The sequence below is a fragment of the Vigna umbellata genome, chromosome 2, assembly GCF_029865625.1.
Source record: "Vigna umbellata cultivar VRB3 chromosome 2, Vumbellata_1.0, whole genome shotgun sequence".
Classification (NCBI taxonomy): Eukaryota; Viridiplantae; Streptophyta; class Magnoliopsida; order Fabales; family Fabaceae; genus Vigna; species Vigna umbellata.
Window position 1 is genome coordinate 19157222 of NC_142166.1, and position 72089 is coordinate 19229310.

At 33.5% G+C, this 72089-nt stretch overlaps 1 protein-coding gene across 1 annotated transcript; it reads right to left on the minus strand.

Moving 5' to 3' along the window:
• Positions 1 to 8083: 8083 nt before the first annotated feature.
• Positions 8084 to 10487, minus strand: LOC124822215 (protein NRT1/ PTR FAMILY 5.1-like). Its single transcript, XM_047294199.2, has 4 exons — positions 10385 to 10487; positions 9912 to 10129; positions 9100 to 9653; positions 8084 to 8947 (listed from the first exon to the last, which is right to left on the minus strand). The coding sequence occupies exons 1-4, from the start codon at positions 10485 to 10487 to the stop codon at positions 8098 to 8100; spliced, it is 1725 nt and encodes a 574-aa protein (XP_047150155.1). The 3' UTR covers positions 8084 to 8097.
• Positions 10488 to 72089: the final 61602 nt, after the last annotated feature.

Genomic DNA, 72089 nt, shown 5'->3' on the forward strand with positions numbered 1-72089 from the left:
AAACCAGGATCTGGAGAATTTCTCCCAAGAGTAATATTGCCCAGGGATGGGGATAAGAGGTTTGATTGTCTTAAGCATCTATTTGTAATGCATAATTAATTATTAGGGATGCAAGGGATTGTGGTCTAATAATTAAGGATAGACTTTCTTCGCTGAGTTTTAAGTAATTTAGAGAGTGACTTTTGTTAACAATTGAATGAAGATAATGAATTCTTATGTGCATGAGAGTGAGGATGGTGAAATCTAAACCACAACAACATAATCATCGCATATTATCAATATAATCCATTTCATTCACTTTTGTGTTTTAGCCCCAATTGATGAATTTGCATTCATATTAACTTTTGTTGCATTTGCATTTAAAAACAACCAAAATATCTTTTTAATCTTAATTAGTTAAGTAATTACACAATTGGCTAGTGTCGTTAGTCTTCTAAGATACGATACTTGGTCTTACCATTTTATATTACTTGATACGATTCGGTACACTTGCCGAGGTCTTAACAAGTTTTTGGCGTCGTTTCTGGGGACTCGTCGTTTAAACTATACTTTTGTCTGATTCTTAACTAGTTAGACTTTATCTTTAATTTTTCTGTTTTTAATTTTTGTTTTTGATTTAATTTTTTTTGGGCTAATTGGTGTTCTAGTGCAGTGTTCTTTAGTGTCTGTAGGATTAAATCCAAAAATCTGTACTAGGAGCAAGAGATCATCAGAAAAAGAAGAAGGCTGAAGAAGGTTGCAGGGCGCCTGACTGCCCCTTTAAGGGCCCTCAGCGCAGGATGTCACGTATCACTGCTTGGGCGCCCCATTGAGTAGTTAAACCACTCGAGTGCCTCCCCCTCCAATGATAATGAGAACGCTCGGCACCAAATGGCGTCGTTGCCGGTCCAGAACGCCATTGTGTTTGAAAAGGTTTTGATGTGGGCCTCCGTGTCCGTTGTCCCATCATATATTTTAAACTGAGGCGAGACGAAGGGGAGTAATAGTGTTGACGAGGACTCGGTTTTCACTACCAACTTCTTGTCCCCTGCTGCACTTTCCGCATGTACAGATTTAGCTTTGCTTCCCTCGACCTCCAGCTCCGTGGGTTTCCAAGTTTTGTCCGGCCCACTGCTGTGTTCGATTTGATCCTCCATGGTGGCCTTGCCACGCTCCTTGGCCTGCTCTCCTTCCCCCTTTTCTCCTGCACCCTCTAGGGCAATGCGTGTCGAACACTCGGCCCTAACGACTATGAGTTCTGCCTCATGATGCTGTTGCATCTCCTCCATCTTCTGCTATAGCATCCGAATCATCTCCACTAGGTCGTCCATACTCATGTTTCTCGTGGTCACCATTGGGTTTTGCAAGTAACTCGGCCCCACGGTGGGCGCCAAAATATTTCGGTTATTTGGGGCTAAGTCACCAAACTCCTCCACAATTTGTCTTCTAGTCGTCCGGTCTCGCTCCAAGCTCTGTTGTCCACTCTTTCGTCCGGGGGGGAACTTATCAAAGATTCTCCGATGCCAAAGTCAGTACAGGAACCGTTTGGCGATTCAATGAAATAGTAATGAATGTGCAGTAAATGCAACCTATCTACCACTCACCTTATACCTGTATTTATAGTTTTTGCCATGGGTTTGGGATTAGTGAAAAGTTAATCACGGCCCAATTTCAACCCAATGACTCTAATCACCATTTACCTTAATCCTAGTCTTAATGATCCAGGTTACCGACCGGCCGGTCTTACACTGTCGCCCATACGGTGTACCGTCATTACTCATTCGAGCAGGAGGATGAATTGTCGGTCGCACAATGTGTGGTGAGTGCTGATGCTAGCCGTCCGACAATATTATCAGAGGAGTAAAAAGATTGAAGAAACACCGACCGTTATAATACTCTAAGATCACCTATGGATATGGTACACTAATTAATATTCAAATAAACATATAAGACATGGGACAAAATACTATTTGAAAACTCAACGACTTCATCTAAATTTTTTATTAAATGAAACTTTGTTTATATTTAGACAAAAATAATCTAAGCACACTTCTGTGTATTTATTGCTATAAATATTATTTCGTATTGTTTTTCATAATGTCATTTTTTTTCAACAGTTAGGAAAATAAAGTCTCAGCCAAATTTAGAGAGAAAAAAATGCATCAAACAGCATAAAAAGACGTTCCTTTAAGTGTAAAATCAGTATATTACATGTTAATGTGTCTAGCAAAGTTAATGATAAAATAAATATATTATATTATTTTATCAAATATATTAATTGGTAAAATATATTAAATGTCATTGTTTTTCTTTTCTTCATAAAATATCAAATATAATCCTCTAAAAAATATATTCAATGTTTGTCTAACAAAAATATCTTTAGAAAGTTTTATAAACAGTCACAAAGAAGAAGATAACCGTTATTTATGAATCCTTATGTGAAATCAAGTCTTGATTAAAGAAATGTATTATCCATGTATTCGTTAATGTTTTGTTTTATAATACCTTTTAATTTATTTGGAATACTGTAAAAAATAAAGACTTCGATTATAAGGTGGATATGACTATGACGAATACTTGCATTTAAGTTAATATCTTAATAAAATTTGAAATTAAAAAAAAAAACATAGTATATTAATAGTGGTTGAATCGAACTAATAGAAAAAACATATATCTTCTTATTGTTAAATTATTTTCATAATTTAAAATATATTTGAAAGAAATAGAAAAAGTTTATTAGAGCAAAAGGTTTTAAGAAAACAAAGTTTAACCTCCTGTCATATTTTTACGCTAATAAAACGTTTTCTATATAAATTATCTATAAAATCTAGTACTAATTTAAAATTATGTTAATATTTAATTGACATAAATAAAATTATATATTTTTTCTTATTACATATTAAATTCATATATATATATATATATATATATATATATATATATATATATATATACACAGAGACACACACATTAAAAAGTATGTAGGTTCTTTTACATGTTTCATAAATTTAGTATTTTGACCTTATTTATTATTAGTTATTGTAAGTAGTAGCATAATAAGTGGATGATTTTATAATGCATTAATTTCATATTGCAAATATTTGACCGATGGTTTGACTTTAGTCTTTTAATATTTAGTAAGTCTTCCAATCATTAAAAGTCACGAGTAATGTTTTTAATCTGGAAAAGAATTACTTAACAACATAAACTATAAATTTAATTTCAAATAAACATTTAAACGAAAAACTAAATTTTTTATATCTTCTTGTTATATATTAAAATATTTTCTTTTACATATAAAATAACATAAAATACCAACTTATTATAATTAATAATTTCTCAGTTATTAATATTACAAAATTAAAAAATACATACATATTCAACAGTGTTCTGACAGAAATATGATTTATAAATAAAAATTTATCTGTGACAATAACCACGATTAATAAACTAATTGACATTGACTAATGACTAATGAGCTTAATTTATGATAAGTAGTTGTAGAATGCAGTTGCATCTTTCACGCGGAACATGTCAGAAAATTACAAAAGAAGTTTGATAGCATTTGTTGGGAATCTTTTAGGAGTTATTCCCAAAAAATTAATACGTTGAATTAAAATTATATAAGTTTCTCAATTATTATTATTATTATTATTAACAAAAGAGTTTTTAGTTATTTAAATTTCCATAGTATTATTATCTCATTTACTACTTAGTTTCTAAGCAGTAGTTATTATAGACTAAATTTCAAAGAAATATAATTTATTAATGATTTTTTAGGTACTTTTGGCAGGTAAGGACTCAATGAAGAATAAAGTGCAGCATACATTTTTAATTATGTGCGAATACTAGGTCATGCTTTTCTCATGAATAATTTCGTATTGAAAATATATATTCTTTTTGGACATTAGTTCAGGGAGGGGACATAGATTTAAGAGATTGTACATATAAAGAATAAAATTTATATGTATATATGGCTCTAATAATATTAAAGTTAGTTGTTTAAAGAAGATAGCATGTTGGAATTTTATGAATATAGATAATTGTGTACATACTAATCAGTTTTTACCTAATTGGTAGTGATGTTCAAAGTAGCATCTCACCCAATTGATTGGGTTCACATTGGTATGTTGGAACTTAGAAAGTGTCAAAATTCAGAATGATCACGCTGCATCTTAAAGCATAAACTACATTGTTCATCTTATAAAAACCTCTTAAGTCAAAACGAAGTTATTGCCTTTTTCTAGAGCTACTCACTTAAAACTGATTCAATTATTAACTACTTTGTTGTTGCCGTAGCTACTCTTCTTTATTAGAGGGATTAGAATATTAGAATGGACTAAGTAGTATTCAATAGTTTCCCCAACTGTGACCTCCATAAGTTTACGTATCTAAATCAACGCAATAATTGACTAAGTACCACATCCCTATACATTCAAAACCACACTTTAGCAAACTAAAATTTTCACCCAAAGTACATTCCTAGAGCTTTTTACTTTTATACATGTACGTTACTAATGTCAAAATATGTTTTAACTCCTCACTCAATTTAGTTTATCACATGATTGATTGAAAAAAAAATTAAATTTAGATAACTCTTAATACGACAAACTAGTGGTGAAAGGACATTTATCGTTATTGACGTCATTACTAGTGTGGTTACCGACCCAAATGCAAGCGTCTTCAAAAGCTATTTAGGAGTATTGACACGTGGTGTAATATTCATCCTTACTCCATCTTTCGATCATGTGTCTGATGTTAATCAGTACATGATATGACAAAAAGATATTGGTAAGCTAATTACTTTTATTTAATTTATAGTTTGATTATCTTGATAATTTTCTAAATACTATTTACGTGAATTTTCTTTATTGCAATATTTGATATTTCAAATGCGGATATGCTTATCTATTTGAGAAATTTGGTTGTTTTAAGACAAAATTAATATTTAGACATATCACTAGAGCTAAAAGGAATGAAAATACATGTGTTAAATATAAGGAAATTGATAAAGAGACTTGGCGTCAATTTGTTGAGATTCATGCATACGAGGGATGAAAGGTTTGCTTACTTGAAATCATTCATTTCACTATTGATAATTGTGTGCAAGTTGAACTATTTAATAAAATGAATTTTATATGATATGAACTAATCGATTATCACTTATGATTATCAATGATCACTAATCAATTATCACTAATGATAATCGATTATTTAAGTGGGTTTCACATACAAATTTTCCAGAATCACAATGTATCATGCCATAATCGATTGTCATCACAGATAATCGATTATTCCCGAGAATAATCATGTTCCTAGATCGAAACCCAATATCCAAACCCCATGTATCTATCTCAAATTATGTGAAAACATGCTTAACACATTATACATGCAATCAAACATCCCAAACCATTGTAAACACACTCAAACACATACCTTACATCCTTTGATTCATCATCCCTTCATTACACATGTTTGTCATACTATATTTATATCATGTATTTAGATGGTAAAACCCCATTATCATAACTTTGTTCCCCCATAATATTAAACCCCATTATGGGTTAACTCAACACAACCATACATATACATTCATAGGGAAAACCTAACACAATATTACATAAACCATATTCCCCCATAGATACACAAAACCCTTTCTCAACAATAACCACATATAATTATAATCATTAACCTTGCACACATGGATAAAATCTAGAATTTCTAAATCAAGATAATCAAGAATGCTTGACATACAACCCCCCAAAACACTACCAATCTTCCTTTGCACTAAGAGCTTCTATTAATCTCTTTCTCTTCTTCTCCCAAACTGCCACTCTCCTCTCTTTCTTTGTTTCTCTCTCTTTGATTTAAAGTCTCTAGGATTTCTAAAACACAAAATACCACCATCTCTATATATCTTAATATTTACAAATCAACCCAATTCTATACCTAATATTTCCTCATCTATAATAATATATTTTTAAAAACTAAATCTATATATAAATCTCTATCTACCCTCCGATCTCACGTTCACCTTCTATCTTTTATTTTACTTTATTTAATTAACACACCTTTTCTTCCTACACCCCCTTATTTAATTTCTACACCAATTAAATCAAGCTAAAAGAACATTTTTCCCTAAGAAAAATACAAATAACGCAAAAGTTTTCCTTAACTATCTTCCTCCCTAAAATTGAACTCACACCCATTTTATCCTAAATCACCCTTCCATTAATAAGCCAACACATTGATAATATAACACACACACACACACAAATCACTCAATTATCAATATACCAATCATGTGTTGCACTTTATTAATAATAACATGAATTAATTAACATAGCAATTATGATTCTAAGAAAAACCTAACTTCACACCAATTACCAAACAATGACATTCAAAACTCAAACCACTTAATTCCTTATTTATTACATTTTTCTCGAGTCTTACACTTATGGTGGTCGCTATTGTGGAGCTTCAATGTGAGCACGAAAATATGAAATGAATCTATCAAAACACAAAAATAATGACAACCAAGGTAGCAGAATCACATACAGTTATGAAAAATGGCAAAAAACTGACCTTTGTTCTTCCTTCCATTCGTGAACAAAGTAATTCGTTTCTTTGAAAGTGGTGGAGTTTGAACTTGTGTTTAGGATGTTAATACTAAATGAAAAAGTGACATCAATAGAAAAAACTAAAGAAATATATAAACAAAGGCAATGAAATCACTTTCGTTAAGAGAAATTACAAAAAAACTTACTTTTGTTCTTCCTCACACTCATGAACTAAGTCTCTGGTTCAAGCAGAAGAGAAAGCTCGAAGAAATAGTGTGGTGATTCAGCTTTTAGAAAATAATTACAATGTATATGACGTTCAAAAACTATGGACTCTGACGTTTTATACCTCTCTGACATCTGAAACTATGACAATCGACGTAATACGTACATTTTCACCTTCGTGCCAAACATTTTCATGAAATTTACCCAATATGATGTCAAAAATTGAGAACTCTAACGTCTAATGAGCATATGACATCGGAAAAGTATAAATTATGATGTTGAAATTGAACATTTATTTACAAAAATGTCACCTATCAATTTTAAAATTGCTTTTTCTGAAATTTAGCGTTGAAGACTTGTTTCACACTAGTATCCGTGTTTAAGTTTAAAAAGAAATGTGTTTTTCTAAAATGAGTGATCCATAAAGAAAAATCAAATAAGTTCTTATTTTTATAAAACAGTGTTAATATAACATAAACATTTTCGTATATCAAATTTGAATAAAAATGAACACAATTTTATAAAATTAAAAAGAAAAGAAACTAGATGTTAATACATTTGCATAATTTGATTCAAGAATGCTTGATTAGTGGATATGATTATGTTAACTTAATTAAAAAAAATTAAATATTATTAGAAATAAAATAATCAACACATGTTAAAAGAAAGCTCATGGACTCGCTTTAGCCCATACGTGTTTATGAATATTTGATTTTGTGAACTTTTTGCATAAAGGATTTTTGTAGTCTTAGGGAGTTTTTACCCTTAGCCCATGAGGTATTATAATATACAAAAAAAAATTAATACAAAATATTCTTTTATTATTTATATTTTCTTAAGAAAAAAAAAGTCAAATTATATACCTCGACGAGTCAGTGATCAAAACTATTTTATAGTAAAATAAATAAATACAAAGGTTATTTTGAAGATGATTTCCGTAAAAAAGAAAAGAAAAAAAAAGTCATAAATGATTCATTATTTGGTTAAAAAGAATTGAAATTCGTATATTAACTACGATTTTTGAAAGTTGTAAAGAAATATTGGACGATTTTTTTATTTTTAAAGTTGTGCTTTGAATCACTACTCAACAATTGCATCCATTTTCTAAATATGCCAGAAACATCGTCTTATTCCTACCACACAGCTGCTATAGTAGTAACAGCTGTTGTTCATAAATTTCAGTATACTAAGAGCAATATACATTATTACTAAACGGCAAATGAATTATAGTAACAGAATTACGACAATTGGATTTCCATTTTTGTCGCGCCTGCTTTGATACTTGAATGTATGAAGTGGTAATATATAAGGTTAAAGGTTTTGGTAGACGTGATTATGTCTCTTCTTTCAAAATCTGAATGCCATTGACCTCAGTTTCGTTTTCTTTCTTGTAAATGTACCTTCTCTGGACCCAGAGAAAGAGACAAAGATTAAGAGCAGATATCACAAAAAGAAGAGCATAATAGTAATCCATGTGACTATCATTCAAGTTGTTGCCTAGCCAGCTCTTACCACTGATCTTCATTGAGAAGTGATCTATGACTGATACGAGGAGACTGTTGGTGTATTTGCCAGCAGCTACAGTGCTAGTGTAGAAGGCTGTGCCAAGGACTTTCATCTGTTCTGGGGATTGATCATAGAAGAATTCAAGCAATCCACCCATAAGGAAAGTGTTTGCAAGACCAAGTAGAACATGTTGAGGCAAAAGCCAGAATATGGTCATAGGAACTACTTGTGTCCCAGTGGTTATGTGTTCCTTTCTTATAACTTCCATTCTTTCAAGTTCTACAACATACATCACTGCTGCGGCCAAGACTTGGATGGAAAATCCTATGCCAATTCTGTGAAGCATTTTCAGGCCCCTGCGAAGGCCGGTTATTCTGCGCATGAATGGTACAAAGCAACAGTCGTAAATGGGCACACAGATGAGAATGGTGACCACAACAAAACTCCATAAGGATGCTGCTGGTATTTGGAAGTTTGGACCAAGGTTTCTATCCATTGTTGTTCCTTGCTTTACAAACATTGTCACTTCCACTGCCCAGAAGTTGCTTGGAATTATTGTCAGTAGCCAAATCCCAATCATTCCTAATACGGCCTTCATCGTCTCTATTTGAGTCACGGTGCATGGGGGATTTGACCCATCTTTTCTGCTTGCTTTCATTGCAGCCTTGTCTAAGAACCTTAACACAGATTTGCATATACATACATTCACTTTTTTAGTCCATCTGATAAACTTTTGCTAGCAAGACACTTAAAACTGTGACATCTCTGGCTTTTGGAATTTATAAAGCAGAAAAGTAAAAGGAAAAGGTGAGAGTAGTGATTATGGAACCTGAAACGAGGAGTGTGATAAATTTGTCGTCTTCCAGCTGCAATGTAGTGTTCCAAGGCGAACTCATGCAGTTCAGAAGGGTTACTAGGAAGATGCAGCTTTCTGTTTCTGAAAGCAGCCATGGGGACTCTAAAACATTCCTTTGCATGGTTCTTACTCTGTCTTGATTTGTGCCTGTATATTGGGACGCCCATAAAGAAGCTAACAGCACCCAGTAGAAAACCAATTGCCGATACGCCATATCCCAATCCCCATCCAAATCTCTCTTGAATGTACACCACAAACACAGTTGCAGCTAAAGTCCCACATGCAGTGTTAAACGACCACCAGTTGAAGAATGAAACTTTAAGCACTTTTTCGTTTGGTCTGAAGTCATCAAATTGGTCAGCACCAAAAGTTGACAAGTTCGGCTTCAGTATTCCACTGCCTAAGGCTATGGTGTATATTGATATGTAGAACAGTGTTAGTTGTGTGGTGGATGCTTTGCAAATTTCATTTCTACATGTTGGCTTAAAGCACTCCAGTGCTGTTGTCAGAACCAGCAGCCCCATTCCCTGTTTACTTTTCCTTTAATCACTATTGTTTTCTAAATTCAATCATAATTTTTTAATATTACGTCACAAACATAGTGAATGGTATGTCTGATTATCATTTGGTTATATGGCAAAGACATGAACAACTGCAAAATATGAGATGAGAGTGAAACCATGATTTCACAATCTCTTTTAGAGAAGAAAAGTTTAGGTTATTTAAGTCTTAAAATAATTATTAGAAGAGATAATAATGTGGAAATAAAGCATATGAGAACTCACTATGGCATATATGAGTAAGGCAAAAGTGATAGTCCAAAAACGGCCCAAATAAGAATCTGCTATATAAGCACCAAGCACGGGAGTGATCCATGCTGTGCCTGACCAGTTATTCACACTTGTTACTGATGATACCATGTCTTTCTGTAGCTCTGATGTCATATAAATCACCAAATTCGCACTCACCCCAAAGTATGCAAATCTATCAAATAATTGGTTTGCTGAAAATTCAATAAAAAAAAACAAATATTCATTTCATATAAAAAATATCTCTTATAAAAATAACTCATATCTCATTTATGGTAAATTTCATTAATCTATCTTACTAAACAAAACTTCCAGCAATACACATATGTCATTCGTAATAAATTCATGATGTCTTATTTTGTAAGAACCATAATCTGTACACCAGTACAGTGTACTATAGTGTTAGTGTTTGTGTGTGTATTACAACAAAGTCACAAGTAGTAATCTACCAAGAATGAAAATGCAAGCTTTCCATTTCCCAGTTGTAGAAGAAAGCACAGGGCCTCCATTAAGATTCACTGTGCCATCTAAAGTGTAACCTCTCTCTTCCATGCCACAAGATAGAACAATACAGGAAGAAGGAAAACCAAGTTTTGAGTAAATATATACGAATAACAATACTCATACAAAAAATAATATTACAATCAATGTAATTCTATGGAACCAGCTATGGGCACACTATAAAATCTTATTTTATTTTATTTTTTCTGGTAAATATGCGTATATTGTTTTAAAATTTAACTTTTGAAGATTTGGAATTACAAAGGTGGCTGGCTGGCTATCTAGAGGATGGGCCAGCTACAAGCCCAAAATGCTGAAATTCGGTGGCATATGACTTTTCAGGTGCTTCATGGACACCTTCCGCAGCTCTTTTCAATGTATGAAAAGAAGATTGTAACAGATTAATTTATTACTAATATTTCTAGTGGGAAAATATGTAGTAAATTATTACCATTTCGTTACCTCATCTTACTTGTTAATACGATGTAATAAATCCTTCTTTAACTTCTATAGCACAAGAACTTTCAATTAAATAATTTGTTAAAAGTGTAACTTTCAATCAAATAAAGAAAATGACAAGTTCTGTATATATATTATGTAAATGCCAATTCCCATTTCATGTCCTCTGGTCAAAATTTCCATCCATGTACATTCAAGATCCTTTCTAATATGGAAATAGTGAACGCCCGACTTATTATTCTTCCGATAGATAAACTTTGTGGAAGTCATGATGCAATCACTTGAAATGTATGTTGATGACAAATGAACCAAAAATTCTTTGAGCATGACAAAGAATAACCTTTTATTTCATTTCTTAGCCATCCATTGCAAGTTTATAGCAACCTCAACATGATATTGGCTATATTGTCGAACAACGCCCATAGTTTGATACGGTTCTAAATCCTATTAGTCCATACAGTCTAGCTACAGAATTAGTCAATGATATTCTCTCCATTCATTGACAGCTAGCTAATCAATAAAAACAGTGATGGATTCCATACATGAAGAAAATGTAGAATAAATACTTGTCAACAAAACACTTTTTGATGCAATTTATGAATGGGAATTTTTCATTTTTCAAAAAGTTGAAAAGCATACTCTCTAAGTATGATGATGTATTGTCAATATTGAACAAATAGATACTCTAGACTTGTTTAAGGTAGTGTTTGGATTGCGGAGTAGATGTGAGGAAAAGTAAGTGGATGAATTTGAAGGGATAGAAAGAAGATTGTGGTACTGATTAAATTAAGAGATTTGAATGAATCAATTTGAAGGAAAAATTTGTAAAAATTTGTGAATAATGTGATTGGTGTAATAGATTAAAAAATGTTTTAATTAATAAAAATAGTTCATCACAAATTTTCGTTTCTGTAAAAATTTGATATAAATTTAAATTTTAGTTTTGAAAATTGTATTAAAATGAAATCAAAATTGTTCTTTCTAAAAAAAATTAAAATTGAAAAAATAAAATTAAAATTTATAAAAAGGATTTGTACGAATAAATTTCAAATGTATGGATTATAATTAAATTTGACATAAATTAAATCTTCGACACTTTTCACCATATCTCGGTCTACTTTTTCAAGTAAGGAATTGTTATTGTTTACTCCTCGCAGGAAGTTGTGAATAATGGAATATGACAACACTATTTTAGTCATTATATCGAAAGAATAACGAGGTTTTATTCTACTTGTTGTAATATTAAATTGTTTTTTGAGCATACTAAATGCCCTTTCAATAACATTTAGAAGTCATTCATAACAATGATTGAACAACTCTTATGGGTTTTCTAGACCTCTTTGTTGTACTCTTTCATATGATATCTTACACCTTTATATTATGTTTCATTTCAACATAAATAATGCATCTTCAAGTAATACTTTCCTATAATTAATTGCAAAATTTCATTATTATCAATAACCGAAAGTCCATAGACCAACAAGTATATTAACAAGCATAATTCACTAACTTGTAGGTATGATCAATGAATCCTTTGTAATTAGAGCATCTTTTCAAATTTTTGAATCAGAAGTTGTTCCCTCCCATCCAACTAGTACATATGTGAATTTCATGTTAAAATCACATGCTTTGTGAGCCAATCTTTACTCCTTTGGTATCTAGTAATTTGCTCACAAAGCATGTGATTTTAACATGAAATTCACATATGTACTAGCTGGATGAGAGGGAACAACTTTTGATTCAAAAATTTTAAAACATGCTCTAATTACAAAGGATTCATTGATACCGAAGGAGTAAAGGTAAGCATGGAGAAAGGGGCCAAGTTTGGTGAGTCAACCTGCCAGACACGCCAAAAAAGGCAAGCCAGAATAACGTTTTCAACTTGAGAGCCTAAACCAACTCGGCTCGTCGAGTCCAACAGGTCAACTCTACGGGTCAGGCTAGCATGACAACCTGACTTCATTAAAAGAAATTTGAACCCATGTCACAATACTTCATATTAACACAATCTGATAGCCCGGTCAAGGTCTCACATAGTTCGACGATAATCTGAAACAGTCTGGACAATAACCCACTTCAACCCAACATCAGGACGTTTTCATGTAAAAATAAAATATTTCATTTCGTTTCCATGTGATATGAGACTTTCAATGATAAAAAAAGACAGACAAGCCAGCCCGACATCAGGTTAGCCGAGTTGTAAAGTTCAACCCATTTTCAATTGGTAGGCTAGCCCGTTGGACCATTTGCTTTTTGCTAACAACTCACCCTATTCTCCCTTGAACAAAGGAGGGTGGTTTACGACATAATCTTTGTTTTCCATTGTTGACTAGATCTTTGTTGAAGTCTTGTCAAGTTCCATCGCTGACTGGATCTTTTGCTCCAAACTGAGCTACGCCAAGTTCCTCTTTAAGCACTCTTAAGGGGTCCCAGTAATCTTTCAAAATATTACAAACAATTTTGAGCACTCCTAGTTTTTCAAACTAATTCAACTAGTTAGAGGAGTTTCACCACTCTTGGTACCTCACTAGTCCAACTGACTAGACCATTTAACTCCACTAAGTTAAACAACAATGTGTTTTAATTAACTTCTAAATACACAAACACAACAAAGGTATTTTTACAAATCAAATATAGATTATAACTTTAATACAGAGGATAAGTTTTCAATACAAAGAAATTTGAAGATTTGTAATAAACTTTCCTTTTTCAAAGAAAGTATTAGACGATGAAAGCTTTAGAGAAAATGACAGCATAAAATTCGAAGTGTTAAACTTTCCTATCTTCTTTCATGCAATCCTTTTTATATAGTCTTCTTCAAAAAAGAATTGTTACTCAAATGCATTGACTTCTTCGTAGGTAGGTAGCCTTTTGGTATGAAGTCAAATGTTGTGTGCTTATTATATACAAAGATAGTCTGTACAGATGAACAGAGCGTAAACCACTTGAAGAAACATTCCCAGAATGTCTTCTTATCTTTTAACGTTCTTTTGATCCAATATAGAACTTTTGAAAAAAGCTTTGTACTTTTGTGATTTGCACAGATAAATAGAACATAGCATAATAGATAAAAGAGTATTATTCGTAAATGCATTTAATATGTTATTTAGCATTTAGATAAGATATGTCTACTTAATATTTAAACTAGTTTGATTTTTAGAGTAACGTTAAGAGTTTAGGATAATGTTTATACGATTACAACAATTACCATATTTTATCTTAGATGGAAGATTTTTTTAGATGCTATTTCGTTAAACACTATTTGTTAAACTTCGAAACACAAGTTGTTAGACGGTCTTGTCTTATTAGATTTTTTCATACGCTATTTCATTAAACACTATTTGTTAAATTTCAAAAGACTAGTTGCTAAACTTCCGTATTCATTAATCTTCTTCTTCTTTTCATAATATACTTTTATAGTTTTTGTGTTAGTTAATTAATTAATTTAGTTTAAAAGTAATTTTAGTTATAGTGAAATATTTATCCTTAATTTTATTTTTTTAACTATAATTTTTTTTTCATCATTAATTATTGATATTTACTCTTTTATTTTTTTTGTTAATTGATTGATTAATTTATTTAAATTTTATTGATAAAACTAATTTTTACTGTAAGAAAACATTTATCATAAATTATAGTATAAGAATTTTTTGAAAATTAATTATTCATAATTTCTTACTTTTTTAAATTTTGGGATAATTAATTAATTTAAAATTTAATGATAAAATTAATTTTAACGGTAAGAAAAATATACTTTTTCTCACAATTAATTTGTGATATTTTATTACTTTTTTAACTTTTGGATAAATTAATTAAGTAATTCATTTAAATATTATTGGTAAAAATAATTTTTAACATTTATCCCAAATTATAATATAAATTTCTTTTCACCAATTAGTTATTGATATTTTCTTACGCTTTTAATATGAGTTAATTAATTGATTTATTTATTTACATTTAAGGAAACATTTATCCCAAATTTTAGTATAATATTTTTAACAATTAATTATTTAATTATTGATATTTTATTCTTTTTATTTTTAAGTGGATTGATTAATTAATTCATTTAAATTTTATTGATAAAACTAATTTTAACTGTAAGCAAATATTTATCTTAATTATTTTTTACAATTAATTATTAATTTTTTCTTACTCTTATAACTTTTGGGTTAGTTAATTAATTAATGCATTTAAATTTTATTGATCAAACTAATTTTTACTGTAAGGAAACATTTATTCGAAATTATAGTATAACATTTTTTCTTTCACAATTACTTATTGATATTATTTTACTCTTCTAATTTTTAGGTTAAATAATTAATTAATTTATTTAAATTTTATTGTGAAAACCAATTTCAACTATAAGGAAACATATATCTCAAATAATGGTATAATATTTTTTTCACAATTAATTATTGATAGTTTCTTACTCTTTTAAGTTTTATTGACAAATATAGTTTTAATTATAGGAAACCTAATTTAGATGCTGGCTTGATACAAAAAAAATATATGAAACCCTGTATACAAAATCCTAGTTCCTCCTCTTGAGCCAAAAACCCTAACTCAGCTACCTCTTTTCTGGTTTGTGAGGTATCGCAACCACATTCACACAATGGCTCCTTCTCCTTCATGGATTTTGTCTCCTCCACGCAACACCTCACCTCCTCCACTGGTGCCTCCATGATGTGATTGAAAGCACCGTCGGTTGGCCACATCAACGTCATCTTCGTCTTGACCCTTGAGTGAACGTTTGTTTCTCTAGTTGGTTTCTCTCCCCGGTGAACATCCATATGTGTGAGCATTCTCTGTTCAAATCTCACTGACTTCAATCTCCGTAAAGCGAAGATCAGCTAGGGTTTTCAACTAAATGCTACCATTGAGTAGGATTTGCGAAGCTCTAAGAAGCATGACCATGGAGGAGAACACAAACAAGATGATTGAGTTGGTGAACGTGGCAATGAGTATCTCCAATTACATGTCTCTAGTGAAGAAGCCATACTACAACTTGGCGGGAAGGTTGAAGTTTTTGATCTCACTAAGGTGTATTTTGTGGTTGGTTTTTTTTATTGTATAGTAGTGAAGATAAAAAAAATGGAGATGATTGAATATTTGATTTTTGGGTGAAGAGATCACTAGTGCAAAATTGGCCTTTCACGTCACCCAATAGATGTCCGTCCATGAAAACACCAACGTAAATAATTGACCGGTGGCATTGTCATAAATAAGTGGGACTTTAGACGTCCGGTGTCAGGGGTCCCCGACGTGTATAATATTATAGACGTCGGGACCCCTCCAACGGACGTTTCTGTGGCTGAAAAAGTTAACTCTTCAACTACCTTGTCAGCCACTTAAACGTCCATTATAGAGGGGTCCCGACGTGTATAATATTATAGACGTCGGGGCCCCTCCAAAACGGACGTTTAAGTGACTGACAGGGTGGTTGAAGAGTTAACTTTTTCAGCCACTGAAACGTCCGTTGGAGGGGCCCCGACGTGTATAATATTATAGACATCAGGGCCCCTCCACAACGGACGTTTAAGTGGCTGACAGGGTAGTTGAAGAGTTAACTTTTTCAGCCACTGAAACATCTGTTGGAGGGGCCCCGACGTCTATAATATAATAGACGTCGGGGCCCCTCCACAACGGACGTTTAAGTGGCTGATAGGGTGGTTGAAGAGTTAACTTTTTCAGCCACTGAAACGTCCGTTGAAGGGTCCCCGACGTGTATACTATTATAGACGTCGGGGCCCCTCCACAAAGGATGTTTAAGTGGCTGACAGGTAGTTGAAGAGTTAACTTTTTCAGCCACTGAAACGTCTGTTGGATATACATGTCGGGGCCCCTCCAACGGACATCTAAAACCCCCGCGAATATGAATATTTAAATCCAAAAGACGTCATATTAGTTATGGCTCCCGATGTCTATAATATTATAAATGTCGGGGCCCCCTAGTACCCGACGTCTAGTGCCATTTATATTAAAATGGCGAACCCGCGAGGAGTTACGCTCATTGTTCATCGTCTTCCCTGCGATTTCTCTCTGCGGCATTGCATTTCTAGGTGCGTTATCTCTCTTTTGGACCGTTTAAATTTACTTTTAATCCGATTAAATTGCTTTGTGATGAAATATCTTTGATTTGAACCGATTAAAAATCGCTTTTGGTGCGTTTTGGTGCAGTTTCTTGCATGTTCTTGGGCGGCGTTTTTGACTCTTTTTAGCCTACGTTTTAGGTTGTGCACTCCTCGATTTCCCTCCATTTCATTTGGAATCTGCTTTTCAGGTTAGCTTCTTCGTTGATAATTTTTTTTGTGTGCATGTTATTGGGTTTTGTGTATGCATGTTTTCGACTTTAAGGTCTGCATGTGTTATTGGCTTTTGAATATGTACGTATTAGTTGTGTTATTATAATTGACATGTTAGATTATAAGTATCAAATCATTGAGTGAAACTTAGTTCCCGTTTGAAATTTAACACAAACGATTAATCTTTTAATCGTTTGTGTTAAATTTTGAATTGTCCGATTGGACAGTTTGAGAAAATTAATTTTCATAATTTGCAATAACATGTAAGTTGCAGTTTATGGATAAGATTGATAAAATTTCGGTTCAGTATTTGTGTTGTTCTCCGGATGAATATTTGATTGTGGTCATCGTTGACTACTCTCATTTCGTGTATTTCGGAGACCAATGCGAAAGGCTGCCGAAATCTTATAAAATTTATGATGTAGACTTCTTTGCACGTGTCTTAGCAAATTATGAAAAATAATTTTTTTGAATGGGTAGGGCGTAACGTTGTGAGAGTTAAAAACTTAAACTGATGATTTTACGAACATAGTATGGATCGAAGTTGGATGAATGAACGTCGCATCAGTGAGGAATATGATAAGGGTGTTTCAGAGTTCTTGCTATATGTTGAACAAAATGCTAAGTTTGTGAACGGGACATAGTTTTGTCCTTGTGTTCGTTGTCTTAATCAAATACGGCAAGACTTAGGCAATGTGCGTGACCATCTATTCATGTTCGGCATAATGAGGACTTATACCGTTTGGACTTGGCATGGAGAAGTATTGGACAAGCCTACCACGTCACGAGGAACAGATTATGTGGAAGAATGGATGAGTGATCATTTAGAGGACATGATACGTGATGTCGGTGAAGATAATTTTGGAAGAGCTAATTTGTATGATTCTCTTATAAATGATTCAGAGCAACTGTTGTTCCCCGGATGCTCGAACTTTACACGTCTGTCTGCAACTTTAAAGTTGTTTAGTTTAAAAGCAAGGAATGGATGGATCGATAAAAGTTTCACCGAGTTGTTGGAGTTATTGAAGGAGATGCTTCCAGAAAATAATACTCTACTTATTCGTAATTACGAGGCAAAATTTTTTTTATGCCCAATGGGTCTTGAATATCAAAAGATACATACTTGTCCTAATGATTGTGTTTTGTACACAAAGGAGTTTGCTTCGCTAAAGTATTGTCCAACATGTGGTTTATCCCGTTTTAAAAAGAAATCTGACAGAAACACTACTAGTGAAGGTAATGATGGTGCACCTGCTAAGGTGATGTGGTATTTGCCTATAACACATAGGTTCAAACGTATGTTCTTTGTTAAAGAAGATGCAAAGAACCTTAAATGGCACTTTAACAAAAGAAAGTGCGATAATCTTCTTCGACACCGTGCTGATTCACCACAATGGAAAAAGATTGATGAAAAATTTCCAGAATTTGGTGCAGATCCAAGAAACTTAAGACTTGCACTTGCAACTGATGGTATGAATCCTTATGGAAACTTAAGTAGCAAACACAGTTCATGGCCAGTTATGTTGATGATTTACAATCTTTCTCCTTTGTTGTGCATGAAGAGAAAATATGTGATGTTGTCCATGATGATATCGGGTCCTAGACAACCTGGAAATGACATTGATGTTTACTTAAAACCTTTAATTAATGATTTGAAATTGTTGTGGGGAGAAGGGGTCGACATGTTTGATTCACATGTTGAGGAACAGTTCTATTTGCGTGCAATGTTGTTTTGCACTATAAATGATTTCCCAGCGTATGGAAACTTGAGCAGTTATAGTGTTAAAGGTCATTTTGCATGTCCCATATGTGAAGAAAACACTAATTACCTTCAATTGAAGCATGGACAGAAGACGGTATATACAAGACATTGAAAATTTCTTCCTCGTAATCACCCTTATCGTAGATTGAAAAAAGCATTTAATGGAAGTGTTGAGGATGAGGTTGTGTGCAGACCCCGGAATGGTGAAGAGGTGTACAACGAAGTCAAAAACATTGACATTGTGTTTGGAAAACATCATAAAAGTACCTTTACAAAAAATATTTGGAAGAAACGATCAATATTTTTTAAGCTTCCATATTGGTGTCAACTTGATGTTAGACATTGTATTGATGTGATGCACATTGAGAAAAATGTTTGTGATAGTGTCATCGAAACTTTATTAAACGTTAAAGGGAAGAGCAAAGACGGAATAAAAGCACGACAAGATTTGGCTGACATGGGAATCCGATCTGAGTTACATCCACAGATAATAGGAAGACGCACCTATCTGCCCCCAGCTTGTCACACACTTTCTAAAAAAGAAAAACAAATTTTTGTAACTGTTTAAGAAGTGTGAAGGTTCCACAAAGTATTCTTCAAATATTAGTAACATTGTTTCTATGCAAGAGTTAAAGTTAGTTGGTTTAAAGTCTCGCGATTGTCATGTATTGATGCAACAACTGTTACCTGTTGTTATTCGAGGCATATTACCTCCTTCTGTTAGGGGTATTCTGACACGTCTGAGTTTGTTCTTTAATGCCATTTGCAAGAAAGTTGTTGACCCTCGAGGTTTAGATGAATTGGAAAATGAAGGAATAAGACTACTATGTCAATTAGAGATGTATTTTCCACCTTCTTTTTTTGATATCACGGTACATTTGATTGTTCATCTAGTCAAAGAAATTCGAATATGTGGGCCGGTCTTCTTAAGGTGGATGTACCCAGTTGAAAGATACATGAAGATCTTAAAGGGATATGTCAAGAATAAGTATAGACCAGAAGCTTCAATCATAGAGCGATACGTTGCAGAGGAAGCCATTGAATTTTGTTCAAGTTATATGCCATTTCTTGAACCAGTGGGTCTTCCCAAGTGCAGACATGAAGGAAAATGTGAAGGTAAGGGTGTTCGAGGTGTGAGAATTCAAAGTGTTAGCAGAAAAGAAGTTGACCAAGCTCATTTGTACATCTTAAACAACACTATTGATGTGATTCCTTACATTTTTGACCACGTTAATGAAATAAAGGCAGCAAACCCAAGAATAAGTGAAAAATGGAATCTTAATGAATATGTGAAAACCTTCTTACAATGGTTTAAGAAAAAGATTTATGCGACTCCACATGTTTCTGAAAGTTTATTGAGGTTATCTCGTGGGCCGAACACAGATGTCATTACATATGGTGGGTACTATATAAACAATATTTCTTTTCAGACAAAGGTAGAAGATGACAAAAGTAGAGTTTAAAATAGTGGCGTCACACTACAAGTTGAGGCTGTGCACTTTGCTAGTTCTAAAGACAAAAATCCAATCACAACATCCATGAGTTATTTTGGAATAATACAAAAAATATGGGAAGTTGATTATGTCACTTTTAGAGTCCCAGTTTTCAAGTGTAAATGGGTTGATATAAATTCTAGTGTCATGACAGATGACTTTGGTTTCACATTGGTAGACTTGAACAAGATGAATTACACTGATGAACCATTTATCATGGCTAGTCAAGCAAGCCAAATATACTACGTAAATGATCCAGCGAATAAAAAATGGTCAGTGGTTTTAGAAGGAAAAAACATGCATGGACATGATGATGACGATTCTCTTGATATACTTGAGACAACATTTGTTGCATCTAGACCCATTGAAGACCCAGTTGATGATGTTGCCGATGTTATCCAGGCAATTCGTAGTGATCACAATGAAGGGATTTGGGAGAAAACAATATCTTAATAGGTTGTGATATTTTTTGTATTGACTTTATATTTATGTTCATCATAATTGAATTATTACTAACCTTGTATAATTTTTCAGGTATGTCGGCCTCAGACTCAAGATTGGGACAGACCAGACGTGGTCGAGGCGTCATACGATTGGCAGATGTGACATCCAGACGCGTTGATGGGCAGAGGAGACATGTTGACATTGACCCCAGATCAGCTCAGGCATCAAGGCCAAATGTTGATAGGTTTAGGAGTTATCTGGGTAAGTTAGCAAAAAGTCATGTCTCTCAGAGGTCGACAAGAACCTCTTATGGCAAGATATTCAGGTATGTTTACTTAAAAGAATTTTGATATACTTATTTCTTTCATCTTTTCTTATCAATAACATGTTTTTTGTTTTAAACAACAACATTATGATATTCCAAACACAATACAAATTAGAAAGAAAGTGTTATCGCATATAGCGATAAGATGAAGGGATTTCAAGACAAGGCTGACACGATTATATGTCTTTGGAGACAGACAACATGAAAATCCATGTCAGCAGTATACCTTCACAGAGGAGGAGTGGATACAGTTTCGTGCATCTAGAGAGTCTGAGGAATGGAAGGTATGTTTCTTAACATCTGAAAAGTCTTTCATTGAGTTCTTATGATTTTACACTTATTTATATACATGGTTTCACAGGGCAAAAGGTTAGCCGCCCAAGAAAGACAAAGGCTAAACGATGCATCACACTTGTTATCACGAGGTGGTTATGCAAAATTGGAAAAAAAAATTAGGAAGTCTAGAGCGGATGCCTTGGGACTTGCGTCGCCGGACCTAGCACCTGCACTTGTTAGGTACGAGCTGTGGAAGGCTGCTCGGACTAAATCTGATGGGAACATGACATCTTCCTCAGCTGCCTTGATCTCACAAAGAATTGTAAGTTCAAATTCTAAACATTTGCAGGATGATTTGGTTGAGCAGCAGACTCAGGGAACATTTGTTGGCCAAGGTAGGGATGACATTCTAACAACGGCCATTGGAAAGCCCGAGCACCTAGGACGTGTACGTGGAGTTCCTGGGGTGATTGGTCTTCGTGACTACTTTGGCCCTACACAGAAAACCACTCAATCAATGAGTCAGGAGGCACTGAGGCAGATGGATCTTCAGTGGGAGGAAAGACTCAACCAAAGCATGAGATCAATGGAGCAAGGATTCATGGAGTAGCTACAAGAACAAAAAGAAATACAAAAAGCGCTTGAAGAGAAGCTTCATTCCATGACGCAGGGCAACATGGGGCCCGTTGAAACTCCCACACCACCTCGTGTCAGCACTAGAGGATCATGCTCTGTTGTAGAACCTACTCAGTATAGCGGTAAATATGAGTTGTTGGTTGATGGGGATCCCCCACACATTGTGGTTGTCGGATGAGTGCTTGAGGGAGGGCAGACTATTCATGGTGTTCCCATATTACCCCACCACGTGCGTGTGACGATTGACGAGATTCGGGATCCCCAGGCTTAGGTGCCTGTACCCACTCCAGAAATTAATTTTGTGGGGGAGGCCATATGATCATTTATAGCTTGGCCTAGAGCATTGATCATGTCACACATAGCTACTCCACAGGTATAATGTCTTTGTTATTAGTATTTCTATGTTATGTTTAAAAATATTTGTTGATAACTCTTTGATGAAATTCTTATCTTCAGTTCATACGTCCTCAGAAGTAGTTGATTCATGATAAAGTCATACATGAAGATGATGACATGGCTGAAGCGGAGGATGATCCTCTATCAAAGCTAATGACAAGATTACCCAGGTTAAAGAGAACACCATTATAACTATACTGGGATTTGAGAGTATTTGGTCTGCCCCCCATGTGCCAGTATATATCACATTGCCTGATGCATTGGAGGTGATTGGGGGAGACAGGATGTTGAATATTTCCATCATTCAACTATGGTGCATGTAAGATAGTTAATTTTGTCTTCCATATTCCTTTTATTTAGATTCCTATAGTTTCTAACAACTTAACTTTGTTGTTTTAGGTACATGGACACAATCGTTGTAGACCAAGGTCGGTCTTCCATGTACGAATTTGTTGAACCTCAGACCATTCAACCTTCTGGTAACACACTTGAAAACAGACAACATTATTTGCAAACATGGATGGACGAGTCAAAAAGAGACGTATACCTTGTGCCATACATTGATGGGTAGGTGTTGTTATATGTAAAAATTCATTATTAAAGTTTCCTTAATTAGTTAAATAACTATTTGTCCTTCATGATAGGTCGCACTGGCAGCTGATGGTCATCATTCCCAAACAATGTAAAATTATATGGTTTTGTTCGTTGCACAGGAAGATGAAAAATGACTTGAGAACCATGCTTCAAGGGTAAGTGTTTCTCCAAAAATGACTTTGAATTTGATGTTCACCTTAAACTTTTATGATAAATATAGTTATGATAATTTTACTTTGTGTTTTCAATCTGTACAGAGTTATTGGTAAATCTCGAGGTCAACTAGTTCAAATTTTGTATCCAAAGGTTGTAAGTCATTTATAATTCTAATTCATTTTCTATGTTATTGAATGATCTAAATTTTTGACTATTTAGTTTGTCATTTTAGTGTAACCAACAACAAGATTCATGGGAATGTGGCTTCTATTCATGTGTTGGATTAAGACCATCATTCGAGCTATCATTACAGATGACTGGAATGAGGTAATGATACATACCTTGAATACATTACAAATCAAATTCATCTTTAAACATATATGAAACCATAATGAATTTTTCTTCAATTTTACAGCGCTTCAAGAGTACATCTCCTATACCAGAGGACACAATTAGGCAGATAAGGCAAGAGTGGACAACTTATCTTCTGCAAAGATGGAGTTAGGAACAATTTTATTTGTTGTTGAACATTGCTTAGTTTTAGTTTAAGTTTATATCTTTATAGTTTTGGTATTAGATTATTTTGTACATTAAGTAGAATTTTCTTTATATGAAATGCATATATACTATACTATATTGTTTTGGGACAATTTTCTACTTTTCAGGTGTGGTTTTAATGCAAAAATAAATTAATTTTAAAAAAAAAACACCCAGTAGACGTCGGTTAGTGCATTGACGGACGTCTATAGACGTCTGGTAGTGTACAAACCAACGTCCAACCCCCTAATCCCTAAACACCCTGTTTCAGGCATATGGATGTCGGGGTATCTCTCCGATGTCTATATAGACGTCGGGGGGTATGCCTCGAACGTCTATATAGACGTCGGGCCTGACCACAACGGATGTTTATATAGACGTCCGAGTCATACCCCCGACGTCTGACTAACGTCACCCACAAAGACGTCGGGTACAGGTCGGACGTCAAAAAGCCAAAAGAACAAACGTCTAAAGCCCTTTCTGCACTAGTGATGGATCTGTGATGGTTTGTGTAGGCAAATGGTGTTAGAGAGGACTTTTTATATATATTTTTTAAAAATTTTGGATTTACATGTTGCAATCTGGAAATGGTTTATGTGAATGTTTTTTATTTAAAACATGAGGCGAAGATGATGATGAATTTAAAGGACGGTGATGGAAACTTTTTGTTGACATTTGTTTTGTAATTGTGAATGAGTGAATGGATTTTATGTCTATGTGTTTTAATTTTCTTACATGTCTTATTTTGGAATGAAAATATAAATTGATTTAATGAGAAACTATGAAGCACAACAATAAAAATTAATTTATAAATAGACATAAAAAATCTAAAATTAAAATCTAAACAACCAAATAATCAGTACAGAAACAAATAAACAATTTATAATAAATATAACTGTTTATAATTATCGAAGGATATATCGGTAATTACAAACAGATTCATCTATCGATAATTACCCATGGATCTATCGGTAATTATTGAGGAGTGAAACCTATTGAAAATCTTACTAACAACATGTTTATTGACAGATTTTTGTTCGTTGGTAATTTGTTAGATAACAACGATTACCAAAAGACTTTTAGAGCTTTCGACGAATAATGGCTATCAGGAAATTCAATTTTTTTTTGTAGTGTCCTCTTCCTTATCCACCTCCTATTTCTACTTTATCTTCTCACCCATCTTAAGTGAATATATAAAAATTATTATCAAAATGGATGGAAAATTTATTACTCAATTTATTGACGAATTTACCAAAAAAAAAATTCATAGAAAATCAGAGATATACTTTACAAACAATATTCATTGATGGAAGAGACTATTGAATACGTTACCGATTAAATATCCATGGATAATACAAATTATAATAATCGAAGGATCTAATCAACGAAATTATTCACATATTCACTATTGACAAAAAAATTTGTCAATAATTTCAATTTTAAAATCCATCATTAAAAATTGAGTTTACTGATATGTTTATTTTCATAAAAAAGAAATTTGTTGATAATTACCAAAATTTTTATAGTGCATGATAAACGAGGGAATGATATAATCAATCAACAAAACTTGGACTAATAAGAGAGAAGAAAATGAAGTTCTTGGAACAAGGTTCTATATTTGAAGAGTATAATTCAAGAACTTTCTTCCTTCTTCAAGAGATAGTATTTTGCTATATCTTCTTTTTTTCAATGTTGGGTTTTTCTAATGGGATTTTGTAAGATCTAGAAATATATATATATATATATATATATATATATATATATATATATATATATATATATATATATATAAAATATATAATAAAAAAATTTAAAGAATTAGTATTGTGTGGATCAGTAATAAAAAATGGTTGATAGATAAATTTATTTATTGCTTTAATGGGTGTAGGGTGTTTTATATGATTTATATGGTTGTTGTTGTCCATGTTAATAAATGAAATGTGATTGCAGTAATGGTTAAAGGTTGCTTATGTGAAGTCTTGGGCAGTGACTTGATTCCCCGCATGGGTCAAATGTGAATGTTTTATTTTTGGGTTATACATGTGAGGCCCATAGGTAGTTGGACTTTGGTGGGAGATTCGTTCATGCATGGAAGGCAAAGGAGGCAAAGTATGTTTAGGGTTGAAGAAAAAAAAGTGATTATCATGGTTCATTCATGCATTGGTGGGGGTTTAAAAGCCTTAACACATAAAACAAGTCTTCATATGAAGGTCTTCTTGCAAAGTGAACACTTAAGACTTGATTTGGACATCATCAAAATTTCTAACTTCATGATTTTCCTAACAATGCCTTGGGTTTATCTAGACTTAGCAACATCTTCCGGGAGGAATCTGGTGTGTTGTGTCATGTATAGAGCATGCATCAATTACAAATGCATTGGGTTACTTAGCAAAGGTTTGGGTAGTGTCACATTCTTGTAGAGGAATCCGATGCAGGACCAGTTCTACGAAAACGAAGGGAGAGTAGTAGTTGGGATTGTTGGAAATAAACAAAAACAGAAGTTATTCTGTTACTGTGTGTGCAGTTGTGTATAAATAGACGTTGTAACATTCATTTACAGAGTAATAAAATTTTGAGGTATTATTCAGTTACCTGAGACCAGTTGTAAGCTGTTTGACCGTTTATTCTTCTGCATCTTATTGTTGCTCCGTGGTGGTGGTGGTGCTCTGAGGAAGAAGGGTTGGAACCCTAGCGGAGCTTCTAGAGCTCACCTCTCACTCTCTCTGATTCTCGACTTCTCTTTCTACATTTTGCTTTCTCACTATCACGTGCACACCTTACGTTATTAAGGGTAATAATATCTGCGTATGGGTTTTTACTTTTCTGCCCTTTTATTTTAATATGGTATCAAGAGCAAGGTTGCTATCCTGAGGTGTGTGGAAAAGTGAGCATTGTATTCTGGAGGTGTGTGTATCCAGAACTGCAGAAAAGGAGGGTTCTTTGACTGGGTTAAGATCAAAGATTCAGAAAGAGAGTAGCAAGAAAGGATGGCTGGAATTGGAGGACTTCAGGGGCCATTGCCTGTGTTTGATGGCAAGAATTTTGCAGATTTTGGAGGATCAAGATGTGGGCGGTGTTTGGCTTTCAGGATGTGTTAGAAATCATTGAAGATGGAGTGCCTGTGTTGAGTGAAAAGGCAACCCAAGAACAGAAGAAAGAACACAAGATACTGGAGAAACTGGACAGCAAGGCCAGGTTCTTGATGTATCAATGTGTAAGTCAGAAAATTTTCAACAAGATCTCTAATGCAGCCACTACAAAGGAGATTTGGGGAATGCTGATGAAAACCTACGGTGATGGAGATAGAAATGCAAAGGTTAAACTGCAAGCTTTAAGAAGGAAATTTGAAACTCTGATCATGGAGGAAAGTGAAACCGTGGCTGAGTATTTTGATAAAGTCCAGGAGTTGGTGAATAAAATGAGAGCTTGTGGTGAAAAGGTAAATGATGAGTACATAGTAGACAAAGTCTTGAGAACCCTAACTCCCAGATTTGACTATGTGGTGACTGCTATTGAAGAAACCAGGAGAAGAGAGGATATTGACAGTGAGGAGCTACTGCATTCACTAGAGGCTCATGAGTTACGTCTCAATGAACGCAGGCAATGTCAGGAGCAGGCCCTACAGGCCAGATCACAATGGAGAGGTAAAAAGGGGTTCAAGAAAGGTGAAAAAGGAGGAAAGAAAGGAAAAGATTCTCTGGATCAGCAAGGAGAAGAATCCACTGAATCTGGAAAAGAGAAGAAGGCAAAGAATGCTGATGGAGAATGGAAATTTGATAAGAAAAAGGTGAAGTGTTATAACTGCCAGAAGCTGGGTCACTATGCAAAGGAGTGCTGGAAGGGTGAAGGGGCCAAGAATAAACCCAAGAGGGCTAATCTGGTCCAAGAAGAATCAGATTCAGAGGCAGTAATTTTGATGGCCTATGATGATGATAAGCAACCAGAAAGTACTGTATGGTATCTTGACTCAGGCTGCTCAACTCACATGACTGGGAGAAAAGACTGGTTTGTGAGAATGCAGAAAGTGAAAAATAGGAAGATAAAATTTGCTGATAACAGTAGTTTGGAGGCAGAATGCTCTGGCAGAGTAGCTTTGAGGGGTGAAGATGGTAGACAGGTTGTCATTGAAGAGGTACTGTATGTACCTGGGTTAAAGACTAATTTACTTAGTCTTGGACAATTACTTCAAAAGGGCTATGTAATGAAGATGGAAAACAATGGCCTGAGCATTTTCAATCAAGAGGGAAAAGAGGTGATCCAGGCTGAAATTTCCCAAAACAGAACGTTTAAAGTGGTGATGGAGGCAGTAGACCATCACTGTTTTACTGCAGCAGAAGAGGGAAATGAGTGGCTGTGGCATCTCAGATTTGGACATCTGAATTTTAAAGATCTATCAATGCTAAGTCAGAAGAATTTGGTGACTGGCTTATCAAAGGTAGATGTTCCAAGAACTGTTTGCAGGGAATGTGTACAATGCAAACAGACCCGTGGCAGTTTTCAAAGGTTTTTACCCCAGAAATCTGCAGAGAAAATAGGAGTGGTGTACTCGGATGTTTGTGGCCCTATGCAAGTAGAGACACCTGGTGGCAGCAGGTATTTTCTACTATTTTTAGATGACTGGACCAGAAAATGTTGGGTGTATCTCTTAAAGAGAAAAGGGGAAGTACTGCAACATTTTCAGCAGTTCAAAAATATGGTTGAAAGGCAGAGTGGGAACAAACTGAAGACTCTGAGATCAGATGGAGGAGGAGAGTATATTTCCACTGATTTCAGAGACTATTGTGAAAAAGAAGGGATTGTTCATGAGGTTACTCCTCCCTACACGCCTCAACACAATGGGGCAGCAGAGAGGAAAAATAGAACAATTCTAAACATGGTAAGGTGCATGCTGAAAAGCAAGGGGCTACCTAGTTTCTTATGGGGTGAAGCTGTGTTGACAGCCACCTATGTACTAAATCTGTCTCCAACAAAGAGACTCAAAGATGTCACACCAGAGGAAGCTTGGTCAGGAGTGAAGCCAGATGTGAAGCATCTGAAAGTATTTGGGTCCCTATGCTACAAGCATGTTCCAGAACAGCTGAGAAAAAAGCTGGATGATAGAGGAATTCCACTAGTGATGATTGGGTATCATGTTACAGGAGGATACAAGTTGTATGATCCTGTAACAGGTTCTGCCTCAGTTAGCAGGGATGTGAAAATTGATGAAACTGGAGAATGGCAGTGGGAAGATAAAGGAAAAGAGAACCCAACCATTGTGTTGGAGAGTGAACCTGCAGCAGAATTGGAAGCATGCAGGAGGGAGGAGAGTGTTAGGAGGTCTTCTCGGGTTACTCAATTGCCCACCTATTTGAGAGACTATGACCTAGCATATGAGGCAACTATCTCATCAGAAGGTAACTTTGTTCACTTTGCATTAATAGCAGAAGCTGAACCTGTGAATTTTGATGAGGCAGTGAAGGATGAGAGATGGAACAGGGCCATGCAGGAGGAAATTGGGTCAATTGTGAAAAACCAAACCTGGGAGCTGACAGAATTGCCTCCTAACAAGAGACCCATAGCTCTAAAATGGATTTATAAGTCTAAGATAAATCCTCAAGGGGTTGTGACTAGATACAAAGCCAGATTGGTGGCTAAAGGTTTTTTACAGCAAGCTGGAATTGATTATGGAGAGGTATTTGCACCTGTGGCCAGATTGGAGACAGTGAGACTGGTAGTGTCAGTGGCTGTACAAAACAACTGGGCTTTACATCAATTAGATGTAAAGTCTGCCTTCCTAAATGGGGACCTGGAAGAGGAAGTTTATGTGGTTCAACCTCAAGGTTTTGAAGTCAAGAAGCACATGGACAAGGTATACAGGTTAAAAAAAGCCTTATATGGGCTTAAGCAAGCTCCAAGGGCTTGGAATCAGAAGATAGATGGATTCATGGGAAGCATTGGCTTTGAAAAATGTGTGTCTGAACATGGAGTATATGTTCAGTGTTATGAGAAGAAGGACAAGAAGGATATGGTGATTGTGTGCTTGTATGTAGATGATATGTTGGTTACAGGCAGCAGTGATGAGAAAATTAACAAGTTCAAGGCCCAGATGCTACAAGAGTTTGAGATGAGTGACCTGGGTAAACTGAATTACTTTCTTGGGATTGAATTTACTATAACTGATACAGGTATGATGATGCATCAGTCTAGATACATTACAGACATGTTAACTAAGTTTAACATGGATCAATGCAACTCTGCTACTACTGCAGCAGAGGTGGGCATAAAACTGGAGAAAGATCCTGAGGAAGAAGCTGTTGACCCGACTGAGTATAGAAGAATGGTTGGGAGCCTAAGGTACTTGTGCAATACAAGACCTGATATTAGCTACAGTGTAGGCTTGGTCAGCAGATTTATGCAAAACCCCAGAGTGTCTCATCTAAATGCTGTAAAGAGGATTCTAAGGTATCTAAAAGGTACCACTGAGTATGGAATTCTGCTGCCTAAACATGGATCAGGAGGAGAGGTAAGAGTAATTGCTTACTCAGACTCGGATTGGTGTGGTGACAAGGGTGATAGGAAGAGTACAGCAGGCTATGTTTTCTACTTTGATGGGGCACCTATTTCCTGGAGCTCTACAAAGGAACCTGTTGTAGCTCTGTCTTCATGTGAAGCAGAGTACATTGCAGCTTGTGAAGCCACTTGTCAAGCAGCCTGGCTTGACTCACTGATGAAGGAGTTAAAGATTGAAGGGAGAGGGAAGGTCCGACTGCTTGTTGACAACAAATCAGCCATTGACCTGACTAAGCACCCTACCTCACATGGTAGGAGCAAACATATCGAGACACGATTTCATTTCATCAAAGAGCAAGTTAGCAAGAAGAAGCTAGAGGTGGTGTTCTGCAGGTCTGAGGACCAGATCGCAGACATTCTCACCAAAGCACTGAAAGGGGATCGCTTTCTAAAACTTAGAAAGCAGATCGGAGTTGAAAAACTGAAGCTTTCACCGATCAATCGGTGAAATGAGCTGGAAACTTTGGTTTTATTCAGAATCTTGTAATCCTTACTGTTTTGTTTAGGAGGAGTGTTGGAAATAAACAAAAACAGAAGTTATTCTGTTACTGTGTGTGCAGTTGTGTATAAATAGACGTTGTAACATTCATTTACAGAGTAATAAAATTTTGAGGTATTATTCAGTTACCTGAGACCAGTTGTAAGCTGTTTGACCGTTTATTCTTCTGCATCTTATTGTTGCTCCGTGGTGGTAGTGGTGCTCTGAGGAAGAAGGGTTGGAACCCTAGCGGAGCTTCTAGAGCTCACCTCTCACTCTCTCTGATTCTCGACTTCTCTTTCTACATTTTGCTTTCTCACTATCACGTGCACACCTTACGTTATTAAGGGTAATAATATCTGCGTATGGGTTTTTACTTTTCTGCCCTTCTATTTTAATAGGGATAGATTATTGAGATATTAAGTAAAGTTGTGAGTGGGTTACCAAGTTAATTTGGTTAGTGGGTTGTCGAACTTGGAACGCAGTGTGGTAGTGAGGGTAAGCAATGGTTGACGAAGGAGAGATTATCTAGTATATAGGCTCATGTTTGAGTTTCTACTCATTTTTGTGCAGATTTAAATGGACCAGGTTGGATGAGTTGGTGAATAGGGGCACCCATAAAGCACTAGGTTATTTTAGAATGGGTTGGTTTCAAGTTGGAACACTACACCATGGATATTTAGGCTATAGTAACGTGATGTTGTGATGGTTCGCAAGAATGCAAAATTGTATTAAAGGTTAGAAATAACTAGTTTTGAATAAGGCTGCATTTTTCATGGCTACCATGCACTTCTAATAAGCGTTGCGTAAGGTGTGAGGTGTTAATGTTGCAGGTTATTGAGGATGGTGGTCTCACTTCTGCAAGCTCTCCTAAGTAATCAGTTGGGTTAATAATGGTATGAGAGATGGGAGCCTATGGTGGAAGGTGTCTCAACTCTTGGTTATCGTGCAGGAACAAAAGGAGTGCACTAAGCAATTGAGTTTATTGTAAGTCAAGTGTTTTGTTGAATATATTGGCCAATCAACCATTCAGTGATGATTATGAATTAATTAATGAGTTATATTCGTGAGATATAATTATGGTGTGCAATGTTTGAGGTGTTGTAACCATGAAATGGATGAATGCATGGGGTTTGATTTGTTTATTGAAATGTTATTTTGATTATTTATGTGTATTTGGCATTTGGGCTTGTGAGAGAAAAAGGAGGAAAACATGCAATTAATTTGCATGTGGGTGTAGACGTGAAAGGCTCGAAGAAGAGTGAAAAGCTTATGGTGTTAGGTACATTGTGTTCCCACGTGGGCCCACCATAGGGAAGTAAATGAGGTTGTCATCATGAGGTAGGTGTATGTGGAAAAAAAGAGTATGGTTAATGGTTGACCTATTCATATGTTTAGTTGCCTATGAATTTTTATGATATGTCTAGTTTTGTTTTACTTTGGAAGTACCATGAGATGCCATGATGCATACGGTGTGTTGTAAAAGAAGGGGTGTGGAAAACACTAACTTGACTATGTATGTGCATGGTTGAATTTTTATATGCATGGGAGATGATTGTGGTGGTTATTATCATTGAGTATGTCTTTTGTCTATATTTCTTTAATCTAGGTTGTACCTTTCCTCTTGCGAGAGGGTAAAAAGGTGGATTTTTTCGTCTTTAAGAGGCGTGGAAGAGATGAGTCTCTTCGTCCATGAGGGGCAGTGGAAAAAACTAGGATTCGAGTGTTGTCGTTTAAAAAGGGATGGATGTCTCGCCCGTAGTGTTCCAGCTTATGTTGAGTTTAGAATTGATGTGAGCAGTTTAAGGAGCAGGGGAGATAGGTCCGAAGTTGCGGTGACCACTCGAATGACACTATTTTGGTAAAATAGAAATGTGGAGGTGAGGTATGGAAGAATACAAACGTTAATAAAGACGACTGGTATAGGCACAAGTTGCCTTCGCTTGATAGATGGTGTAAAGCTAATGGGTTTTTCTTGATTCTGATTAGAGGAATGTTGGAGGGGTTATTATATTGATTGTTATAGTCTTATTATGCATTGATTTTGTTTGATGTGATGAAATTGCGATAAAGACTTAACAACTATGATCTAAATATTATATCAGTGATTCAATATTTATTGTTAGTTCACCCTTGCATTTTCTTTGTGGTTATACGAATTCGTATGTCTCGTGTTGTTGTACAAGAGCATATGATGTACGCATAATCAAGTGGGTGCTTAAAGTGACGAGGATACTAAGAGATTGAGATTTTATTTCTTTGGGTTATTTAGAACATGGTTGATTTTTATTTAAATGCTGAATGGTCTAATGATTTCTTTCGATTGTAAACGGTTGTTTCGAGTTTTCATTTAAAAGACCCTTAGAGGATTTGAATTTTCATTTACGAATTGTTTAATTGATTTTTATTTTCACGATAAAAATTGTTTGTTTAGAACGTCTTGAATTAGGATGTTACACCTTTCATAGAAGAAGAATCCCCAATTTTGAAAATTCTCTTAAGAGAATTCTAAAACAGTTTAGTTTTATTTGTAATTCTTCTAGTACCTTGAAGATACTACCAAAACCTTGGTTAAGAAGAAGGAAGAAATTGAGAGAAACATTTTCAATACACTGAAAGACTTACAATGAAAACTTAACTTTTCTCTATAAATTAAAACTTTGGGTTTCTTTTCTAAAAAAGATTTTTTTGGAAAGATTACATTAATGTTAAGACTCATTCAAATGATTAATTTAACAAAACAATAGTAAAAAAAAATCATATGTGCCCTTTCTTCAACAACTAAACTATTTCAATTTTTGGTTACTCTAGCATATTGTTCATATTAAAGGTTCCACTATATTAGTAAAAGCTCTTATCTATTGATAACATAATCTATACCAAACAGACTTATATCACCCTCTTGTAAATAATTTGAACAAGGTTTGTCTGGTGGAAACACAACTCCTTTCTAAATTGATGATAGACTAATTTCATTGATATCATTGTAATATTGTTATTAGTTCGACAAGGTTTCACATTGATCTAAAATTATTTGAAAATAGGATTTTCTATTGAATCAATCAATTTTGATCATGTACATATGATTATAAATATAGACAAAAACACAAACAAAAAACCTTTTAAGACATATAAATTTCATATCTTTAAGAACTTATTTACTGTGTTGCGCAAATCTTTCCTGCATATACAACTAGAATTTTCTAAAAATTTCGAAAATATAAGAAACTAGCAAGATAAACACTTAAAAAGATAAATTACTAAATCCGGGATAATATAAAAAAGAAATGAGAAAATAAAGAGATTAAGAGAGTGAAAGTGTTTCGGGAAGAGAGAAAAAGAATATCTATTTATATAGGTATACGAGGCATATAAATAATTGAAAAATATATCTTGACTTGCGGAAGAAGAAAAACACATCATTCACGAAACCACTGCCACGGAACAAAATATACAATGTTAAAAGATCTGAAAATTGATTGTAACATTTCTTGTTACTCAAAAAGGAAAATGCTATATTCTTACGATATATTGATTATCACAACACATATACTATAATAACTACACCAATCCTTTATTTTTTCCTAATAAAAAAGCGCCTAACTTCTCCATTTCCAAAGTAAATGATAAAGAAGACAAGCGCACAATTAAGAAGTGCGTATGGTGAAGTTCAATTGCATGTGGAAAACTTCATCTACAGCCATAATTCTCAGCATTAACAGTTTTTCACAGTAAATTAGTAATGAAAACAAAATTAATGGGCTATTAATGGGCTAATTAGTCAATGTTGGTTACTTCCATTCATCCTTGTAACAAAAAGTGGTTACTAGAAGGAGAAAGTGAGAAGTTGTGAAATATAATGTCAAATGTGTAAAAAGCTTGAGTATTAAAATATTAAGAAAATAAAAACTAGAAATAAAAATCAAAGTTGGTGGTACAAAGCCAAACACATTTTATGGTGATTGTAGATAATCGAGAGATGCTAACAATTGAGTTCCTTATTCAGAAAGTGGTACAAAGCCAAACACATTTTATCATGTTGTCATCAATTGCACTATAAGAATAATTTTCATTACTTGCTTTAATTAGGTGTTTGTCTTCTCTCACATTATAAAAAGAATTATATTTCTATACTAATTTTATATCCATTTAGAATGATTCTAAAAATTAATACTTCTCAATCTTCCATAACCAAAACTTAATTCTCTCGGTGACTTAGTTAGTGCTGTTAAAATGGGTTGTAACCCGTGAGCCAACTCGGCCCACCATTGGTTTGAGCCGGGTTGGGTTAGAAAAGATATAATTTTTTTTATACAGCTCACATAGAATCCGACTCACCCGGATTGAACTCGTGGTGAGCCGGGTTGGCTCACCGACCTACCTAATTTAATTTAATTATTTATTATTTTGTGTTTTAATATTATTAGTTAACATTTTTTTATTATATTGTAGATGGGATAAAAAAAAGATGTTTCAAGAGAATTTTTTTTATAGATTTATCTATTCAAGACTCTAATATTATAGATGGACAAGTGAAATTATCAATATTAAAAACGTATTAGTTCGCCTTTTGTGCTTTTTTGGATTACGCTTAGATTGTATGATATTTTTTTATATTTTGAATTGTCTTTGGAGTTTATCATCATTTTAGATTAAAATTTATTTAGATTTAAATTATAAAAATTATAATTTTTTATTTTAAAAAAAACTTATAATTAAGTGAGTCAGTGAGCCAACTCGTTTAACCCACCAACCCGTGGTGGGTCGGGTCGGGTTCAAATTTTTTCAGCTTACTAATAAATGAACTGAGTTAGGTTGACTCACTAAGTAACCAACATGCGGTAGACTAAGTCGGGTCGAACCGGGTTACACATTTTGACAGTTCTAGACTTAGTGTAGCAATATTGATTATAAAGAAATAATGTGTACAACTAGATATGTTTGTAGAGAACTTTTATTTTTCTAATGTGTCATAAGGGTTGTGATTATCAATACTATAACTTTAGTTGTTGTAAACATATATTTATTAACCTTAAAAAAATATAATTAATAATTTACATTAGTATTATTTTGGTAGGTATTTACATCACTTTTATATTACAATAGTAAAAATACATGTTACATGTACATGTATTTACATTTTTTTTATGATAATAAAAATAATAAAAATATTATTTTTATTTTTATTATAATAATTATAAAATTAAATTTTATTGTAAATTTTATTTATTTATTTTGCAGAAAAATTGTTAAGTTTAAAAAACTGTTAATTAAAAAAACGATTAAATTTTAAAAAATAATTATTTATTATAAATGTGACCATCAAAATAAGAAATGTCGTGTGAATATGTAAATGTTTACATTTACAAATAGTTAATTATTTCACTCTGTTATCATTCAAAACATATAAAATGAAACCAGTTAAACATAAACCTATTTAAAATTATTATTAATATTATTATAATTTATATAGGATCACCCGTAATTGATACTCATTATTTTATTTTATTATTATTCTTCGTTTATTTTATCGTGTATTTCTTGTGTTTATTATTAAAAAAACTAAGCATGAAAGATACTAAGCCCTAAGTTACCGATTCTATTATTCGTTATGTCATATAATTTATTAGAAGAGTCATCAAATGTTAGCATTCCATTGCATAATTGAACATCAGGTTTAATGTCATGATGACATGTTCAAATAGGAACAAAAATATAACATTAATTTATATTAAACATTAAGATTCACCAACAAACTGTTGAAAACGCATTAGATTTTATTTAACTAGAGGATCTATAAACCCGAGTACTAAACTATTTCAATTTTTTTGCCTTGTTCACATCGAAGGTTACACCATGTTGGTAAAAACTCTTATCTGTTGATAACTTCATGAAATGCCAAACACGCACCAATAAATCATTCATTACTTAGCGTTCTTTCTATCTTGATGATAGACTAATTTCATCCATAACATTTGTAATTGTTATTTCTTTTCACAAGTTTTCATACTCATCTAAACTTATTAGAACATAGAAATTTAATTTTTAGCTGGATATTGAGTATGAACCTTTGAAAGACATTCTTGCTTGTTGAGAGGGAAAAAAAATCTATCTATAAAAGACTCTTGCTCAAATCAGTAAAAGAGTTAAGTTAAAATAAATGTTATGAAATGAATATCTCAAAAAATATTTAGTTATATTTATAATATTAACTAAATTTTTTCTTAAAATAATACTTAGGAGAAAACAATAATGATATAATAAATAATAACAAAATAATAAATAATAAAATATTAAATTTCTGATATTTAGTTATAGCAGGTAAATGTTAAAGGTAGATTGGAATATTCTATATAAAAAAGGCTTAAAAGAACTTTATTAAATCTTGTTATTTAATATAAGTTATTAGATCGAATATGAAAACTATTTAATCAATTGTTTTTATTATGTTTACATACTATTTAACCGCTACATCGATAAATAATTTTTTTTTAAGTGTCTAACTCTTCTATTTCCAAAGTATTTGATAAAAATAGGAGCCCACAATTAAGAAGTGCGTGTGGTAAAGTTCAATTGCATGTGGGAAGTTTTATCTACAAAACCATAATTGTCAGCATTAACAGTTTGTGACAGTATATAGTATAGTAATGAAAACAAAATGAATGGGTTAATTAGTGAATGTTGGTTACCTCCATCAATCCTTATAGCCACAAAACATGGATACTAGATGTGACATAGGAGAGATTATTATATTACTACATATACAAACATATCGGAAGGAAACAGAGGAACGGAAAATATTTTGTCTTTTAATGGTTTGCCATATGTATGAAGTATGAAGTTTCAAGTTTGTATTAATTGGAAATTAGAAAACATTGAAAGCAATGATGAGCCCACATGTCTATAAACGAGAAGAAATAGCCGAAGAATAATAAATGAAAAGGAAAAGGATGTTCTCTACTTGTCCCATTGAAGACAAGTATATGAGACACAAAATGAGATATGATCCTGAATTGTGTATCCCACCAAGCAGAGTATTCCCACTATCAACACCATCATCCCCAAACTATGAAATGACAACTCTTCGTTCTTTCTTTTTCCATTACAGATTTATCATTTAAAGCAACAGAAAATTAATAAAGTAAAACAAAAATGTATTCTCTTTACCTAACAAATTCTGGCTACATTATGTGCATTTCGTTATAATTATATTGTTTGAGGATCGTCCCTTTGTGGGCCATTGTGTTTTAATGTGTAGATCTTACTCATTGGTTTTATGTTGTCGAGATACTGGCTTTGAAATCTCAAGCACTCCACAGATTCCATCATTTGTTTGTTTGAAATTGTGTGTTACTTGTATTGATGGTATTCGACATTTACGACTATGAACGGCATAAAGCTAACTTTTTCAAAGAAAAAGAGTTATCTGAGTCACTATGTTTTTTAATGATTTGTGTTCAAAATAAAGTCAAGTTTTGAGTGATCGGAGTAGAGTTAAGGTTCAGCTTTTACTTACCGGATTAATGTTATTTAGGATATATTTTTCTATATACAAGAGTTATCATGATTCAGCAAACTTTCGAGAAAAGGAGTCTAAGATATTTGTAGCAATCACTTCAAGGATTATTAGACTATTAAATATGATTCTTTTGTGTTAAACCTAATGTCTCGTTACGAAAGTTTAGATTATTCACGCTCAGTTTCTTGCTTTGAGTCCCAAATGCATAAACATGCGCAATTTAACGATATGTATTGAATATTATTTAATTATACGTAAAAGCCAAAAATACTCAAGTTGTCCATCTCTTATCTGAAATCCCCTTTTTTTATTTCATTTAGTTTATCATTTGAGTTGAGCTTGATCAAATGACTTAAGTAACTCTGCATGTCACCAAACTCTTTTCCTCTCAAACTCAACACATAAGCCAGTGGGGCTGTTCAAAAAACTTAGTTACAACCCAAAATTCAATATTTATATTTTAATTTACAATATTAGAATGATTATTTAAAATGGTTATTATGTCTATTACATATATATATATATATATATATATATATATATATATATATATATATATATATATATATATATATATATTTTGTACTTGTTAAGTTTAAAGTAGATTTAATTTTTAACTGTTCAAGATTGATTAGTTGTTAGGCTTAATATACCTAATTTAAGTGGAATCATTATGACAAAAATGAGATAGTAAATGAAAATTGTAAAGCTGATAACTCAGGTAACTAATCAAGACATGACAAAAGGACGTGAATTAAATAAAAAAAATTTGATGAGCATTTGTCAAAGTATATTCAAAGTGTTGTCTTTTATTGATGAAAATACGTTAATATATACAAGAGAAAGTAGATGAATTCTACGCTACATATGGTTAGTATCTACCATTTTTCCACACAACTATGAAAATGGATAACTCCGCCCGACTCAACCCGATCTATTACGGGTTGGTCATTTAGTGAGTTAACCTAACCCGGCTCATTTATTAGCAAGCTAAAAAAATTCGAACCTGTCTCGATCCACCACGAATTGGTGGGTTAAACAGGTTGATTCAGTGGTTCACTTAAGTTTTTTTTTAAAATAAAAAAAATTATAATTTTTTTAATTCAAATCTAAATAAATTTTAATCTAAAATGGTGATAAACTCCAAAGACAATTCAAAATAAATATATACATATATATATATATATATATATATATATATATATATATATATATATATATATATATATATATATATATATATATATCATACAATCTAAGCGTAATCCAAAAACAAGTCAAAAAGACGAACAAATAAGTTTTTAAGATTGATAATTTTTGTATCATATGTCTATTTATATTATTAGAGTCTTGAATAAATAAATTTATAATATTTTTCTCTCTTGAAACATCTTCTTTTTTATCCCTATCTACAATATAATAAAAAAATGCTAACTAATAATATTGGAACACAAAATAATAAATAATTAAATTAAATTAGGTGGGTTGGTGAGCAAACCCGGCTCACCACGGGTTCAACCCGGGTGAGACGGGTTCTAAGTGAGCCGGGTTGGAAACTAGCCCACATAAAAAAATTACATTTTTTTCAAACCCAACCCTACTCAAACCCGTGGTGAGTGGGTTGGCTCACGGGTTACAACCCATTTTGACAACACTTTTTTTCTATTGACAAATTGCATTGCTATTATTCTAAAATACACATAGAGACATAATCATGGCATGATAGGGACCTAAAATATTATTCTTATTACCAACCTCCTCCCCCACGACGAATATGGAGCATGGAGGTTATGAATGCCCAATTTATCCAAAAATGAACCAAATTGAGTGGTGCCAAGAAGTTTGGTGAAGAGGTCAACAAGTTGACAGTGAATGTATACATAGGTAGATTGAATACGATTTTATTGTATTTCATCATGAATAAGATGACCGTCCACTTCAATATGCTTCGTCCTTTCATGAAAAACAAGATTCTTGGTGATGTAAAAGGCAACTTAGTTGTCACAATAGAGATTCATGGGCTCGGAGTGGGGAATACCTAGACTCAAAAGAAGACCTTGAAGCCATTTCAACTCACAAGCTGTGTTTGCCATAGATCAATATTCTGCTTTAGTTAAGGATTGAGAAATTGTGTATTGCTTCTTGGTTTTCCATGAGATTGGGAATTGTCCAAGGAAAATAAGCCAACATGTAAGAGAGCAACGCGTGAGAGGACAAGTAGCCCAATCTATGTCAAACCATCCATAAAGATGAAGTTCACTTTCCCTTTTTAAGATCACACCCTAGTCCGATTGACCTTTTAAATAACGCACCACTCGTAGTGCAACACGCTAGTGCTCTTCTTGTGTTTGTTGCATAAACTAAGATAAGGCATGAACATTGTAGGATAATTCAAGTCTTGTAAAACATAAGTAAATAAGGCACCTAACAAGGCGTTGATATTGGCTCAGGTCAGAGAAAAGATCACCATCAGCCAAGGACAACTGATGATTTTCTTCAATGGGAGTGGACACTAGTTTCCCCCCAAGCAATCCTGCTTCAGCTATGATGTCCCAAGCATACTTCCGTTGCCACAAGAAAAGTCCTGTAGAAGACCGAGCAACCTCCACCCCAAGAAAGTATTTTAATTTACTTAAGTCCTTCATACGGAAACATTGATGAAGATATCCTTTGAATTTCGCAATGGCCTCACTATGATTACCAACAATGACAAGATCGTCCACATAAACTAACATGACTAGTTGTACAACTTCTTTACGAAAAATGAACAAGGAATGGTCTGATTGAGAGCGTTAAAACCCATATTGATTAAGAACATTTGAGAGTTTAGCAAACCAACATCGAGGGGCCTAACGAAGTCTATAAATGGACTTGTAGAGACGACACACCATACCATCATGAGACATCAAGAACCCTGGTGAAAGTTTCATGTACACGACTTCCTCTTGATATCTGTGCAAAATATCATTATGGACATCAATTTGATGGAGTTCCTACTCTTTGGAAACAACGACTACCATCACTACTCAAATGGTGACCATCTTTGCCATTGGGGCGAAGGTCTCATCATAGTCAATCCCTTCGACTTGGTAATTTCCCAAGACAAGTAGTCGTGCTTTGAAGTGTTGAACACTTCCATTAAAGTGATATTTGATTTTGTAAATCCACTTGCATCCCAAAGGCTTTTTCCCTGCCAACAAAGGTGTAATGTCCCAAGTAGCATTACTTTGGAGGGCATTGATTTCACTAGTCATTGTATCCCAAGTAGCTTTTTCCCGAACAACTTTAGAAAAGTGTACTGGCTCTCACTCTTCATGAAGAGTTGTAAGAAAGATTCTATGTTGTACGGAGATTTTGTCACAATTCAGATAATTTGTGAAGGGGTAGGACACACCTGAGGAAGATGAATGTGTAATAAGGATTGATGACCTGATTGGGATGGGTGGTGTTAGTGACATAATCATAGAGCTTCACTGATGGTTGTCATACAAGATGACATTTCCCAAGTAGGACAAAAACAACAGGCATCTTCTTAACCTCTTGTGCTATCGTTAAATTGGAAGTTTGTTCTGGTGAAGGAACTTCCTAATAGGGGGGCTCTGGTTCATGGCATATATCTTGGCCCCGCTGAACTCACTTGTGGGCACTTCCTAAGTCGTGGGGTTATTCGCACCAATCTCCATAATGTGTTCATCATGATTTTCTATACCAGCATTGATAAAGGGAAACTCCATTTTTTAAGGTTCCTATTGACGAGAAAGGTAGACGATAATTCATGTTCAACAAACTTGACATCTTTTGAAACCCAAAAGACTTATCTTTCCAAATCAATCAATTTTTATCCCTTTTGTCCAGCCGAATATCTAACAAACACACTCTTACGACTTTTACTTGCAAATTTATCACTATTCCTATCTTTGTTATATGCATAACACAAGCATCCAAACACCTGTAAATGATCATAGGTGGGTAGCTTCCCATTCACTATTTCATATAGAGTTCTTCCTTAGAGAATTGTTGAAGGTGTACTACTGATCAAGTAACCTTCGATCAAAATGTATTCACCTGAGAATTTAAGTGGAAGTTGTCCCTTAAACTATAGAGCATGTGTTACATTTAGAATGTGTTGATGTTTTTCGCTCGACTCTTCCATTTTGCTGAGGCGTTCCAGTACATGAGGTTTGATGTAGTATCCCATGTAGTTGAAAATATCGTTGAAGGTACATAAACTTTGTTCAATTGTCACTTCGTATCATTTTGATTTGTTTTATAAATCGGCGCTCTATTAAAGTGATGAAATTCATTAAAGTTTGTGACTCAACTTTCTTATTGTTCAACAAGTATCCACATAGCTTGAGAACAATCATCAACAAAGGTTAGAAAGTAAGACACACTACAATATGAGGGAGTTCTTTATGGACCCCATAAATAACAGTGTATTAAATCGAAAACATTGGATGCTTGAGAATAACTTAAAGGGAATTTATTCCTACTTTGATTTGATCTATCACACACTTCACACACTCTACTTGTATCCTTATCACTACGCTAGGTTGTCACATTCAGAATCTTTTCAACAATTTGGTAGGCAACATATCCCATTCGCTTGTGCCAAATCTCAAGTTGACTTTCTACATTGATATCATAAACCTTTGTGTCACTCACACCACAATACCAATATATTCCATCTTTCTGTTCACTCGCTTTAATTAGCGTCCTCGAAATGTTGTCCTGCATTGTACAAAATCTATCAGTAAAATGAACTGTACATTTTGCTTCATTTATCAATTGTGATACTGAAATCAAGTTGCAATTCAACTTCGGAACATATAAACATTTTCAAGTTTCAGTCCTCCATCAAGGGAAACTAATTCTTCTTTATTTGCCAACACCAATTCACCATTTGGAAATCCCACAAGGCACTCTTCCAAATTTTGGTTCTCCCACAAGTTGTCTAGCGTTCTTGTCATATGGTTAGAGGAACCACTGTCAATAATCCACAAGTGACATGCTTTTTTATCATCATCTTTTCAATTGCATTTTCCTTGTTATAATTCAACATGGCTACCAAGATCTGTCACTGCTTATTACTTAGTCTTGTTACTTCTAGTTTTCCGGTGTCTAACTTCAAGTAACTACTACTTGCACTAGTATGCACTACATTGACACGAGGCGTTTCTCCTTTACCTCAATGATCAATCATAAAATCATCTATCTCACATTTTCTTACTTTTCCTTTCTCTTAAACTCATGCAAGTGAACATGAAAATTTATCATAGTCCGTTTGCACTAACAATATTAAAGAGTGAAATCATTACAACCAACCACAATGTTAGTGCGATATTAGATAAATAAAGTTGATAAATTGAATAATAACTATCGAATTTGGATAATAAATTATAAATTGTAGATATTCAAAGAAGTTGGAAGTAAAATTTTAATATTTATAAATTTGTAAATATAATTAAAATTTTATTTTTTATTAAAATTTAGTAATAAACTATATAAAATTATAGTTCGTTAAAAAAATGATTAAAATCACACATATAATAACTATTTGATATTTTGATTTTTTGAAAATGGAATACTGAATTCACAATCTGAATAACCCTTTTGAATTAATAAAAAGAATCTCAAGAATCTATATCCGATTTAGCCGAGTAAATATATTAATAATAAAAATAATAGTATTAGATATGAATTATGATGTATTAATTAAGGGTGGGCAAAATGAATTGTATTGCACTGTACTCTTAAAAACTATATTAAACTAAAAACTAATTTGTTTAAATTGAATTGAACTAAAAATAAGTTCAGTTAAACTGAACTAAACTACTTTTTTTTCTTTTAAACTGTATTGTACTATTTTAAACTTAAAGGAAACATAGTTATGCCTGCAACCTCTTCCCTTCACTATCTCATTCGTTCTGCTTTCTAATAAATAAATGTGGTTTTGCACTAGTACAACTGTCAATGGCTAATCATCGATAGAGTTAAAAGAATTAGTTCAATTTGATTTTTTTTTAATAATTACAAACAAATAAATTAATATTCAATAACATCACAGCATTTAAAAAAATTAAATTATAAATCTATATAATTAGAATTAGTAAATAATTATAATAAAAAATTTAAAAAAATTAATGAAATATTATTCGTACTATTTTATCATATTATTAAAATTAAATTAATAACTATAATTATTTATCATTACTATTTATTATTAATTTAAAGATATAAAATGTCTAAAATTTGATTCTCATATTAAATATAGTTTAATTTAATAATATAAATTTGTTTATATATTATTTTATATAGATTAAAAACTTAATCTCTAAAAAATATTTCTGTTTATCTCTGTTTTGCTCGAAATATTTTTATTTTGACAATTATCTAGTTTAATATAAAAACTCTCATCTTTCTTCTCTTTTCACCTTTTTCTGAATTCTCATATACATATATATATATATATATATATATAATATTATATTTTATAATTATTTACATAAGTAGTTTTATCTTTTTATTTTTACAATTATAGTTAATTTTATTAAGTTATAAAAATAATTACCAGTTTTTGAAATATAATTACAATATAATAAAATTTAGTTTTTTTAAAATATATAATTATTTTAGTATAAATTTAATAATATCATTTTATTTTAATAATTATTATAATAATAGTTAACTTTTTAAGAGACTTGAAAAAGAACATTTATTTATTTTTCTATCTATATATATAAAAGTGACGTAAAAAAAATTGTCTCATGTCGTCACAGAAAACAAAATTAATAAAATTTAAATTCTATATATATATATATATATATATATATATATATATATATATACACACACACACATCCGTGCCTTTATTTCTTATGTTTGTGTTGCTGGAAATAGAAGAAGAGCAAAACAATTAAACAAACAAAATTAAAATAAAGTATATAGTTTGAAGTAGTTAACTAAACTGTTAATAAAAGAAGTTCAGATTTTTTGAACTGAATTATAAATAAGTATAATTCAGTTTTTATAAAAAGTAGTTTAGTTTTTATAGTGCAAAATAGTATAGATAATCCATAGTTTAGTATAATTTAGTTAATCATGTCCCTCCCTAGTATTAATGAAATTGAATTGGATGTTGAGGAAGGCTTTATCGATGAGGTGGGTGATGAGACTGAGGTAGGAATAAAAAGAAAGACATAAATACCTATTTTACTGAAAGCAAAGGTTGATGACTTGTTCAGGTATAGGAGCAACAACGTAGGTAGCATATTAGGTGAGGAAGCACCCAGTCACAGTGAGCTAACGTGTGGAAAAAACCCAAAAGTGATGGAACTTCCTCCGATGCGTGTCGAGTGTTCAACAGAACCCTCAAAGTGCCCAATTTATGTACATCCACACAAGGAAAGAAAAGGAAAAGGTTACCATTTTTTTTTTTTTTGATGCCTCAGACCAAGAAAATGTGATAGAGAAAGATGGCTAAATTGAAACGACTTGAAACCAACTTGTACTTTGACGGCAACATCAGCTTTCACTAGCATAGCTTGAAAAATGAGTTTAGCCAAACAAGTGAATAAAAGAAGTAGCCTTTTTTCGCTTCCATTGAAACAATCACAGCATGGGACAGTGGGTCCCAAGAATTAGAATACATTAATAATTTTTGTGCTAATTGGATTCTGATTTGAAGTCCACACTTTTGTGCTTTGTCTAAAGTTGGTAGGGATTCAGTGAAACCCTTATGATTAAGGAATAAGAAATGTCTCGAGATACTTAATCATACCTAAAGCAAAGCAGTGAATTAAAGTATGACAACTTAATCATTAAGTTCATAGAAACTTATGAAAAACATCTATACGTCCATTTTACCATCATTACTAACAAGTTGCCTTCTAAAACCTTTCTTCATTCTTATACTATCAGTCACTGTCACAGAATTTTCAGAACGAAACCCTATTCTGGAAACCATTCTCAACTCACCTTTATCATGCTATACCACAACTTTAGAGCTCACATGTGGGTGACCCATTTTAATAGAAAAAAAAGAGTATAATAGTAAAATATTGAATTGCTTTTTTTCCATATCCCTTGAGATTTATTCGCTTGTGCCTGTCATAATCAATCCCTCAGAAATTAAAGAAAATCTTCCGCTGGGAAGCAGGAGAAATCATAATTACCTGAATTAATCCTGCACTGGGCAGCCATAACTAGTGTAATATTATTGTATGATAAAATCTACTGCTGCTGCTGCGCTGTCACTGTGCATGGTTTTATATAATTTGTTAAAATAAAAAAAAGTGTGTTGCAGAGGTACCTGGTGAGGTTGAATAATTTATTAGAGAGTTGGTGGGTGAGTAAATGGAGAGAAGAAAGTGCAGAGAGTAGCTGAGGTATTCAAGACAATGTCTGCCCAATAAGAGAACCTCTCTCCGTGTTAAATAATTGCCTCACTTCAAAACTCCTGTCTTGGCGTCAAAATCTGGGAGACCTAAAAACAGGAACAAAATTCAAAAAACTAAAACCAGAATATTATTTCATAACCAAAAAGAGATCTATGTAAAAAGCTATTGTTTTTTTAACATAATTAATTAAGGGTTAAATATGTTTTTAGTCCCTGAACTATCAGACGATTTTGTTTTTAGTCCCTGCTCAGAACTTTGATGGTTTTTAGTCCTTATAGTTTTGAAACTCTGAGTAATAGTCCTTAAAAATGGACGGTGTTAAGTTTTTGTGGATGTGTCAAACGGCGATGCCACGTGAGCTGTGATCTCTGCCTTCACTCTCTGCCACGTGGAATGTTTAACTGTTGAACTTAGATTAAGCACTTCGTGATGTTTTATAAATGAGATTTGAAGAAGTTTGGTTCTTCTTCGTCGCTGCAGCTGAGGAGAAAGAACTTGGGTACATCTGAAGGTGAAAGAACTTGGGTACATTGTTGAGGTAAGTTCGTATGTTTTGGTTTTGGTCTTCTTCTGTTCTTCGTGTAAATATGAGGATTTGGGATATAGGGTTTCTGTGGGCACCAAAGCTGATGAAGGGATTGTTTTGTTGTAGTGAAATGAAAGGTGACAGTGGAGGAAATGGTTGGACGCGAAGGTCAATTGGTTCGTCTAAGTCGCAAAGCTGTGGATCATCTTCACGGCTACCTTCTAAATTGTGTGGTTGTGGTGAAACATTGTTGGTTTTGAAGGCAACTACTGTGAAGAACAAAGGAAGATTGTTTTATAGATGTAGAAATTGGGCAGTAAGTGATTAAATATTTCATTTCATTTGCTGAATTTTGAATTCATCCTGTGTTGTTTTGATTGCAGAGTAATTCAAGTTGTAATTACTTTGAATGGCATGATGAAGGAGTTTCTGAAACTGAAGGAAGCTTTGAAAGAAAACGTGAAGAACTTCAAATGTGTTTGGAAAATGAAAAACTCGTATTGGAGCTAAGGAAGAAGAACGACAAGTTGAAAAGGAAGTTAGAAGAAGAGAAGAAAGTTGGAAAAATGATGTTGTTGTTGTTTATCTTGTCATGGGTTTTCTTTTGTATTATGTTTTTGTTAAAGATGAATTGTAACTAAGAATTATGGTGTTGAATAAAATGAGGATTGTCTGGAAATTGTTTATGTTGTTGTTTGTTTTCCCTTTAACATTGGACTGATACTGTTACTGGTGTATTCATTTATGTTGATAAAGAAAACAGTTCACAGCATAAGAAAGCACAGGCAGAGTATCTGTAAATGTGGACTTGGAATAAATAAAGTTAACTTGCCATTATGCAAAGATGGAATACAACTCAAAGTTTAGTGGTCCCTTTGAAAATGAAGTGGTCACATACTATTAAATAACATAAGTTTAGTGGTCCCTTTCCACTACAAAAAATATTAAAAGCAACCACACCAACCACTGTAGCCAGTACTATAATTGTTCCCTTAGTGGGTCACTTTCAATTACAAAATTCAATACAATAAAGGGTTGGAACAAAGGCATCTTCAATTGGTACTAGCTTGGGACCCTAGATGTTGTGCAGCCAGTCTTGAGGATGTTCTTCTTCCAGCTTCGTGCCCTAATGCAGGTCCTGCTCCACTGGCACTTCTTCTTCCCCTTGAGGATGTTCCTCCTCCTTGGTGACTTGATGCAGCTCCTGCTTCACTGCCAGTTGTTCTTCCCCTTGATGCAGCTCCTTCTGACCTTGATGCAGCTCCTTGAGAACCTCCTGCACTGGAAGTGGCCCTTGTGCTGCCAAATCCTCCTGTACTGGAAGTGGCCCTTGTGTTCTGTAAATGGAAGTAAGCAACATTGCAATTGTAAGATTGTAAATAAGTTTGAATGTGTAAATAAGTGAACCAGTAAAAGATTGATTTTGTACCTTTTTGTTTGCCCTTTTACATGTTCTTACATTATGACCAAATTCATTGCAGCTGCTACACTTCATAAGAAGATTCTTCTTTGATAATTTTGTATGAGTGACATATTCATCAGCCTCCCTTCTTCTTAGTTTTTTAGGCCTCCCAGGGGGTGTTTTATAAATTGGAGGCAGTAGGGAAGGAAATTCAGAAGTAGACCACAGTTGTTGTCCATTGATTGGAACAATCTCAGGGCCATAACAAGTGTCATAAGCCTCTCTCTTGTAATAAGGATGTACATAGTCTTCAGGGTTTTCTTGTTTGTAATTGATGGCAGCCACAGCGTGCCTACAAGGAATTCCTACCAAATCCCAAAGGTAACAACTACATGAATGGTTACTAAGGTCAACTACAAATTTATCCATAGTAAACCCGTGAGTGATTTCAAATTTTGCTCCCCCTGCCCAAGTTGGAATCCAATTTCCACTCTTCTCAACTTCCCCAACAAGCCTATTTCGTGGTTTAGGCATCACAACCCCTGTATATGTCTTTGCTTTTTCTCTAAGTGTTGCAAACCTCCTCATAATGTAAGTTCTAATCCATTCCATCATAGTTATGATAGGTTTGTCTCTAGCTAGTAAAATTGTACTATTAAATGACTCAGACAAATTATTTAACAAGACATCGCATCTAGGATAACTACTAAATGCATGTTTACACCAACGATTAGTTGGAATAGATAGCAACCAATTGTAAGCATCAGTGTTAACATTGGACAACTCACCCATTTTCTTTTCCCAATCCTGCTTGAATGTGGCCTTTGCAGCCCCCATCATAAGATCTCTAATAAGCACTCCTCCACCAAACTTCTTCTTGTAATTGTTATACAAGTGCCTTAAGCACAATCTATGTTCCACTCCTTCCAAGATCTCATCAAAAACTGTCATTAGTCCCTGCAAATCATAAAACTTTGTGATTAGTCCCTGCAATTCAGAAAAGGTCTTGCTCAAGAGTAAGTATTCCAGTTGGTACTGTATAAAAATAGGAAAATATTAAAATGAAGATACCTTTTGTTGATCAGAGATGAAAACCCAACGTTGACAATCAATTCCTCCAATATCTTCCAGTAGTAGTGTCAAAAACTATCTCCAACTCTCTTTGCATTCATTTTCAACCACAGCAAAAGCTAGTGGGAAGTATTGGTCATTCGGGTCTCTGCCCACTGCCACCAACAGCTGACCCCCATATGTTGTCTTCAGATGACAACCATCTACCCCTATGAAGGGCCTGCAACTTCCTAAAAAGCCTTGCTTACAGCCCTCTAAACACATATAGAATGAGCCAAATCTTGGAGGCAAACTTGGTTGGGGTTGATTGACTTTAATTTTAAATGTTCCAGCCTTCACTCTTAGCAATTCACCCACATAATCATATACACGACCATATTGTCGCTCTCCATCACCAACCAAAGAATCCAAGGCAATTTGCTTTGCCTTTCCAGCTTTCCAAGCAGTGATTCCAACACTGAATGACTTCTTAATGTCATCAATTATTTGGTTGACAGTCATGTTAGCCACATTTACAAACCTATCTACTAATACTTGTGCAATCCAGTTCACACTTGCACTTTTGTTTCCAAAGGTCCTTCCACAACTGTGTCGTCCAACCAAGGTTTTCACCCTAAATGTTTCCTTCCCTCCTACCTTGCTAGCCATAATTAGAAAACCACATTTGTTTTTACAAACTGCCCTTACTCTGTTCAGGTCATTCTTCACAAACTTAACCTCTTTTCCATTTAATACACTATGCTCCAATAGTGCATTTTTGAATTCCTTTAAAGAACAGAACTCCATCCCCAATTCAAATCTGAAGTTCTTGTTCATATCATCTTTTCTAAACTTTTTAAATTTCCCCTTTGACCTCACATCCTCATCACTATCTACATTTGAATCCAATTCATCACTGTTGTATTCTTCATTGATCTCATGATCTCCAACTTCTTCATTCAGTAAAAATGAACCTTCCCCAACATTGCCTCTTCCACGGACACATTTCTTCTTCTTTTTCATTCTATTCCACCTATCCAAAACTGGATTAATGTTTCTCCGAAATTGGTCCACCCTATCATTCTGAACATCAAACCCATCATCTTCATTAGCCATTCTGTCTTCTTCACTGTCATCCATACATTCTTCAGCTGAAGCTTCTACTTCCCCCTCAACAACATTCCCCCCTTCCTCTTCTTCCCCAAGATAATCATATTCATCACCAAAAACAAACTCTTGTTCTTCCTGACCCATTTGAACATCTTCATGTTCATCATGACCATCACACTCTTCTTCTTCCTCACCCATTTCAACGTCTTCATGCTCATCATCACCATCACACTCTTCTTCCTCACTCATTTGAACCTCTTGCTGTTCATGACCACCACCAAACTCTTCTTCCTCACTCATTTGAACCTCTTCACCACCACCAAACTCTTCTTCCTCACCCATTTGAACCTCTTGCTGTTCCTCACCCATTTGAACCTCTTGTTGTTCCTCACCACCATCACACTCTTCCTCCTCACCCTTTTCAACCTCTTGCTGTTCATGACCACCATCACAGTCTTCCTCACCCTTATCAACCTCCTGCGGTTCATTACCACCATCACAGTCTTCCTCACCCTCTTCCTCACCCTCTTCTAGACCCATTCCACCCTCTTGTACAATCTCATCCACTTTGGAAACCACTTCCTCCGTGTCTATGTTTCCTTTTTCAACATCACCCTCTTCCACTTCCTCAGCCACTTCACCACAACTAAGAAAGTGAACTTCCACTGCCTCACTAGGAAGAACATGTTCAACATAAATTTCTACCTCTTCGTTATTCTCCTCTGCATAATTAGCCAAGTACAGTGCTTCTCTGTCATCACTCAATAATCTGACATTATTCATCAGCCTTTGTTTGGACCCCTTCCACCAAAGTTTGAACTCTGCATCATACTTAAATTCTCTAACTATTCCAACCGCTTCAAAATATGACCAACGATCCGGATCAACTCCTTTGATCACGTGTATCTCTCCTCCAACATACTGTAACCCCTTATTACTAACAAACTTCCCCATGTGATGCAAACAAATGTCGAAAACCATTTCTAGACCTACATTCACACATCAACGCTTTACGCACAAATTGGAACAACCATAACCGAAAAACAAAAACAATAGCTTAACTTACCTTTAAGCTTGTCTTTACGCTTGTCTTTGACGACCACCGGAACGACCACCGCAACCACCACCGCAAGGACAATCAAGATACAATGCTTCCTGTCAAAGCTTTCCACTACAATGCTTGCAGTAAAACTACGTTTTCCCCCCAATTGAAATATTTACTTTTCACAAATTCTGAACCCTATATCTAATTTCAATTAACAACGTAATTAACTGCTTAATCTAAGTTCAACAGTTAAACATTCCACGTGGCAGAGAGTGAAGGCAGAGATCACAGCTCACGTGGCATCGCCGTTTGACACATCCACAAAAACTTAACACCGTCCATTTTTAAGGACTATTACTCAGAGTTTCAAAACTATAAGGACTAAAAACCATCAAAGTTCTGAGCAGGGACTAAAAACAAAATCGTCTGATAGTTCAGGGACTAAAAACATATTTAACCCATTAATTAATAATGTTGTACAAATTAATGTATATTTATGCTGCATAATTTATTATATTGATATATAATTTATACCTAGAATTTTCCTATTTAGTTTTCATGTTTGTTTTTCAATTTTTTTTTTTTAATATTTTTTAAACATTTTTTGGATTTGACCATTTTTAAACTTAATTTTTTTCAATTATAAAATTACCTATAAAATAAATAATAAAATGATTTACAATAAAATTATAAAAATTATTTATATTTAATTTTATAATACTAATAATGATTTTGTTATTTTTTATTATCAGAAAAAAAATACGCATACACATAGTGGATGTATTTTCACTACTCCATTATCTTTTATTATAGTTGAAATAGTAATAAATAAATAATGAATTATTAAAAATAAATAAATATATTTTTTAAATTTAAATAACCTTATTTCTTACTTTACATAATCGTATACCCATATTTAAGTTCAAAACTATTAATTACTACTTAATTCAAATATTTAGTTGTCCTGTGAACAATTATAAAAGTTTGAATAGTTGATTCAATGTGTTGAATAGTATATCAAGAACTAATACTAGTTTTCACACGCAAACTATAAATAGTTGAAGTTGATTATTTGTTCTAATATCTTTCCTATGATGAAACTTCGTTAACATAAAAGGGTTTTAATTACGGACTAAAAAATTATTTACCATTTTGAACAACGATTGACTATTATAGTTGAATATGAAACCTACTATATGATTGACGAAGTAATTGTTCCTAATGTTATATTAGATGTTCTCCGATCTAAGAATGAAAATGGACAGTAATATTTACAATGGTAACAAGCTTGTGGAGAAAAATTACTAAAACAAACAAAATATAATAGAAAATATACATGGATCATAAGAGATAAAGATGACAAGATCAAGAGAAGAGGGTGACATGAAGAGAAGACAAAGGAGAGCAAGTAAACTAAGATGAAGATGACAAGGGAAAATATAAGGGAGAAAATAAAGAGAATCAAATAGGAAATGACAACAATTATAAAAGTAAACATGCTTAGACACTACAAAACTAATTGTTTTAATTGAGATTAATTTTTATATTTTTAAGGTTTTTTTAACTTAGGCTAAGACTGCTATTTTCACTTTATTATATTTCAGGGAGAGCAGAGTCACAAATAGATTAACTGGGATTTTTAGCAACAATGTTGTTGATACTTCTTGGACTTTGCAAAATCCCAGTTTAGAACTCTAATGTCAACAATTAGTTTTCAATATTTTTTCATTCGGTTCCAACCCCCATTATATATTTGTAATGTTTTTTTTCTTTAAATACATAAATCATGAAACAAATGAAAAATTATAAATGAAAAAGATTAATAATTTCCATATAACATTAATAAAAGCTACATAAAATAAAGTCTACATTTTAAAAAAAATAAAATTTACATTTTTAATATCAAATAATGTAATCAACAAAGTGTAAAAGTTAAAATTAGTAAGTTATTACACTATCATAGGTTATTAATCATAAAATTAAACATAATAAAAAATTAAATAATATTCTTTCTTTTTGTGTTTGAGGTTGATAGTGTATTTTTAGGAACACTTCCTTTATCAAATACCTATAAGAAATAATGATAATTAATAACATTCTAAATAACAAAATAAAATATATTAATTTAATCAATATTTAAATATTACTAGTATTACATATTTCATCTAACAAATATGCTAAGTAATGTGATCCAATGAAGCATATTGAATTCTAAAATATATCTATTGTAAATATTCATATATTAACAATATATGTGACCAAATATCGATAGTTTGATTACGTTGTGATATTTTTTAATACCATATATTTGTAGGATATTTGACATGTGTCACATAATTGTGATTATTTCGTTAATTATCATATGTACGGTAAATTGCTATTTTAATACTATATGTTTTTATCACATAAGTTATTGAGCCCATAAGTCATATATATAAACACGATATTTCACAAGAAATACATACTCTCTCATACTTTCTCATACATTACTTATACTTTTCTCTCTAAGTTGGGTTTCGTTAAGCAAGGTTTTAACGAGCATACTTTTCTTTTCTGATAAAAATCCTCTTTTTATTTTAATTCATATTTATGTATTCAATTATTTTTTCTAAAAAACAACCCTTTAGACAAGGCATCAAATTACTTAGACTATAACATTAATTAAAAGTCCTCTAGACAAGACATCAAGTTACATAGTGTTCAAAGACACATTTCAAATATGGGTGCTAGGGCTCGTCTTCGAGAAAAAGGGGTAAACCCAATAGCTAAATCGAACGAAAGGGGAAAATTGGGTGATGACGATTTGATGGATTTATGGAAACGGAGGAAGCCATGCCACTTGGAGGAGGTTCCAAGATAAACGTGAAAGATCTGCCACTTAGAATGCTGCAAGACCCTAGGAAAATGTGGTAATTAGGGACTAACGTGGTTATGAGACTTGAACCTTATTGTTTATTAATTAGTGTTTGATGATTTAATGTTTTCTAGAATTGTAATTATTATGTTTATTATTATTATTGATTAAGTGAAACACATGATTGATATGTTATTATTTAGACGATCATTGTGACGTGTTGTTACTAATATGATGTATTTGATTGAGGCTAGAAGGGTGATTTAGGATTGAATAGGTGTGGGCCAAATTCTAGAAAGATAGAGAGTTAAAAAGTAAACTTTGCGTTTTAAATTGTATTTTGGGCCCAAGGCTAAAAAGTTCATTTTACCCTCATTAATTAATGTAGAAATTAAGTTAAGGGGTGTTGAAAGTAAAGGAAAGGAAAATAAATCTTAAATTAAAAGATTTAGTGGTTGTTGATATTATTTTAAATATAAAGATAAATATAGAATAAGAAAAGATAAAAAGGAGAAAAGCAAACTAGGGTTGCACATTCTAACCTTAGAACGAAAAAGAGAGGGGAGAAAGGGAGAGAGAGTCGATTTTGTGGGAAAAGAGGAAGAACTGCAATAACCTTAGAGATTGATGGTATTTTAGAGTGTAGACAAAGCCCTAGGATTGGCCAAAGGTATAGGGAAGCTTACTTTTGTTTGTTAATTATTGTATGTTATATGTGTTCTTGGTTATTTTGATTAATAATCCTTGTTGATATATGTTATATGATTATGATTATGGTTGTATGTTGCTCTTGTTGGGCAAGGGTCTATGTATGCATGGGCATAGGGTTTATGTAATATTTGTGTTGGTTTTCCCTATGAATGTATGATGGTTGTTAGGTTATTCCAACAAAGGGTTTGATGCAAAGGGAGAATAAAGTTACGAGGCTCAGGGGTTTTCCATGCAAATTTATGTGTAACGGTGTGGTAATAATCATATGCATTATAGTTGTGTTGCTTGGGTTATAATATGTATAACGATTGAATTTGGATGATTCAAGTGTTGTGATGTATGTGTTTGAGTATGTTTATATGGGTATGTGTTGCTTGAATGCATGAATGATGTTTTGGAGGAGTTCCCTCGTGATTTAGGGTTGTTGCATGTGTGTTTGCAGACTTGAATTATGTTAAGGATGTGTTTCGTTTTGAAGATAATCGATTATCACTAATGATAATCTATTATTGCGCGTCAATATTGAGTCTAGTTGCGGGAATAATCGATTATCCTTTTTTGCATGATTTTTCTAGGTGATTTTCATTGAGATAATTAATTATCAAAACTGATAATTGATTATCACAATGTATTTTTGTGAAAAATGGTGAATTTGATGAAGAATGAACGTGGTTCAAGCCTAGGAAGAGTTTTTAGATTTTTTAGATGGGGCAACAATGAAGAGTTTTTAGAGTGACAAAAAACACAAAAAGAGTAGAATATGTTTCTTGGCTTGTATTTGCCTCTTTGGTTCTTTTGTTATTTTTGGATGTAGAGAAGCTTATAAACTCTTCTTTTCTTTATAGTACAAGCAATGTGAGACTTCACATAGCTTGGACTTAAAAGAAAAGAAAAATAAATAAGTTTTCTCCTTTTGTTGCTTGTAGTGCAAGTAAACATGCATAATTTGTAACTTTTGAATTCTAGACTTGTTAGGAAGCTTATAAACCCTTTAGGAATGGAAGATTTAAGATATGTGGGACTAATATACACTTGGGACATTGCTGGTCAGCTTGGGAAGCATTCCAAGTCCCACATCCCTTAAAACTCTCCACTTAATTCATCTTAAAGGCTATCTAAGTAACCTAGGGGTCTCCTTTTTTACTCACCTTTGATTGAATCAATTTTAAAGTGATTTTCATCTTGCTTATCTTCTTTTGAGATAGAAATTTGTCTCAGTCAATTTTATGATCTTATCTTGTGCAAAACAAGTGATGGTCTAATCATTGACACTTATCTTGGAATCCTTTTCAAATAGCGTGTCTTCATCTCCATAAGTTTTCCCTCTCCTTTTCTCTTTTCCAATTGTAATTCTTTCCATTGCTTAATTGTTATTAAAAAATAAAAAGAACATTTTTTTCCACCCCGTCGGCGCTCAGCGCCCTTGCGAAAACGCTAATAGCATGTTCAACTCGTTTGCTTCATATCTTGCTTATTTCAAATCGAAATTGAGTGAATTTTCTTTTCCTAGTTCCATTTAGATTTAGGAATAATGTCCAATCATTCTCTTGCTTTAATTCCATCATTTTCTATACGCATTTGTTGATAATTCGTTAAGTACTCATTTTTCGTGCCCAACAAAACGTTGTTTCTACTTCCATTTTGTTTGTTCAAGTTTGTGCTCATTTCTAATCCAAATTAAGTGAATTTTTTTTAAACGTTTCATCTATATGTCTAAAAAAATATCCAACTCTTATTTCGTTTGATCGTTTACTATGTGCATTTAATTGTTTTTCATCCAGTACTCATTCCAATGCTTGCTGTTTGAGTGACTTCTAATCTGTTTGTGTTTGTGCTTGCTATTTTGGTGTTTTGGTGGTTGTTTCTTCCCTCCTGGACGTTCTACAACCTCAAGCAACTCTTAAGGATGATCAAAAGGCTTCAATCCAGTGCATAGAAGTGGTTAAAATTTGTTGTCCAGAGGCTTCCACCAACTTCTTCCATCACAAGCAACAGGCATCTTTTTGGAAGTCTTCAACAAGTAGGCTTCTTCTTTCCTTTTGCTTTTTTTCCAGCTTCTAATTCTTGTCTTAGCTGGATTGTTTGAGTCTTTTCTTGCTTGCTTAGCTTTGTATTGATTCATATGTGTTTCCTCCTTAGGAGTTTTCTAGAAAAAAAACTTCTTGAAGTTGCACTTGCTAAGAGTCTTGTTGCATCTTGGTTCTTGTATGCTGAATTGAGTTTGATCAACCTAGGATTTAAGTGTGTAGACTTTGCTTGTATGTTCTGTATTAGTAGAGGTCTTAATCAAATCAAATTTTAGCTTTAATCCAATACACATACTCAATTAAACACTCCTTGGTCGAGACTAGTAATGTCAATTCTGCATGATTCAAAAAATTTAAAACCAACACCAAATTTGGTTGTTGTTTTATTGCTGGTCTGGCTGAGAGTTTACCTACTGTTTTGGTGTGTTTGATAGCTCGTTTTCCTCTCTTATCATAAAATTACAGAATATATAGGTTTGAAGTTTGCCAAATTAATTCCATTCATTTTTAGATCTTTCTCTTCATGTATGCATAGAATTTTGGTGTGACTTGCCTCTTGTTTGTGTCAATTTTTTGTTGCTATCTTGTTCACATTTGCCACTGTTTTTATTCATTTTTCCTTGTTGTTTTGTTTATTCTCAGTTTCTAGATTGCTGCCAATTTTTTCTGTACCAATTTTCTTGCTTTTCTAGGTTATTTTTCCCTCATTTGTCTAGTAGTTTCTTTTGAATTTTTGGCCTCTTGAAGTGCATGTTTCTAGGTTTAATTCCTTGTGTTTGTTGAGGTTGGATTGTACATCTTTCCACTTGATTTTTTCCCTAATTTGGTGCTCTAAAAATCTGACTTGAGAGACACCTTACTATCTTGAGTGAAGAGTGCATTTGAATGGAGTGATCTTGCCTTATTTTAGTCAACAAACCTGTGAGTTTTGAGCCAATTTTGCTGCTGTTTGAGTAGACCACTGCTGTTGTATTAATGTTCATTTTGATGTTGTTCTAACATTTTTTGTGTGTGAGTTTTTGTTGTTGTTTGGTGTTAGATAATATGTCTACAAGTTCAAGGCAATCTTCTTCCAATGGAGCTAGCCATCAAGGAAGTGCTTCTAGCAAGTTAGACATAGTAAAGGCTCTTCAACAACTTCAACATCAATTTGATGATCTTAGTAGAAGGATGGATAAGGATGATAAGGCAAAGGGAAATCATGCTTATGGTCACTAGGACCGCAACTACACCTCTCATGGTTTTGGTCATACCAAGAAGAATCAAGAAGCTAGAACCATAGACCAATACCTTTCCTTGCCCAAGTTGAATTTTCCAACCTTCAAAGGAGAAGGAGACCCTTCAATTTTTTTAAATTGGATAGTTAGAGTAGAACGAGTTTTTGATTTTTATAGTGTAGATAATTTTTTGTGTGTAAAATTAGCTACATTAGCTTTAGAGGGATAGGCCATGCAATGGCTAACTGGGCTGAACCTTTCCACCATGGGCTCATACGCGAACTCGTGGGAACATTTCAAGGACATTTTGATCCAGCGCTTCATACCTCCTCACTACTTTAAGAAACTCTTGCTTAAGTTCCAACGGCTTAAGCAAGGTAGATGAAGTGTGGAGGAGTATGCACGCGAGCTCGAAGTGCTCATACATAGTACTAACACTAAAGAAAATGATCATGCAAAAATAGTTAGATATATGTTATCCTCCCTTGTACTTGGCTCCATTACAACCATGAAAAGACCTTTTTGATTTGAACATGCACATGTTTTGAGTGTTGATATTAGAGGCTTGCCAAGTCTGTTTGTTGCTTGCTTTCTTGAGAGCATTGAGTTGAAATTGTTTACCTTAAACACTTGAGAGATACAGTAATAATGCATATGTGAGGTTTTGTTGCTTTTGAATTACCTCTTGAGCTGATTGATTATTTTTCCATGTCTTGAATTGCTTGGAAGATTTCCATGAGTTTCTGTTTTCTCTTATTCTTTATGTGTTGGAAGATTTCCATGAGTATCTGTTAGTAGAATAGGGTTTGATGTACTCAATTTGAAATTGTCTATTATGATGGTTTGCTTGTGATTTATGCATGATGAGTATTACTTGATGATGCTTGGATATTGATTGATGTTGAGATTGTGCAATATATGTTGAGATACAGGTAATGGTTCATAAGCTTTGTGAACAAATGCATGATGTTGTGATTGTGATTATGATACTAAGCAGGATGTGTATGTGGAATGGATAAATGAGCCTATATGTGAGGTTTTTGAGATCCAGAGTTTTTGATTGAATGCTATTACTTTGAAAGCATGAATGACTTTGCCTAGGTTTTCTATGATTGAATCAATTGCTTGTATGTGTCATGATCAAGGCATTTGTTGGTAACCCTTTTTAGCCAAGATGCATGATTTTAGCCCACTAAAAGAGAGCATCATGTGTTCTATCCTTTGAACCTTTAGCTTTGAACATGATTTGAAAACCCTTTTTGAAAAGCTTTACCTTGAGTTGAGTTGATAATATTTTGTGGTATTGATAAATGTTCAAGTTTGGGGTTGTTGGAAAGTCTAGAAAGGGAAAATAACAAGCATTGAGCAAAGAGCTAAGCACGTGAAAATCAAAAGAAAAAAAACGAAAGAAAAGAAAGAAAAAGAGAAAGGCTCAATGCAAAAGAAAGTTGGGAAGAAAGAACAATGGTTGTAATGATTCACTTAACTCAAGGATTTTTGTGGTCCAGAAAAACCAATTTTCTTGTTAGCCCAGCCACATTATAAGCCATAGAAAAGTCCTTGTGATGATACTTGCTTCTAAGTGTTTTTGATTGTGGTTAAATGAAACGCAAAGTTAAGTCATGTGACATTGTGATAGTAGAGTGGATGAGTGACCTCTTATACACTTGTGTGTTTGAGTGAAACACTTTTATCTAGTAAGGAAAGAATCCATGAACACATAAAAACTTTTATGCTTAGTTGATTGATCATTCATAAAAATAGCATTTGTTGGATATTATGTGATTGCGTGAACACTAAAGCATATGCACATCTTGATTGAAGTCTTTGTGATGAGCAAATTTGAGTACTTGTCTTAAAAGAAGGAGTTTTGAATGTGGTGAACCATTGTGTGGATTGGTGGAAGATTGAGTTACATCTTGTTTGCTTGAGGACAAGCAAAGTTCTAAGTTTGGGGTTGTGATAACAATAGAAAAATTGTTATTTTTCTACTTAAAATTGACCTTAAAGATAACCTTTATGACTTGGAAACTAGCTTAGAATCATGCTTTTGTTTATGTTTTTGAAATAAGAGAGTTGGATGGGTTATATGCTTGGTTTCCTTGTTTTTGCAGGTTTTAAGATGAATTGGATGAAAGAAGTGAAGTAGGAAGAAGTTGGAATCAGAAAAGGAAGTGAAAAGTGCACAAAAAGAGAAGACGTGAGTACCGCTCAGCGGAAATTGCCGCTAAGCGGCGTTCTTGGTCTCGTAGTCACCGTTGAGGGGCAAATACAACTGAGCGTCAATCTGAAGTGTCGCGCTTACCGTTGAGCGCTATTTTCCGCTGAGCACCATTTTTATTGGCTTGGGCTTACTTTTCTGTAATTTTTAGAATATTATATAAGGTTAGTAGACCTAGGTCAGTCATCCTTGGCTGGAACGAAGCAGAAAACACATTTTTTCACCCCTTGGAGGAGGATTTTGGATGCTTAAGCTCCACTCTCCGAATTCTAGGTTTCTATCTTTCATTCTTTCATTGTTTTTCATCTAGTTTCACCATGAATATGGTGAACTAAACCTTTATTGTTGTTGGGGAATCAATGTAATCCTTTGAAACTCCCATGTATTGAATTTGTTCTTTATAATATATGCTTTCTTTCATTAGTATATAAAGTGCTTTCTTCAATTTAAAAATGTGATCTGGAAACTCAAAATCTTGGAAACCAGAAGTTTGTTCTACAAAGACTTCTTCTTTGATATAGCCATTTAGAAGTTCACTTTCCACATCCATTTGCCATAGATGGAAGTTAAGCATAGATACGATAGCAAGTAGGATTCTTATTGCTTTAAGTCTTGCAACAGGTGCATATGTTTCATCCTAATCTATACATTCTTCTTGACTATATCCTTTTGCTACAAGTCTGGCCTTTGTTCTTTATAGTAGCTCAAGAGTCATCCATCTTGTTTCTAAAGACCTATTTTGTTCTGATCACTTGATTAGACTTTTTCTTGGAACAAGTTCCCACACATTATTTCTCTTGAATTGATTTAATTCCTCTTGCATGGCCAAAAACCAATTTTCATCTTTCAATGCATCATTGACATTTATGGGTTCAATTTGAGATACAAAAGCCACATACATAGAAAATTGACCCAACTGTCTTCTTATGGGCACTCCTTTATTGATATCTCCTATAATGTTTCTTTTTAACACCTCCTTTGAAACTGTCTAGTCCATAAGAGGTTCTACATTTGTTTTAGTTTCAATATCAGTAGGACTTTGTGTTAGTAAAGCTATCAAAATTCACCTGCGTCTATACTTTCTCTTGGTTGCATTGTGTTAGTTAAGCTATCAAAATTCTTACTAAAAGCAACATGGATGGATTCCTCTACATATAAAGTACATTTATTATAAACTCTATAGGCTTTGCTAGTTAATGAATAGCTTAGAAAAATTGCTTTTACCATTGTTTAATACAAAACATTTGCAACCAAAAACCCTTAAGTGAGTGATGTTATGCTTTCTCCCTTTGAATAATTCATAAGGAGTAGGCTTTAACATTGGTCTTATGATGGTTCTATTTAGCACATAACAAGTTGTACTAACAATATCAGCCCAAAATTCTTTAGGCGAGGATCTTTCATTAAGCATGGTTCTAGCTAGTTCCTCTAGAGCCGTATTTTTCCTTTCAACTACACCATTATGTTGTGGTGTTCTAGGTGTAGAAAAATTGTGTAAATTTCCTATTCTTCATAAAAATTCTCAAAGCTCTCAGTTTGAAACTCTCTGCCATGATGACTCCTAATAGCCTTTATTTTAATCTCTTTCTTATTCTGAATTAAGGTAGAAAATTTCTTAAAATTATGAATGTATCACTCTTAGATGAAAGGAAGAAAGTACAAGTGAACCTAGAGTAGTCATCTACAAGAACAAGTCCATAATAATTTCTTCGTAGACTTTTTACTCTAGATAGACTAAACAAATCCATGTGTATCAACTCTAGTGATCTAGTGGTGGATATGACATGTTTGGATTTAAAGGAGGTTTTAGTTTGTTTTCCCTTTTGGAAACCATCACAGAGCCTATTAGATTCAAACTTTATATTTGGAAATCCTAATACAAGACCTTTAGATGCAAGCTTATTTAAGTTAGGCATGTTAATATGTGCAAGTCTCTTGTGGCATAACCAAGGTTCATCCTCTTTTGACAATAAACATGAGATCTGAAAGAGGTATTTTTGAAATCCACCATATATATTGTTATATCTCTTTCCTGCTAGAACAAGTTCATGTGAAGATGCATAACATATCAAGCAATGATTTGACTCAAAAGTTTCCTTTAAGCCCTTATTAAATAATTGGCTAATACTAAGAAAGTTGCATTTGAGGCCATCAACAAGTAAGACATTTTCAATGGTAGGTGAGGATGGAGTTTTTATTTTACCAATAACAATGATTTTACCTTTATTGTTATCCCCATAGGTGATATGTCCACTTGTTTTTTGAGATAAATTGCTGAATCTTGTAGGATCTTCAGTCATGTATCTAGAGCACTCGTTGTCAAGATACCACATTGACTCTTTTCCATATTCATCTTCACTAGTTTCATATTGTGCAGGTATGACCATCAAGCTAAAATCAATTTCTTGTTCAGAATCCTTGTTGAAGTCATTGTTGTCTTTATCTTCTTCTTCCAGTCTTTTCTTTAGTAATATATATGATAATAATTAGAATCAATATATTAGACATTATATTATCATTTGATTTTCGCAATATCAAGACCAATTCCTTCCTTGTATTGTTCACTTATAATTAAGACTAGGATTACAATGTGTACATATAAAAATACATAATCTATCACATGAAAAGGGTGACACACAGATACACACACACACACACATATCTTCTTCCCCAAAACTCTACTCCATTTTTCTCCTACACACCATCATTATATACCTCATCTCTACACATTAAGCTTGATACCTCATCTTTACACATTAAGCTTGATACCTCATCTTGTTCTTTCAACTTAAAACTAATCATCATTCAACCTTCATCACTACCACAACATCATCCTTATCATCTTTCGTGTATGTTCATAAACAAATTGTTTTGAGTGAGGTCTTCCTACATCATCATTCTCTTAACATTTTCTAATAGGGTACGCACATTTTTCCTTATTTCATTTTTGCTACACTATTTTGTTCACTTTCTAAGGTTGACTTTCTCTTTTGTTTTTTACACATTTATTTCATTTTCCATGTCCCATTATTTCATTTTCCATGTCCCACAATTTTCTTCTTAAAAAATATAAAATGATAAAAAAAATATGAAATTATAAAAAATTATTTTTAAGCATTGTTAAAGGTATGAGTACTCATGTGATCATCCGCATTATCTTAGTACATAATATTCTTCTTTCTAAATAATTAAATAATGTTTTAAAGGTATATGAGTACTCGTATGATCATATTCATCGTCCTAGTGTTTGATACTTTTGTTTGTCTAAACCATGTTAAAACTAAAATAATATATAAATTTTTCAAAAAAAAACTACTAACATTTTCAATGAAAAATTTCTAAAACTACGTGATCCTTGATTTTTCATCATGAATGGAGATATGTGGGAGCAAGGTCAGTCCTTATCAGGTTCACTTCGCAAAAATCTCAAACACTCCATAACAAATTTCGAACAAATGATGGAATCTTTTTTGGGAACTAAATGAAGATTCATGAAAGGAGCATCAACTTAAGCTAAAGCTAGGAGATTGGAAGAAGAAGAAGGACTTTCAAGCTTGTTCTTGCTTTCCTTTAAGCCTTAGAAGACATTAGACCTCTCAGAAAGAGTCATGGTCAAAGAAGATGGAGTTTCAATGATTCTACTCTTGTGGAGGATCATATTTTAGTCTTCTTCTTTATATTAAAACATTTTTGGTAAATATGTAATATAGCTCAGTTTTAGGCCTTGTATTTGGCCAAGACACTTTCTTTAGCTTTGTTTAGAAGGCTTGATGGCTTTAAGAGAGAGTTAACGCACCATTAGGTTCTTAGTTAGAAGGTATCATCTAAAATGGGTTAGAAATGGGTTAAAAATGGGTTTAGAAGGAGTTAGTTACAAGGAGCCTTTACATTAAATGCTTTGACTAAGTTAGTTACAAAGCATAAGGCTCCTTACATTTAATGCTTAGGCTCCTCATTAAATGATGGAAAGGCTCCTAAATATTCCATGTACTCTAGCCTTCTCCTTCACGTATAAAAGGAAAGGCACCCCTTTATAATTCTTGTAAATTGATTAAATGTAAAGTCTTTTTGCCAAATATGCAAGACTTCTCTTCTTGAGTTCTCACATTATGAAATTGTCTTCTTCTAGCCTTCTTCATACCTTCTCCTACATGGTTGGCCTAACCTCCTAGAAGGACATCTACCAAGATCATACAACACCAACATCTTCGTGTCTTCATCTCTATTTGGTTTCCCTACATTAATTGATCACCATGGTGTCCACCTCTTTGAAGAAGCTTCATTAAATCATCATGAAGATCATCTTATGTTGAAGGAGCCTCCTCAAAGCAATTTCCATCAATAAATTTCCAAAGAGGTTTTGAAGATAAATAGTTACGTAAACCTGATTTCTCATTTTGGATGAGTGATAACAGTTGAAAAACTGTTATTTTCATGCTTAAAATTGATACTAAAAGCAACCTTTAACACTTAGAAACTAGCTTGAAATCATGCTTTTGGGTATATTTTTAGATATAAGAGAGCTGGATAGGTTTATGCTTGATTTCAGTGTTTTATGCAGGTTTTAAGGTGAATTTGGTGAAAGAAGTGAAGAAGGATAGAGATGGAATTAGAAAAGACATCAAAAAGTGAAAAAGGAGAAGCCGCAACTGCCGCTGAGCGGCAGTTTACCGCTGAGCGGCACTCAGGCAATCACATTGGCTTAGGGGTGAAAAAGTCGTTGAGGGGAGGAAAACAACTCACGCACTTACCGCTGAGCGGCACTATTTTGGGCTTGGGCCTAATTTTCTGTAATTTTAGAATAGTATATATGCTTTAGGACGTCCTAGGGTTTGTATCTTTGGCTGAGACAAAGCAAACACTCACTTTTCCACCCCTTGAAGGAAGATCTTGGATGCTCAGGCTACCTTCTCCTCTTTCTAGGGTTCTATCTTTCATTTTTCCATTATTGTTCATCTAGTTTCACCATGAATATGGTAAACTAAACCTTGTATTGTTGTTGGGGAATCAATGTAGTCTTGTGAAACTCTCATATATGAAATTTGTGTTTTAACGTCTTATATTAAGATATATGCTTTCTTTCATCTTTAGTTAGGGTTTTTCCTCTTTGCTTATTGCTTGCTTTGTTTAACTCATTCATTGCCATGATTATTGATTTTGTCGATACGGGAACGTACGGGGAAGTCTAGATCCGGGGAATTTCTCCCAATAGCATATTGGTTGCCTTTAAGCTCCTGCACTTCAGAACTAATTACTAGGAATGCTAGGAATTGTATGAACTCATAATTAAGGATAAGCCTTCTTGCAAGGTGATTTAGAGAGTGGCATTAGCAATTGATGATAAGAATGATGAATTCCTAAAAGTATATGAGAATGGATAAGATGAAATTGATAACCCCAACAACATACTCATCCATTTAATTCATTGAAGTGTTTATATTATGTTTTTCTCCATTGATCAAATTCATGCATACATATTTAATTACTGTCTCTTGCATTAAAACGTACAATCAATTTGTTCTTAAGTCTTAAATAATCAACAAATCATATAGCTAAACTAGGCCGTGAGTCCTTTGGGAGAACGATACTTGGTCTTACCAAGTTTATTACTTGATACGATTCGGTCACACTTGCCGATTGTTAAACAAGTTTGTGGCGCTGTTTTTCGGTGTTCATAAATTTGTCATCAATGAGAATACGTAGTAGCAAGGTAAATCATTATCGGGCAAATAAAACAAAAAATATATATTTTTGTTTCTTTATAGTGTTATTTTTGGGGAAAATTATACATTTTGAAAACCACATCAACTTTATACATTTAATTAAAGTACTGTTTTCGGGTAGGAACAATAGAGTGTTAATATATTCCATATTTTTTTTCACAATAAACTATGGTGACAACTCGAAAACCTCTTTCTTAAACCCATTTTTTTCGGTTCGCCATTCTGTTATGATCCCAATTGTGACAAATCACAACTCCACTTGAAACGCTAGAGAGTCAGGCCCAATTGATTAGATGTGAAATATTGATGTGGCTTTTCTTTATTTATTTTTTTTCTTTCTCTTTATTATCTTTATGTTGGTTCTTATTGGAATGATTGGAATATTTGTATCTACATTATGGCCTATTTTGATTATTGGAATAATTGTTAGATATTAAACCTTAGGGTAGATGACATGTTTATATCTGCCTCAGAAAATTTCGGGCTATTTTGCTGGTGCGGGTTTGGTATGCATTACATTCTCTCGTCACAAACACACAATATGCATATCATGAGTGGGGCCCTCGACCTGGGTCTAAGTATAACTTAGAATTAGAGGGTTTTTTTGTAGCGGTACCACTTAGGGCATACTTCTTATTTGGCTATCGTGAGAACCCCAACCAAAGATTGTTCTCTTCATTCGTACATTTTCACATCTTGTTCTGCCCTAATTGTTGTAGAAGTTGAAGGAAGAGAGGCATAGATCTAGTGGCCTTGATCTTTAGGTTTAGGGAACCATCCTTATGAGATTGCATATACTTTAAATAAAACCTTAAGCTTCTTTTACTAAATTTAATTGGAGAATTATGCTTGAATGTCCATTATTTCCCCATTTTCATTAATTGTGCTTAATTTGACGAGAAATTCTTATTTTAATTAATTTGAATTATCTGAAGCTAATTATTTTCATTATTAATTGTAGAGAAATTTTGGAATATTATTTTGGGACATCAAGAGGGAGGCTACGTCATTTGCAACATCATTTTCATCCATCTACATCACCATTATTGTATAAATTAAAGTGTAATTTCATCTTTAGGTGATTTTTGGACATAATCAATGTTTAGGCCGTTTTTGGGCATTTAATACCATTCCCATTTGACAATTATGACCTAGATAGGTATTCCAAAGGGGGGCAGACTTGCCAAGCTCTCACAATCTACATTTTTCACGTTTTTAGGTTTTTGGAGAGCTCTTTCAACATGTTTTACGTTTTCTTTCTTTGTATTGACTCTTTTCCATGGAAATTAATAGTTGAATTCATTTTTGCACTTAGTTTCTTTTGCGTTTTCGTTTTGTTGTTCTTGTTTAGCATTTTCGTTTTGGGTTCCTCTTCTACCTTCATTTTCACATCACAAATTCGAATCGGTATTTCGTTTTCTTCATTGGTTTCGTTTTCTATTCTAATTCCAGCTCTGTTCGAGTTTCCTATGCAGTTATGATGCGCATTTTGTTTTGTTGTTTCATTTCGTTAAAAATGATAGCTTAATCTATTTTGGGTTGGTAATTGGTGAACTGCGTTGCCTCCATGAGATGAATTTACCGCCATTGTCCTCTTGACCTTGCATAGCATAATATTTTTTGGGCTTTTCAAATTACGTACACACTTAGTTGCCTAATTCGTGTATGTATAATTGATTAATCGTTGCAATCACGTTTGCTTAATTCGTGGTTATGAAAACCCAATTAATCTTCGCTTAGTTGGTTGATTGATGTTGGATTAGGGTGAAGAGAGCGTATAATTAGTTGTAATTTAGGATTGGAATCATTGCAGTGAAGCCAATAACCAACCTGTCTTAATCATTATCTTAATTCAAGTCTTTGTTAATTAGTGAAACTGTCCACATAACCACCCTCACCACGTGTTTGATCTAATTCCTAAACCATTATTTTGTCCTTGAGAGACGACCTACGAGTCAATGCTCCTAGTACTGCACTTTATTTGAACATTAATTTGATTCGGGTATGACTTCGATCATGAGATCATCTAGCATTGTCACATAATTAATCTTTTGAAAATAAAGCAATCAGAATTTCAAGTGATGTTCGGCCATCTTTCTTTATCTGTAAAGTAAACATCCCTTGCTACCCTATTGAGCAAAAAAAAAATTGTTTTTCAAAAATATTCCCAAACAAGGGTTATCATCACATTAGAAATTGACTCAAGATATAAACAAAAATAATTCAGCGATCAAATAAAGAGAGTGCACCAAGAAAAGTAAACATAAAGAATCATAAAGTGATGACGAACAAAACAATTAAAAAATGAAATTAAAAAAAGTGTTAAAATTTTTTTGACAAATAAGTGATGCAATATTTATATGATAACACATGTTTTAAGAAAAATAATAACCCACAAGAGGTAATTTGGGCCTTTAGATATTTTCTTCAATACCTTTTAGTCCCTAGTCACATTACAAGCCTAATGAAATACCACACAAATTGAATAATGATTGCTCAAATTTTTTATAAAGCTTAATTTTGTGATAAGGCGAAATGACTAACAATGTAGTTGTAAAAAAATTGAAGGAAAAATAATGTCTCAGGAAGAGGGGAACTCCTTACTAGCTAAGAAAGTGAAAGAAAATTAAACCAATTGGGGTCATCCTTTCAGCCAATCCTTTCCATAACCATTTCCTCTTCCGAACAAAACCCATGCTCCCAAAACTACGACAACTTATTAGGTCTCGCATGATATTTTCGCCCATCCCCAAAACTTGGGAACCTTTGTGGGTGTCACTTGAACTTTTCTCCTAATTGACATTCATAGCCCCATAATCATTTTCCTAAACACCAAACTAGGGAAATTTTTTGGATATCTTGTATTTCACCTTGACATTCACATCTTCTTTCATAAGTGAATAATGAATGACATGCCCGTGTGGCTATCCCAGTCTCCTTGAAGCCCTTTACAAACATCTCTTTCTGGCATTTCACTTGCTTGCGAATTCAAGAATGCATGTATTGATGTTGCACAAGAGAAAGTCAAAGATATTATTATCTCAAACATTAGACCTTGGGATGTATGACATTCCTCTCTTTTATACAATATTGAAAATAATGAGTTTAATGATTACAAAGAGATCAATTGACACAAGCGTATGTAAAAACCAAAAAAAAAACAAAAACAAAAAAGTCAACATATTTAGTTTCTCATCGTACATTCATGTATATAGAGTTAAGACAAGATCGACTAGAGAAACTAGATCGTCTAGCAACCCAAGTTTTGAAGTTTAACAATAAGTACTAAATGAAATATCTTCTCTTAAAGATAAGCGCCTATTCAACCAGAAGCGTTTAAGCGTTAAAAACCTAATATTTTATACGAGAAGCTAAGAAAATCGTCTAAATGCTAATACAAAGTCTTCTCAAAATAGGAACATACAAAACAACGTTTTTCTGAAGACTATATCGTCTAACACATTATTTACAGAAAGCGTCTGAACATTAAGAAAAGCCTAGATAAAAGCTTTAGAGATAATATACCTACGGTTTTGTACTCATGAAAAGATATAAAGAAAATTATTTCATTAAGAAACCATTCTAGGAATATGTGAAAACTAGTGGTGTATGTTCTCAATCTCTCTAATTGAAATATCCATTCTTGTGAATCACAAAAGCACTAAAGCTTAATGTCCTACATCAAGAGCAATGTTATAAACGAGGTATTTTATAAAGAATATTGTCTAAAAAATCTTTTCTCAAGAGTCTAATGCTTTATGTCGTCTACTATCAATGTGTCATATATCGTCCAACCTTCCTTGACCAATATACTTCAATGATGCATTAATTACTGATAGGACGTGTGACAAAATATTTTGAACAAGCAGTACAAATTAACGCCTATAAACGGTCAAAATGTTTAATGCATGTATTCTAAAATGCTATTTTGCTTGGATATTTTGTCCTTGTTATCTATGCAGAAAAAGAATACACAAAGGATTAATCAGAACATCTACAAATGCTGGATAAAGACGTTGAGAGAGAAAAAGAACATTTTGTAATCAATTTCTTAAAGATCTCTACTCTGACAAAGTTGTACAAGCTATTCTTTAATGTAAACTCTGATAAAACATTGTAGCTCTAATCAAAATACTAAATACTAACCTCCCACTCAACATCCAACGATCATCTCTCAAGAAAGCTTATATAAAGAAGATCAACTAAAAAGAATAGTTGTTATTGAAAAAGGTGTATAGGAGCAGTCAAAGCAGAAATATAAAAAAGTTCAAAGATAAAGGAAGAAAGGAAGAGAAGAAAAAGAAAGAGAGATAATGAATATGTTTAAGGAACTCCACCATCAACTCTGCCTCATCTCAAAGTTTGTTTTGTCCCATGATTCTCAACACAAGAAATATGAAAAAGGGTAAATGAAAGCAAGATCTGGTAGAAGACATTGATAAGAATGATTATCAAGAATGAAGAAAAGAATCATCATCACATCTTGCCACTTCATTTCGAGCATACAACATCAAAAGCTTTCAGAAAGAAAGAAGAGAGAAGAAAAGAGAAGAGAAGAAAAGAAAGCCTTATTGAATATGTACTATGAAGTTTATCTCCATGCACATAAAGTCTATTGGAAATACTCAAAGAAGAGAAGAGAGAAAACTAAGGAGTGAACAGGAGTTAAGTGTATTGCTCTAAGCTTATATCGTCCTATGTCTTCAACCAAAAAGGAAGAGAAAGAAAGAAGAGCCATTATAGGAATTGATTAAACATCCTCCCTAAGAGATTTATTTCCATTTTGTAATCATACACTTATAAACTGCGAGTGGTGTAATAATACCTACAACCAAGAGTTGGTTATACTCGGTGCCAAGAGTGGTGAATAATACTCAACATATAGTGGTAAACTCGGTCTAGATAGTTATCTAGGGATAAATGCAGATTGGGTAAACTCTGACTAGACGTGTTGTCAAAGGGTGCCAAGAGTGGCAGATAATACTAAACTAAGAGTGCGCTATACTTGGAACCATGAGTGTTGTAAGAATACTCGGATCAGACAAGATTGACTAGTAGACGGTAGTGGTGTAAGAATACTCCACCAGCAGTGGGTTAAAGTCATTGTAATCTTTGATAAGATTAATAGAACCTCTTAAGAGTTATTAAGAGGGAATTGGATGTAGCTCAAGAATGGGTGGACCAGTATAAAAATTGTGACTTAATGTTTTCTTCCTTTGAAACTATTGTTAAATTTCCTATGTACTTTAAATATAGGGTTTCATTCCATGTACTTTAAATAAATAATTATGCAATACCATTCACATGCCATACCATCATAACATGAGTTAGCATGATCAGACAATATACTTCTTTAATGATCAGACAACACACTTCTTCAATCAAATTAATTTTTCAAAAATAAGAATGATATTACACAATTTACCTTAAGCCCAATTTTTC

What these genes read in the sequence shown, in the direction of transcription:
- LOC124822215 (XM_047294199.2), bottom strand. Translation starts at nt 10,487, where the DNA reads ATGGAAGAGAGAGGTTACACTTTAGATGGCACAGTGAATCTTAATGGA. An exon ending in AGCTTGCATTTTCATTCTTG is followed by an intron (nt 10,130 to 10,384) that starts GTAGATTACTAC and finishes TTGAATTTTCAG; the next exon opens with CAAACCAATTATTTGATAGA. An exon ending in CCTTACTCATATATGCCATA is followed by an intron (nt 9,654 to 9,911) that starts GTGAGTTCTCAT and finishes AAAAGTAAACAG; the next exon opens with GGAATGGGGCTGCTGGTTCT.